Source organism: Vigna umbellata, chromosome 1 (assembly GCF_029865625.1).
Source record: "Vigna umbellata cultivar VRB3 chromosome 1, Vumbellata_1.0, whole genome shotgun sequence".
NCBI classification, from domain to species: Eukaryota; Viridiplantae; Streptophyta; class Magnoliopsida; order Fabales; family Fabaceae; genus Vigna; species Vigna umbellata.
The window spans coordinates 47,262,149-47,313,620 of NC_142165.1; the positions used below are offsets into that span (position 1 = coordinate 47,262,149).

The 51,472-nt window shown below is 37.0% G+C and overlaps 7 protein-coding genes, 1 long non-coding RNA gene and 1 other non-coding gene across 16 annotated transcripts; 5 read left to right on the top strand and 4 right to left on the bottom strand.

Moving 5' to 3' along the window:
* Positions 1-7,249: 7,249 nt before the first annotated feature.
* Positions 7,250-9,379, top strand: LOC124824663 (uncharacterized). The gene is made up of 4 exons (XM_047297122.2): positions 7,250-7,995; positions 8,537-8,629; positions 8,723-8,790; positions 8,897-9,379. The coding sequence occupies exons 1-4, from the start codon at positions 7,372-7,374 to the stop codon at positions 9,057-9,059; spliced, it is 948 nt and encodes a 315-aa protein (XP_047153078.2). The 5' UTR covers positions 7,250-7,371; the 3' UTR covers positions 9,060-9,379.
* Positions 9,380-10,271: 892 nt separating this feature from the next.
* On the bottom strand, positions 10,272-12,052 carry LOC148205533 (uncharacterized). The gene is made up of 2 exons (XM_088103435.1): positions 10,831-12,052; positions 10,272-10,616 (listed from the first exon to the last, which is right to left on the bottom strand). The coding sequence occupies exons 1-2, from the start codon at positions 11,702-11,704 to the stop codon at positions 10,564-10,566; spliced, it is 927 nt and encodes a 308-aa protein (XP_087959561.1). The 5' UTR covers positions 11,705-12,052; the 3' UTR covers positions 10,272-10,563.
* A 381-nt stretch (positions 12,053-12,433) lies between these two features.
* Positions 12,434-14,853, top strand: LOC124824658 (ACT domain-containing protein ACR6-like). Of its 5 annotated transcripts, none has more exons than XM_088103436.1 (4): positions 12,436-12,845; positions 12,978-13,590; positions 13,938-14,033; positions 14,122-14,853. In XM_088103436.1, the coding sequence occupies exons 2-4, from the start codon at positions 13,348-13,350 to the stop codon at positions 14,461-14,463; spliced, it is 681 nt and encodes a 226-aa protein (XP_087959562.1). In that variant the 5' UTR covers positions 12,436-12,845; positions 12,978-13,347; the 3' UTR covers positions 14,464-14,853. The 5 variants fall into 5 exon arrangements, with proteins under 5 accessions (XP_087959565.1, XP_087959562.1, XP_087959563.1 ...); XM_088103437.1 differs by having other exon boundaries at positions 12,436-12,777; XM_088103438.1 differs by having other exon boundaries at positions 12,436-12,745.
* An 861-nt stretch (positions 14,854-15,714) lies between these two features.
* Positions 15,715-17,782, top strand: LOC124824660 (pentatricopeptide repeat-containing protein At5g14080-like). Its single transcript, XM_088103434.1, has 2 exons — positions 15,715-17,241; positions 17,349-17,782. Exons 1-2 carry the CDS (start codon positions 16,122-16,124, stop codon positions 17,630-17,632), a joined length of 1,404 nt encoding a protein of 467 aa, XP_087959560.1. The 5' UTR covers positions 15,715-16,121; the 3' UTR covers positions 17,633-17,782.
* A 1,009-nt stretch (positions 17,783-18,791) lies between these two features.
* On the bottom strand, positions 18,792-21,343 carry LOC148205534 (uncharacterized). Its single transcript, XR_015785437.1, has 3 exons — positions 21,096-21,343; positions 20,875-20,945; positions 18,792-19,035 (listed from the first exon to the last, which is right to left on the bottom strand). It is a non-coding gene; the product is annotated as an uncharacterized LOC148205534 (long non-coding RNA).
* An 803-nt stretch (positions 21,344-22,146) lies between these two features.
* LOC124824657 (chaperone protein dnaJ A6, chloroplastic-like) lies at positions 22,147-30,394 on the top strand. Of its 4 annotated transcripts, none has more exons than XM_088103441.1 (8): positions 22,147-22,343; positions 23,189-23,336; positions 24,561-24,696; positions 24,842-24,899; positions 28,228-28,270; positions 29,072-29,120; positions 29,205-29,285; positions 29,361-30,394. In XM_088103441.1, the coding sequence occupies exons 2-8, from the start codon at positions 23,230-23,232 to the stop codon at positions 30,198-30,200; spliced, it is 1,314 nt and encodes a 437-aa protein (XP_087959567.1). In that variant the 5' UTR covers positions 22,147-22,343; positions 23,189-23,229; the 3' UTR covers positions 30,201-30,394. The 4 variants fall into 4 exon arrangements, with proteins under 4 accessions (XP_087959567.1, XP_087959566.1, XP_087959568.1 ...); XM_088103440.1 differs by having other exon boundaries at positions 23,206-23,336; XM_088103442.1 differs by having other exon boundaries at positions 23,206-23,336; positions 24,570-24,696.
* A 15,964-nt stretch (positions 30,395-46,358) lies between these two features.
* On the top strand, positions 46,359-46,443 carry TRNAM-CAU (transfer RNA methionine (anticodon CAU)). The gene is given in 2 exon segments: positions 46,359-46,396; positions 46,408-46,443. It is a non-coding gene; the product is annotated as a tRNA-Met (tRNA).
* Positions 46,444-46,525: 82 nt separating this feature from the next.
* On the bottom strand, positions 46,526-49,546 carry LOC148205536 (haloacid dehalogenase-like hydrolase domain-containing protein At4g39970). The gene is made up of 11 exons (XM_088103445.1): positions 49,083-49,546; positions 48,905-48,998; positions 48,351-48,395; positions 48,196-48,246; positions 47,931-48,005; positions 47,809-47,842; positions 47,445-47,500; positions 47,304-47,363; positions 47,044-47,103; positions 46,885-46,931; positions 46,526-46,798 (listed from the first exon to the last, which is right to left on the bottom strand). The coding sequence occupies exons 1-11, from the start codon at positions 49,469-49,471 to the stop codon at positions 46,750-46,752; spliced, it is 960 nt and encodes a 319-aa protein (XP_087959571.1). The 5' UTR covers positions 49,472-49,546; the 3' UTR covers positions 46,526-46,749.
* A 172-nt stretch (positions 49,547-49,718) lies between these two features.
* Positions 49,719-50,931, bottom strand: LOC124828163 (uncharacterized). The gene is made up of 2 exons (XM_088103444.1): positions 50,361-50,931; positions 49,719-50,285 (listed from the first exon to the last, which is right to left on the bottom strand). The coding sequence occupies exons 1-2, from the start codon at positions 50,846-50,848 to the stop codon at positions 49,874-49,876; spliced, it is 900 nt and encodes a 299-aa protein (XP_087959570.1). The 5' UTR covers positions 50,849-50,931; the 3' UTR covers positions 49,719-49,873.
* Between the last annotated feature and the right edge of the window lie 541 nt (positions 50,932-51,472).

Sequence of the window (51,472 nt, forward strand, 5' to 3'; positions counted from 1 at the left end):
TTAATAAAATTTTAAATTAATTTAAAAATACATTTTAATCATTTAAAATTTTAAAAACATGGTTCAGTGTCTAAATAAGACTATCTTTTAAAAATTCATCTTAGGTTTTTTAAATTTAATATTTAGAAACTAAAATTGTTTCTGCAGTTTTTTTTTAATTTAGTTGACCAAAACTAAATTCATCTACAATGTATAATAATATAAATATAGGTATGACATTTATATAATTTTGGTACGCGTTCATTTATTAATATATATTGTTTTATTGAAAGCTGTCCACTCATTCGAAATTTGTCTTTTTTCATTCTTTAATTTAGATCAAAGAAAAATTTGTTAACAAATCAATTCACAAAAGTTACGTCCACTGATATAGCGAAATATTAATCATTAATATGCTTTTAAAAAAGTTTAAAATAATTAATGCATATATTACAGTAAAATGGTAATGAAAATTACATTTTCTATATTTTTATTGTTCAGTAATGGACTTTAATTATTTAAAAGGAACTCAAACTCATTATTTAATGAGATTATAATTTTTTAACCTTAAAAACATGTTATATATGGTATGATACTGAGTCCCATTTACAGTTTATTCCGTTTATAACAGAAAAAAAAGGCAACTATTTAGTATTTTGAGAAGAGACGTAAGAAATCTGTATATACATATTTTTGGATAATATTGGTATGAAATATTTTAAAAAGATATGGTCCATTATCATTTTGATATTTTTTTTACCACGTTTTTTTTATCAATTTGTGTTACAAAAAATTATTTAAGGATTAGAAACATTTTTCTTTTAATATAAACCTGATAAAGAAAATCTCCAATTTATTTTTTTATTCTATATATAATTATTTTTGTGGCCTTTTATTATTAATAATATAGGAGACTCTTGTCTCTGATACATTCACTTGTGTGTGCGTGCTGTGACTGTTGTGTCTGCGTCTTCTACTCTGTAATGGGTAGCGATATTCCAACAACGCAAATTTGACAAAAATTTGACAACGCCACGTGTCAACTTTTAAGTGGACGTAATTTGAATGTTATTTGTAATTAAAAATCTGATTTGGAGGGGCAGAAGTTAGGATTCCGAAAGTGCCCTCTTCATTTTCGAACTGTAACTTCTGTCGTTATCAACCTATTCTCTCTCCATTTTAGGGATTCGAAATGGAAAACGTTTCTTCAACAACAGATTTTTGACAACAATTTGACAACAACACGTGTCTCACTGTCATTGGTTGTTTTTATTAAATTTTGTTTAAAGATTCATTTTGTTTTGGAGGGCATTTTTGGAATAATTTTCAGAAACTTTTTGGCGCTTTTCAGAAACCCTGCAAAAGTCTCTTTCCTCTTTTTCGAAACTCTCTTTCCCCCTCTGAAACTCTCTCTCCCCCTTTTCGAAACTTTCTCTCCCCCTTCACCGAAATATCCTTCAAAATTCTATCTCCGTCATTGAAGTTCCTTCCTTTGAAACTCTCTCTGTCATTGAAGTGGTGTCTCTGTCCACCGTTGTTCTTCCGTCGCTTGGGTCCACCAGTGTCTTTGGAGGAAGTCGTCTCTCTCTCTACGCCATTGAAGTGCTTTCTGTGCGCCATTTCTCCAAAGCTCTCGTTTTTCCGCTGGCACCGTTGTTCCTTCGTCGCTTAGGTGCATTGTTCCTTCCTCTTTGGTTAGCGAGTGGTTTTGTCACAAGCTCAGTACACCTATTTCCTTTAGCGATTCTGCAGTAAAACAACAGGGAATTCTCGTTCCCGAACCATAAAACCTCTCTCCCCTTATCATACCTCTCCAAACCAGATTAACCTAGGTTTCCTGTTACCAAATCTGCACTAAGTCAGCCACCGCTCACCCACTCTGACTCGGAAAGAATCAAATAACACCAAGTTACTGTAACCTCCCAATTAATCAGGGGATCCTAATATATTATGCTAGCTGCAAAGTTGCTTACCGGAGGGGTGATAAGGAACCCAAATTACGTTCAGCAAAAGTGGGCAGCAGCAGTTGGTGGTGGGTCTCTCCACCTGGAAGTGCTCCAGCCACCACCAGGAAACCTCCATCATCATCTCTTTAAGTGGGCTCGGCACTGAGAAATGGAAGGGGATGAAAATGGGGTTTCTGGTTTCTGGAAAAATCTGATGCGATTCTGTAGAATTCTGCAGAACGCGCGTACGTTCAATTTTGGTTAGTCAAAATTGGACGTTCGTCCAATTTGCTCGACCAATTAGTGGTCGGCCAAAATAGCATGAGCGTTCGGTTTTGTGTTCTAAGGTAACGAGCGTTCGCGTTCGTCCTTAGGTAAAGTTAGTAATATATTAGACATTCGTCCAAACAGTATCCAGTGAATTAGTGATTTTAGGCATTCGTCCTTAATTTAGTATTCTCATGAAGCAATCCTGAGCGTTCGGTCTTCACGTGGTATTCTTAGGTTGCAATCATGAGCGTTCGGTATTAATTTGATATTCACGTTCGGTTTTGATGTATTAGTGTGCGTTCGGTCTTAAATTGATATTCGTAAATTTAGATCTTGAACGTTCGGTTATAAATTGATATTCTTAAGGTTGGATCATGAACGTTCGGTTTTAGTGTATTAGAAATTTTAGCGCTCGGATAAAATTAGTACTCTCAGGATTTGATTTAGTACCGAACGGTCAGAATGGATTTAGTACCGTTCGGTCAGATTTTGATTACTGTTTGGTTAAGTCGAGATCATTCGGCCAAGGTTCTAGACGTTCGGTCTGTACTCTATGTGTTCGGTTAAGTGATCTAGGTATTCGACGCAGACTATAAACGTTCGTCCTAATAGTTTCCGTCATAGGCAGCGTTGGGTCTCGAGGAGGCTTTATCTTTGAGCGTTCGTCCAAACAGTTTCTAGTTAATAGTATTCGGTTTAATAATGTTTGGTGTTTTAGTGTCGAGCCTAAAGAGATTGACTGAATTTAATGGTCATGAGTTGTTTAGTGCAGCAATGTATGATGAACTGTTATGTACGTTTTCTAATACTGTTGTGTACTTTTTAATTTCAAAACTTATGGTTTGTTGAACTGTTGTTACGTTTTCCTATTAATCTATGTGGTTGTTAATATTGTTATAATTTTTCATTACTCAATACCCTTTATTTTTCCTTTTTTATTTGTTTAATATTGAAGTATTCCAACTTGAAGTATTCTAATAATGATCCATCCAAAAAACCTTCAAAACACAATCAAAAGGACTCCAAAATAACCCTGGGGAGTGCTTAAGTCAGGCCTGGGTAGTTCTTCTCAACTTTCAGCACAAAAGGGGAGTTTTTTCCTGGTAAGCGATTACACGGTCCCAATAATCGATTACAAGTGCATCTGTCCTGTGTCAATGGTGCAGGACCTCACTTGTAAACCTATAAACAACCTGTAAACTCCTCCTTCACTTCACATTCAAAGTTATTGTAAAAATCATGTTGGTTACAGTGTAACCACCTTCATCTTTATTCTTCTCTTCAAGCAGCTTAGCCTGCAATGCAGATAACTCTTCTTCAAATTCTTCAATTACAGCATCTTGTTCCTCTAAAGCATCATTAATAACTTTTATGTGTTTTCTATTGATTGTTGATTTTTCTTGTTTCTTCAAATCATCTAAATTGACAACCAACAAACAATCCATGTAACAAATTTACCTGCAACACATATACACAAACAACTGCAAAAAACAATTGTTTTTTGATACAAATAACCAACGTAAGTCACAACCCAAAAGTAAAAAACATCAAAAAAATGACGAACAGATGCAAGACCAAAAACCCAATCCCAAAATACGAATACGGAAACATGAAAAAGTTCATACCTTGTTCGAAGAACCATTGTCACCGGACGAACCCATTGCACAAAAAAGGTAACAACTTCGATAAAATCGACACCGAACGAGACAAGCGTAATCTCCAACTCAAACAAAGAAGACGAGTTCACAGAGACACCGAAGGAGACAACGGTGATCTACAACTCAAACAAACAAACCCAATGTCCACAGAGATTCAAACCAAAGAAATGGTCACAGGGAAGCGGGACAGAGAGATCTTCAAAACAAACGAAACCCTTACAATGGAGGACGAACAACAGTTATGAAGAGAGAAGTTCAAATGAATTTCAAATCCCTAAAATGGAGAGAGAATAGGTTGATAACGACAGAAGTTACAGTTCGAAAATGAAGAGGGCACTTTCGGAATCCTAACTTCTGCCCCTCCAAATCAGATTTTTAATTACAAATAACATTCAAATTACGTCCACTTAAAAGTTGACACGTGGCGTTGTCAAATTTTTGTCAAATTTGCGTTGTTGGAATATCGCTACCCATTTGAAATTCATTTGAACTTCTCTCTTCATAACTGTTGTTCGTCCTCCATTGTAAGGGTTTCGTTTGTTTTGAAGATCTCTCTGTCCCGCTTCCCTGTGACCATTTCTTTGGTTTGAATCTCTGTGGACATTGGGTTTGTTTGTTTGAGTTGTAGATCACCGTTGTCTCCTTCGGTGTCTCTGTGAACTCGTCTTCTTTGTTTGAGTTGGAGATTACGCTTGTCTCGTTCGGTGTCGATTTTATCGAAGTTGTTACCTTTTTTGTGCAATGGGTTCGTCCGGTGACAATGGTTCTTCGAACAAGGTATGAACTTTTTCATGTTTCCGTATTCGTATTTTGGGATTGGGTTTTTGGTCTTGCATCTGTTCGTCATTTTTTTGATGTTTTTTACTTTTGGGTTGTGACTTACGTTGGTTATTTGTATCAAAAAACAATTGTTTTTTGCAGTTGTTTGTGTATATGTGTTGCAGGTAAATTTGTTACATGGATTGTTTGTTGGTTGTCAATTTAGATGATTTGAAGAAACAAGAAAAATCAACAATCAATAGAAAACACATAAAAGTTATTAATGATGCTTTAGAGGAACAAGATGCTGTAATTGAAGAATTTGAAGAAGAGTTATCTGCATTGCAGGCTAAGCTGCTTGAAGAGAAGAATAAAGATGAAGGTGGTTACACTGTAACCAACATGATTTTTACAATAACTTTGAATGTGAAGTGAAGGAGGAGTTTACAGGTTGTTTATAGGTTTACAAGTGAGGTCCTGCACCATTGACACAGGACAGATGCACTTGTAATCGATTATTGGGACCGTGTAATCGCTTACCAGGAAAAAACTCCCCTTTTGTGCTGAAAGTTGAGAAGAACTACCCAGGCTTGACTTAAGCACTCCCCAGGGTTATTTTGGAGTCCTTTTGATTGTGTTTTGAAGGTTTTTTGGATGGATCATTATTAGAATACTTCAAGTTGGAATACTTCAATATTAAACAAATAAAAAAGGAAAAATAAAGGGTATTGAGTAATGAAAAATTATAACAATATTAACAACCACATAGATTAATAGGAAAACGTAACAACAGTTCAACAAACCATAAGTTTTGAAATTAAAAAGTACACAACAGTATTAGAAAACGTACATAACAGTTCATCATACATTGCTGCACTAAACAACTCATGACCATTAAATTCAGTCAATCTCTTTAGGCTCGACACTAAAACACCAAACATTATTAAACCGAATACTATTAACTAGAAACTGTTTGGACGAACGCTCAAAGATAAAGCCTCCTCGAGACCCAACGCTGCCTATGACGGAAACTATTAGGACGAACGTTTATAGTCTGCGTCGAATACCTAGATCACTTAACCGAACACATAGAGTACAGACCGAACGTCTAGAACCTTGGCCGAATGATCTCGACTTAACCAAACAGTAATCAAAATCTGACCGAACGGTACTAAATCCATTCTGACCGTTCGGTACTAAATCAAATCCTGAGAGTACTAATTTTATCCGAGCGCTAAAATTTCTAATACACTAAAACCGAACGTTCATGATCCAACCTTAAGAATATCAATTTATAACCGAACGTTCAAGATCTAAATTTACGAATATCAATTTAAGACCGAACGCACACTAATACATCAAAACCGAACGTGAATATCAAATTAATACCGAACGCTCATGATTGCAACCTAAGAATACCACGTGAAGACCGAACGCTCAGGATTGCTTCATGAGAATACTAAATTAAGGACGAATGCCTAAAATCACTAATTCACTGGATACTGTTTGGACGAATGTCTAATATATTACTAACTTTACCTAAGGACGAACGCGAACGCTCGTTACCTTAGAACACAAAACCGAACGCTCATGCTATTTTGGCCGACCACTAATTGGTCGAGCAAATTGGACGAACGTCCAATTTTGACTAACCAAAATTGAACGTACGCGCGTTCTGCAGAATTCTACAGAATCGCATCAGATTTTTCCAGAAACCAGAAACCCCATTTTCATCCCCTTCCATTTCTCAGTGCCGAGCCCACTTAAAGAGATGATGATGGAGGTTTCCTGGTGGTGGCTGGAGCACTTCCAGGTGGAGAGACCCACCACCAACTGCTGCTGCCCACTTTTGCTGAACGTAATTTGGGTTCCTTATCACCCCTCCGGTAAGCAACTTTGCAGCTAGCATAATATATTAGGATCCCCTGATTAATTGGGAGGTTACAGTAACTTGGTGTTATTTGATTCTTTCCGAGTCAGAGTGGGTGAGCGGTGGCTGACTTAGTGCAGATTTGGTAACAGGAAACCTAGGTTAATCTGGTTTGGAGAGGTATGATAAGGGGAGAGAGGTTTTATGGTTCGGGAACGAGAATTCCCTGTTGTTTTACTGCAGAATCGCTAAAGGAAATAGGTGTACTGAGCTTGTGACAAAACCACTCGCTAACCAAAGAGGAAGGAACAATGCACCTAAGCGACGAAGGAACAACGGTGCCAGCGGAAAAACGAGAGCTTTGGAGAAATGGCGCACAGAAAGCACTTCAATGGCGTAGAGAGAGAGAGACGACTTCCTCCAAAGACACTGGTGGACCCAAGCGACGGAAGAACAACGGTGGACAGAGACACCACTTCAATGACAGAGAGAGTTTCAAAGTAAGGAACTTCAATGACGGAGATAGAATTTTGAAAGATATTTCGGTGAAGGGGGAGAGAAAGTTTCGAAAAGGGGGAGAGAGAGTTTCAGAGGGGGAAAGAGAGTTTCGAAAAAGAGGAAAGAGACTTTTGCAGGGTTTCTGAAAAGCGCCAAAAAGTTTCTGAAAATTATTCCAAAAATGCCCTCCAAAACAAAATGAATCTTTAAACAAAATTTAATAAAAACAACCAATGACAGTGAGACACGTGTTGTTGTCAAATTGTTGTCAAAAATCTGTTGTTGAAGAAACGTTTTCCCTCTGTAATATAATATCTCTTACTCTGAAAGTACAGTCTCCTTTGCTTCATCTTCGTCATCATCTTCAATCAATTAGCTAATCATTAACAGCATGGCGGGGTGTATAAGCTTCACCGCCACGCGCGACCGCTGCTTCCGCTTCTCCTTCTCCAGCGCCGGCCTCAAATCCGCCACCACTGATCTGGGTCAAGGTACCATCATGCACTGCTGGGTCCCCAAGGCCCACAAAGACTCGAAGCCCAACCTCCTCCTCCTCCACGGCTTTGGCGCCAACGCAATGTGGCAGTGGAACGACTTCCTCCCCCCACTCACGCGCCGCTTCAACGTCTACGTCCCGGACCTCCTCTTCTTCGGGGACTCTCACACGACCCGCCCCGATCGCACCGAGGCCTTCCAGGCCCAGTGCGTGGCCGCCCTCCTCCAGGCCCACGGCGTCCGGACAAGCAGCGTAGTCGGGATCAGCTACGGCGGCTTTGTCGCCTACAGCCTCGCCGCGCAGTTCCCTGAGCGCGTGGAGAAGGTGGTGCTGTGCTGCGCTGGGGTGTGTTTCGAAGAGAAGGACTTGGATGAAGGACTGTTTCAGGTGAAGAGCGTCGACGAGGCTGCCGAAATCTTGCTGCCTCAGACGCCGGAAAAGTTGAGGCAGCTTTTGCGCCTCGCGTTCGTCAAGCCCTCTAAAGTCACGCCCACTTGTTTCCTCACTGATTACATCAACGTGAGTACCACGCGCCGACCTGAATTTCAATTAATTTTTATTTTGTTGGTTTACTTTAAAATTGTTTGGTCCACTTGTTCCTAATTACATCATGCTCTGTTATAATCCGATGGTGGTGGGTGACCCGTGGTAGAGACGATTTATTTAATGTTTAGGTGGAGAGAAGGAGAAAAAAAATAGAAAGATGTAAGAAATGAGCACAAGGTTTGATTTTTTTGACAATTGGATCAAAGAAAGGTTTGCCTCTTTTTCAGTTGTCGTTTTAATTGAACATAAGTTGTGCCTGCGTGTGTGTTCTCTGTTGGTCCATTTGGATGCTCTCTTCTACACAATACCATGGTCCTCTCGTATTGAGAACAACACCCAAGTATGAGCACGTAAGCCTTTATGAAAAAGTACGTGTATTTTAATCAAATTTGTCGTTTCTATTTGATTTCAACCGTTCTTGATTGCTCCACAATGAGAAATTACCCAAAGTTCTGATTGCTTGCACAAGCATGGGAGTGCCAATTGCCTATTTACTGAAGTTTGTAACTTGCAGGTGATGTGTACTGAAAATATCCAAGAGAGGAAAGAACTGATCGAAGCATTGTATAAGGATAGAAAACTGTCTGATCTTCCTAAGATAACACAGGTTTTTTCTTTTTCTTTTTAGACTTTACATTATGGGTTAGTTTCACCATGTTTGCCATCTATCACTGAATGACATAACTTTTTTATGATGCAGCCTACGCTAATAATCTGGGGAGAAAAGGACTTGGTATTCCCAATAGAACTAGCTCACAGACTCAAAGGGTCTCTCTCTAATTCACTTGTAGTTTTGTGACATTGTTAATTTTGTCTTGAAAATGTCTCTCCAATTTACACTTAACGATTGCTTTAACTTCACATCTGATTTTAGGCATCTGGGAGAGAACGCAGAACTAGTGGTTATTAAGAATGCAGGACATGCCGTGAATGTAGAGAAGGCCAATGAGATGTACAAACATTTAAGATCCTTCCTCATTGATTCCACAGCTCCAACTATGCAAAAAAACCACAGTAACGGTCGCCATGTGGATTAGCAGAAAAATAGAAAGATGTCACACTACAGACATTTAGATTTGATTTCACCATTGTAGATATGCTTGTGTATTAATTTGTTTGAACGCTATTATCAGTCATGTGGTATTGTTTTTTCTCGGGCAGGACTGAAAGGGGATGGTTGTGAAACTGGTTCCATATAGAGAGAATAAAAACAGTGCATCTGTTTCTTATTTAAAGGAGTGTCAGAAAATAGTTTTTAGAGAGCATCTTCCACTGTAAATTCATAATTAAGGAAACTCGGCTGGGATTGCATGGTAATAATATCATGACTTGTTGTGTGTGCATTTCAACACTTCAATCTCTATGTCCTTCGGGTGATTACAGTGCATCTATCTCTTGTCTATTTATGTTTCCATGCTTTAATGTACCATTTTATAAGGATATAGAAATTCATATTGCTGTTATCAACAGTGTTTGAGTTATAGTTTCAAACATCTCAAGCGAATATTTCCACTTTTTTAAGGATTATCGCGTTGTTTGGTTCCACTAGAAACCAGTGGAACAATCTTGAACGGAAAGAAGAAATGCTATATTAACAAAGGAAAGATAAAAAATGCTTCCATTAATCTCAATTTTCATTTTTTATGTGAGATGCTGTTTTTTCTTGAAATCATACTTACCATAAAGTTAAGGAATGGACAATGGCTCAGAAGGAAACTGATCTCCAAACACGCACTAATTAGTCATAGTCATATTTCACAGTTTAAAAGAGAAGACGCAAGGAATAAAGCGGATAAAGAATCATTTTGGGCCTTGGGCCTCCGTATACTTCCCCATCCTCTTTTGGGCCTGTGGCCTCCTTTATGCACATGCCCATCCTTTTTATGGATTCAATTTAGAAAGTAAAAAAAAAAAGGCTTAATACCCTATTTTGTCCCCAGTTTCGTTCGAAAATGTCAAATTAGTCCATCCTTTAAAAACTGCGTCAATTACGTCCTCACTTAATAAAATTTGCATCAATGAAATACATTCCGTTAAATCCGTACAAACGGCGTTAATTGAGGCAGTAGAAGAAAGAGAAAAATAATTAACGCTGTTTGTACGGATTTAACGGAAGGGATTTCATTGATGCAAATTTTATTAACTGAGGACGTAATTGACGCATTTTTTAAAGGATGGACTAATTTGACATTTTCAAGCGAAAATGGGAACAAAATAGGGTATTAAGCCAAAAAAAAATAGTAAATATGTAAGAATGGAATACTTACCTACACTTAAAATACATCTTAAAATATATAAATGTTACCTACACCTTACTAAAGTAGCCGAATTGTAGTTGCAAAATTACCCACAGAAACTAGGAATGAATTAGCGAGTGCTCCTTTCTTTGATCATAAACTATTTTAACAAAAACAAAAGAACCAGAAAGCCTACAGTGTAGGAGGAATGGATGCGGAATACCTTTATTCTTTTCTAAAGCAGCTTTTACTAATTAAAAAGTTTTGACGATATTCTGAAGTGAACGGCTCCCCTGAATGCTCATCACACTAAGCTCAAAATCATACCAGCCAAAATGGAACTCCAAACAAACCAAGCTGCCAAACATTCACAAAGAACACAACATTAATCATACATGTCTAATTACAACTGTAAATATATGTTTTCCATGCAAGACAATACATTTTGTTTCACCCAAATTAGAACATTGAAGTGTCAAAACGATCAATTGTTATCTATCTTAAATAATTATAAGCTTAACCAAAAACTCATTAGTTCTTATTAACAGGTACAAAAGGAAAAAGAACTTACATAAGAAGAAGAAGGGATAAGCAGAAGCAGAGTCAAAGAGGTAGTCCTGGTTCTGGTTGTAAGCGGGGGAGCAATCGAAGCTGGTGTTATAGCCTCCTTTACAGACACAGAGGAAGCCATTTCCAGGCTCCGAAAACCCGCACACTCCGCCGCTACTCTCGCAGCCACTACACTTCGTAGTCACCAAGTTATTATCCAAGGCCCCGCCATAGGAGAACTTCAACGCCACCCCATACACCCAGCGCGAGGGGTCAGTGGGGGTGTCGCCCAGCGACACTACAGAAGCGTAGGCTCCACACTGCATGGCTTTCAGGTCCAGCTTCCCGTTGCCGTCAAGGTTGGCGGGGGAATAGACGCAGCAGGAGTTGGTGGGAGGGAAGAGAGGGAGGCCGAGGGAGGCGACGGCGGGGCAAGTGTAGAGGGAGGCGCAGAGGTAGTCAAAGGATGGGTCGCAGAGGGGGGAGGAGAGGGAGAGGGAGGGGTGGCAGGAGAGGAGGAGGAAGGTGGTGGAGGTCAGCTGGAAGGGGGAGGTCCAGTCGAGGGTGAAGCTTGTGGTGGCGGGGTGCATGGCGGAGCAGCTGGACATGGAGGACGGGGCGAGAGTGAGGGTGGAGGTGTCGTAGGAGATGGAGGTGATAGGGTAGGTGGCGGCGGAGTGCGTTTTGAGAAAGAGTTGGTCGGCGGTGCCGTTGGAGGCGCAGGTTATGTAGGGGCTGAAGAGAGGGGAGCCGCAGCCTGGACCGGTGCCGAAGGGGAACTTCACCTGAGTGGAGCCGCACGTGTCGCGGCATGCTGCGGCTGGTGCAGATGGGAATATGTTGATGGAGAGAAAGGTGAGAGTAAGAAGAAGAGAAGCTGGTAGTGCTGCTGCCATGCTTTCATTAAAGAATCGATGTCACTAGCTTAGCTTAAGCTTCTTCACATCTATTTTTGTTACTTTATACCTTTTTTTCTTTTCATATAAAAATGCTCCCTTATTAATTCACTAATTATACTTTAGGCCTTAAGATTCATAGTAATTGTGATTTTGATTTTCTAAATTTCAGGAATTTTTTTTTCTTCAAAATTGAAAAAATATATTTTAATTTAATAATAAAAAATGGGTAAAATATGTTTTTAGTCCCTAAACTATTGGTCTTTCGTCTCTCTTTCAAAGTAAGGTACAATGTCCTCATTCTTTTTGAAACGTTCGTTTTAGTTCTCAGAATTTTAGTTTTAGTCCTCATTTGTTGTTAAATGAGGACCAAATTTTTAAACAGTGTTTAGTTTTATATTCTAATTCTTAAACTTTAAAAATTAAAACGTAATCTATCAATTCCAAAAATTATATTTTATTCTCTCAAAAGAAAAATGACATGTTAAAAAATAGTTATATTTTTTAAAAGAAAAATTGTTTCTATTATTTATTGTATAGAAAAAAATGTAGCACGTATTAAAATGTACAACAATAGTATAGTACATAATGAAGGATGTCACATTTACGTGAGTATTTGAGTGAGATTTGGAGGTTCTCAATATATATATATATATATATACACACGTGGGTTTGATAACGTCCATTGATATATAGTAAATAAAAATACAATAATTTTGATTCTCAAACCTAAAAAGAAACCCCACCCTTACTCATCTCTCGTTATTCTCAACCCTTTCTCTCTCGATCCCAAACCCCCCAAAATCCCTCTCTCACACCAACCACTTCACTGCCATTCATTCACTCCTCAAAGAAGCCAAAGCTCTCAACTTTTCCATGCACCCTTCTCTTTTCAGCTCCATCACAACATCCCATATTTCCCACCACCGTGTCGCGAAGCCTTTTCGCTCTTGGGTAATGTTGCTCCCCTTTGTGCCGAAATTGGAGGGCCCACTTATAACTCACTCTTGGCTGCCCTTGCCTCTAATGGGTGTTTGGAAAGTGCGTACCAGCTGTTTGAGGAAATGACTTCAGTAATAACAGATAAACTTAGTTATTACTGTCATACTGATTTAATTAATTATATAGTGATCTGTGATCTGTGAGTGTCTTCTTTCTGCAAGTGATCTGTGATTCTCTTCATGCTAATAATACATAGCCCCTTGATAATAGATGATGGTTAATAAGTCTTGTGACTTTGTGGTTTCTCAGTGATTTTTGTTCTTTTTTGTAGAGAATTGAAAACAATCCGAGCTTTGCACCCTCACTGAGAGAGTCTGTTGGAGTTGTACCTACTGAAGAGCATACTGTAATTGAACTCACCGGCACAGACAGACCTGTTACTATCTGAAATCTGTGCAGTTCTCACGGACCTTCACTGTAATGTGGCGACTGCTGAGATATGGACACACAATACTAGAGCTGCAGCTGTAGTTCATGTGACAGATGATTCCAGCGGCTGTGCCATCAAGAATCCGTCTCGCCTCTCTACAATAAGGGATTTGCTATCTAATGTTCTTAGGGGAAGCAATGATCCAAAGACAGCAAGGACAACACTTTCACCCCCTGGAGTTACAAACAGGGACAGAAGATTACATCAGATTATGTTTGCTGATAGGGACTATGAGAGGATTGAAAGAGAAGGACGAGGGGGACTCAGAGATAGAGACAAACGCCCTCTCCCTCATGTAACTGTTGTAGATTGTGTTGAGAAGGATTACACTGTGGTTACCATGAGAGCAAAAGATCGACCAAAGTTGTTGTTTGATATTGTTTGCACTTTAACTGACATGCAGTATGTAGTTTTTCATGGTGTTGTCAAGACATTACGGACAGAAGCTTTTCAGGTTAGCCAGCTTTTTTCTCTTTGTGTTTTTGCTATATGGTTCAACCTTTTTTGTTTTGTATCCTGTACTTGTTATTGTAGCTAAACTAAACTCAAATACTAAAAGTTTTGGCCAGTAAATTTCAACTGCTATGACTTAAACAGAAGATGAGAACTTAACCTAAAATATTAGTTCATTATGTGAGAAAGTTCTATGGCTCAAGTATAACATTAAATTAAGTTTCTTATTCTACTTAACGTTAGACTCATAACAATGTTTTGATCAGATGAACTACATGCATTCTATAGTTGAGTTTCATATGGTCAGCATGAATTTTTCTGACCGAGCATATTTTCTCCTTCATCTAGGAGTTTTATATTCGTGGCTTTCCCATTAGTTTAGAGGCTGAACGTGAACGACTGGTGCAGTGTCTTGAAGCAGCAATTGAAAGGCGAGCATCTGAGGTGTGATAACAATCCATAGCTTGAAGCTGCACGTCTCACAACCTTTTGTGAATGGAATGATGATGCTAAGATATGTATTTGTTTGCAGGGAATGGAGCTGGAGTTGTGCACAAAAGATCGTGTAGGACTTCTTTCAGATATCACAAGAATATTTCGAGAGAACAGTTTGTGTATCAAAAGAGCAGAAATATCAACAGAAGAAGGAATGGCAAGAGATACTTTTTACGTTACAGATGTTACTGGTAACCCAGTTGACCCCAAGATTATAGATTCAATTCGCAGACAGATTGGTGACAAAGTACTGAACGTAAAGCATAGTTCTAGTATTTCACCAAAGGCCCCTCAACCCACAACAATTGGATTTCTCTTAGGAATTTTTTTCAAAGCTCGATCTTTTCAGAATTTTAAGCTGATCAGATCTTATTCTTGAGTCCTCCTTTGTATATTCTCTGCATTTTCCTTCACTTACTCTCAAGTGAAACAGAAATTTATGTGTGCAAGTTAAAGAGATTGTATATATGTTTCTCCCCAGCAAAGGGTCTTGGAATTTACCCTGTACAGTAGAAGAAAGCTTAAACACACATCTACATAGCTTAGTTGTGCTCAGTAGCATGTTACCTAGGTTCAATATGAAGCAAGTAGTCCTTTTAGGATGCCAAATCCAAAAGAGTATATAGTGCTTTTAGGGGTGTGATTTTTAGTAGATACGATTGGGTCTGTACATGGTTTAAAGAATACATTTTGGTGGTGTAATTTGGAGTAGATGTAAACTTTGGTATGTACATAAAATTCAATGGAAAAATTGTAATTATGTGTATAATTGTATGTCTCCTTTCCTTTTTCTCTGTTCAAATATCCTGTTCTGCACTAAGTACTGCCATGTGTATGGATGTAAATTACATCTATACATAAGAATGTATACATAAGAATGTGTACATAAGAATGCTATTTGATTTATCTTAAACCTGAAAGGTCACTATGGTAGATGTAAATTACAAACCAAGAAGGGATGATAATTAAAAATCTCAAGATAATATGCTAATTAACGAGATGACTAGTGTTACCATTTACTTGCTTGTTTGAGAAAACGTTGATAAAAAAAAGAAGCTATTTATGAATTTGTATGGTAGCATTACTCCAAGTTATATATTAAAGGCTTGAATAAGTTTAATGTTTCTAAAAATATCATCAGTTTTTGCTTTGAATGTTTAATGATTATTGTTTAATTGAGTATGTAAAAAAATAATTTTTTTGTTAAGTTTATTTTATTATATATATCAATTATATTTTCTATGAATTTATTAAAAAGTAATGTCCTTTAAAATTATACATTTTCGTATCATAAATAATATATCATTATTAAAATAAAAGTAAGTTGAGAAAATAAAAATATGTAACGATGTTTTAGAAATCAATTAAAAATGTAAACATAGCTGTAAGAAAAGAATATAAATATTTTCATAAACTTTATAATTTGTAATATGTTAATGTTTTAAAACATTATTAACGACTTAAAACAAAAACGAATGCGTACATTAAAATAATAATACTTGTGACTTTGTGGTTTCAAAATTTATACAATTGTCCAATGAAAGAAATAATGATTCAATGTGCATAGGTAGTTTGGATATAGAAGGTGTTTTGGATTACATAAAGACTTAAATTGGTATTTAAATTGTATAATCAATAAGCCACTATCAATCAAAATTTGCATGGAAATCAAAAATTGAATAGCTAATGTGTTGTTCCATAAATTAGAATGAATTGAGCAATTAGTAGACATGAAATGTTAAGTTTAGAAGAGAAGTTAACTTAAGATATATAACTTTTTAAAATCTTATTCAAAAGTATAAAAATTACTAGACATGTTAACAGATTATTTTCCAATGGAACTTTTCCATCCACCCTTCTCTTTTCAGCTCCATCATAGCATCCCATATTGCCCACAACCGTGCTCGCGAAGCCTTTTCGCTCTTGGGTAATGTTGCTCCCCTTTGTGCCGAAATTGGAGGGCCCACTTATAACTCGCTCTTGGCTGCCCTTGCCTCTGATGGGTGTTTGGAAAGTGCGTACCAGCTGTTTGAGGAAATGACTCAGAGTGGTATTGGTTTCAACACACTGGGATTTGGGGTGTTTCTTTGGCGGGTTTGTGGAGAGGGTGATGTGGAAAGGGTGGTGAGGTTGTTGGATGAGGTTAAGGAATGTGGTTCTGGGATTAATGGTTCTGTTGTGGCGGTTTTGACTGTTCATGGGTTGTGTCGGGCTTCTAAGGTATCGGAGGCTTTGTGGATGTTGGGTGATCTCAGGAGTAGGGGTTGGAAACCCGATTTCATGGCTTACTGGGTTGTTGCCGCAGGGTTCCGATCAATGAGGAATGTGGCTGATGAAGTGAAAGTTTTAAAGATGAAGAGGAAGTTAGGGGTGGCTCCTAGAAGCAGTGATTACAAGGACTTGATACTTGACTTGATTACGGAGAGAAGGATGTGTGAAGCAAAAGAAGTTGGGGAGGTTATAATTGGTGGTAATTTTCCTGTTGATGACGACGTTCTCAATGCATTGATAGGATCGGTATCAAGTGTAGATCCTAGTACTGCTATAATGTTTTTCAATTTCATGGTTGAGAAAGAGAGGTTCCCAACTATTTTGACTGTCAATGATTTGTGTAGGAGTCTGTGTAGGCATGGCAAGGTTGATGAGTTATTGGAGGCGTTCCATGTTTTGAATTCTCAAAACTACTTTAAAGATGTGGAGGGTTTCAATGTAATGATTTCATTTTTGTGCAGGGCTGGGAAAGTGAGAGAAGGCTATACTGTTCTGCAGGAGATGAAGAAGAAAGGGTTTCAACCCAATGTCTCGTCTTATAATTACATAATGGAAGCGTGTTGTAAGGAGGATCTACTGCGTCCGGCGAGGAAGCTCTGGGATGAGATGTTCTCGAACGGCTGTTTGGGGAATTTGAAAACATACAACCTTCTTATACAAAAATTTTGTGAAGTGGGACAAACTGAAGAGGCTCAAATGCTCTTTTACCAGATATTAGACAAGGGAGTGGAACCTGATGTTACCACTTACACTTTTCTTCTAGAAGGAATCTGCCAAGAAGACAAACTAGAAGCAGCTTTTGAGCTCTATAACAAGTCTGTCAAACAGGACATAATCAATGCAAAAGGCATATTGAGCTCCTTTACATCATCACTGTGCAGGAAAGGTATTATCCAGTCAATCAAATCTTTGTAACATAATGCACTGCAAATGCGTGCTTGTCAGCTTGCTGCCTCATCTCAATTTAACATATGCTGTATGTTTTTCAAGCAGGTCATCATATGGCTGCATCCAAATTACTTTGTAGTCTCAATCATGATATAGGATGTGCAGAATCCCATATAATTTTGTTGAAAAGTTTGTCAGATGCACAAGAGATTCCAATTGCCATTGAGCACTTGAAGTGGGTTCAGGAAAAATCACCTTTGATACTGAGAGATATATGTACTGCACTTTTGGATTCTCTTTCTTCTGCTACGTGCCCAGAGCCCATGTTACAGTTCCTTCAAAGAATACAAAATGTGTTTGATTTCCCTTACTTCGAAGGATATGTGTGACAAATGATTACGATTTGAGAAGATTATGTTCTCAGTTTTGGGTGCCATTGGTTAAGTGTACATGCAACTTAGTAACAAAACCTTTACAGCATTGGTGTATTTAGATGAGAAATTTTGGGAGTAATTTATATTTTGATTATATTTGTTCTATATGGAAAATTGTGTTGTTTGAATTAGCTGTTTTGAGAAAAAAGGATTTTTTTAAAAATATTTTTATCATATAAACCACTTATGAATCAATACATCAAAATTACATGTATAAGATTTGTATTAAACATGCCTTAATAGATATTAGCATATGATTAAATACTTAGATTTACAAACAAATATAAAATAATAAGTTACGACAAGTTTATTACAGTCTAAATTGGACATCTATCTATGTCACAATATGCAAAAATTTCTTATTAGTTTCTCGACATCCAATATCTTAGTCTATAACTTAGATTATCAATGAAACAAAGAGATATGTTTGTTATAACAAATACAAACACTTAATACATAAAATTCCATGTATGTAATCATAATTTTTTACCATTCTTAATAATTTTTAAGATCATTTTCATACAACATGCAATTTCATAAATGTTTAATAAACATAATTATATGATATAACTCATTTAATTAAAATCACAAATTAATAAAATATTTTAGACAGAGAATATGATTGAGTTTCAATGTTGTATTTGCTTGAATGAAAAGTTTTCTAATCACATCAAATTCCTAAATTATAATAAAGAAAAATATAAAAATTTACTCTATTTATCTAATCGTATTTAAAACTTAATTCAAAAAAAATTTATACTTCACACATATAATTTAGTTACTATATCAACTTATCAAGTATCCAATTCATCAAGCAAAACTTAGTTACATTCAAATTCAACAATTCAAAAAAAATTCTTAACCAACCACAGTCTCTACATAAAATTTAAGATACTTTCACATTCATATTATTTCTATAAAAAAATATATAAATAACTTCTCTTATATACAATGTTTATCTTTAAAACAAATTCTAAAAATCCAGACAAAAAAATTACTCAAAATTTAGAAACCTAAATCAAAGTATTATGATCAAACAAGTGGAGATACATCTCAACTTATTGACGAAAAAAATATTATTAGAATTGTGACATCTCAAATATATAGCAGTATATATATAAAGGTATCATCAATCATAATAATAGAAAACAGTTAAGACAGTAGTTTAAGGTGTTTATGATTACAGTCATCCGGAATGGTCTAAGAATTTAAAACTTTAAGTGCAATAGCGTACTAAACTTGAACTTAATCATAAAGAGTATTTCAAAAGAACATAAAATGACTAAGGAACTCCTAGGAAGACTAGGTTGCATCATCAGCATCCTCAAGCTCTTGTTCCAGGGGAACCTCCTCAACATCTACTCTCATCCAAGTGGATGATCATTACAAAAGGAAACATACACAGGCAACACAAACAAGCAAGAGTGAGCTAGATATAAAAATCATGTTATACAATCACACACATCATGCAAAGACCATAACACAATACAGACTAAGACCGAACGCATTATTCTGATACCAATGATCGACCACGTGATTTGACCATCGGGACTAGCATGAAATGTCAAGTTCCAGGGGTTTGTGCACCCGGGTGGTGTAGTAACTGGAAAACCATCAGCTGCAACCCGAGGTTAGTCCGTTATAACTCACCCAAGAACCTATGGGCTAGGACCTCCTACTATTCTCACCACATGACTCATCACTCTCTACTTGAGCATGGATGATCATTAAAATGTCAGGATAAACCCCATAAGGTCACTTCGGCCATTCATACGATCAATCACAACAAACCATAGGGCATCACCATGTAACCTCCCTTGAGGATCATGGAATTACGTCCAATAATCACACCTGATGCACTTACTTGAATCACAAACTTTGTACATATACATACCTTCAAACTGTATTCCGCAACATAATATAACATACTCTTAATCATGTTACACAGATCAAGTCACCTAAATCAGTTATATAGACATACATACACCCTGACAGTCAAACAACATCAAACAGCTCAAACATATGAGGAAAAGTGTGAAACTCACTCAACCTGGTCGCACAGCGCACTAGGGTGCAAGGCAAGACAACAAAAATTCGCACAGCGCACTAAGCGAATTTTCCTGATGGGGAAGGCAAGGCTTGACAGCAAAAATTCGGACAGCGCACGACCCTTGGTGCACTGAGCGAATTTTCCTGACGGTGAGCCTTTCAGCTAAAATTCGCATAGCACATAGGGTGCACTATGTGACTCTGCATAATCTGCAGAATGAAATTCTGCATAATCTGCAGAATGAAATTCTGCAAATTTCAGGCACTCAACACCCCAGAACTCGTTCTAGACCTCTTCCTTAACTTCTAATGATCCTAGATCGTAGTATAAGCCTAATTAAACCTGTCTATTTGATTATAAACATTATTAGCATGATTTTAAAGTGATCAATACCCAACTTTTAACTTAAAACTCCGATTTCATTAACCCAAGAACCCAATTTCAATTCTACCATTTTGAACATGAATTTACTCAGTTTTATGACCCTAATCAGTTCTAATTGACTCATCCAAGCTAGCCAAACTGCCTAATTGGACTCAAGACCACCTAAGCTCAAATTTACTACCTCAGTTCCTCTCAAAAGACCTAAAACAGTAGCCCAGTAACTGTTTACTCATCTAACATAGCTAACACATGATTTCCACCCTCAAACACTCCTTATTAACCCAATTGGTCATCGGAGAAGAATCAAATGTCTGAACACATCAGACTCACCATAAGCGCCGGTACATATGACTAGTCACAACTTGTTGGGCCATGCTAGGGCTGCTCTATGATCAGGGATGTACCAACTCCGGTTTTTAAGATTCCTCTATCCTACCAACAACGTGCTCTCAACCAGTCCTAAATTACCTCTCTACACTGTCTCAGTACTTCAATCACACCCCCAATCATAGTAACTCACAATCTCAGTTTACTTAATCCCTTCCAAAATGACCATCATAACAGTATTAACACTCTCCACCATATTTAATCACAACAACATAGTTATTCCCAGATCAATCACAACATCAATTCACAGTTCAAACAGCATTCACATACAGGGCAGTTTCATATAACATAAATTTACAGCTTCAAACAGAAATCTAAGTCATACATGCCCTAGTTCACTAAATCGAAATTAAGAGAAAAACCCAGCTCCCTTTACCTGGATTCCAAAGCACAACTAATTTAAGAAGTCCTAACAGTAACTCCGCACAAAGGCAGGTTCAACAGTACCTATAAACCACCAAATTGGTGTAGAGCACAACTCTTAGAGCTTGTTTGGGCATAAAATATGAAGATGAAACCTCACTAGTAACATGAAACCAGTAACGTTGCATGCCCTAGGCTCTAGAAACAACGAAGGAAAGGGGAAAAATCACTTACCGGTCCAAACGAAAATATGATCAGATCAAAAGGAAGCCCTTGACGTTGTGGTTGCTTAAGCGGCCCCTAAACAAAAGTCTAACGGTTCAACAAAGGGATATTTTAGAGAGAAGTCAGAGAACTTTTAGGGAGAAAGAGTTTTTAGAGAGAGAAAGGAAAGCTGTAAAATGAACTTGGATTTCTGAAAAGTCTCCTCTAAGACTAAGGTATCCTTAGTTTATGGGTCTGACTGCCTTAACAGAAGATCCAATAGCCTTATACTTTTTAGACCCTTACAAGAAGAAAAGATTCACAAAATAAATAACAACTTGTATCTTTTAAAAGTATCGTTAAGTAAAAATGTTCAACATCTATTGTGTACTATAATCATATTTTGAAAAAAAAAAATAAAAAAAATTTAAAGGTAAGTGAAAAAGAGAGAACGAGAACTAGAGAAAGATAGAAAATAAAAAGTAATAAAGATTTGAAATTTTACCAAGAAAAATGTATTTTTAACAATTCTTTTAAATATATTTTAACAACATATAGTGATTGATTTATTTTAAATATTTTTAAAAACTAAATTTAAATAAACTAATAAAATAATGACATGTTACTGTTAAAAAATTGTTATAAAAAAATGTTACCCTTTTACAAAATCAAGCTTATAATTAATAATTTAATAAGAAAGAAGTGAAGTCAAAATTAAACCCGTTTATAATTAATAATCTAATACTTAAACAGACTAGGAAAAAGTCAACTAAAAAACCAAACCCAAAATCTCAACTTAGGTCTTTACTAATTAAGTTCATAAAATTAAAATAAAAAAAAACACTAAAAAAGTCGTTGAAAATTTGAAAGGAATTATTTGATGTTATCTTATTAAATTAGTTTTTGACTATTAAGAGAAAGATTTGAGAAAAAATTATTAAAAAGATTTTAGGAAAAAGTTGTTAACATAGTATCTAATATCCTGAATAATAGAGAAAAAAGATAGAGAAATATGCAAGGAAGAGAATCAATCAGGGGCGAGACTGGTACGTGTATTTTAATAACCACAATAAATCAAACAGCTAGGAAGAACCAAAAGAGAAAGCAATACTAGGGTGTGTCCACCCACCATCAATTATCAAAGAGAACTGAGCACAATAATCTAACCTTCAATTCAGCGCTCACTTTTCCCTGTTCAGAGAGAGCGCGAAGCTTAAAAAAAAGAACCGCCACTACCGCCACTACCGCCACTACCGCCACTACCGCCACTACCGCCAGGTTTTCTCTCTTTGAGATTTTACAGTTCCCACTTTAATAAACTAATCGATTTTCATGGCTAATTTTGCGCCGTTTGCTTCTTGTGATTCTTTTAAGTCAAGTTGTTATATAGACGCGATTCGAATGTTGCCGTTTCTGTCTTTTTTATATTGATACTTGTTGTTGCTTTTGGAGTTAATTTTATTTCATGGTGATAAATGAAAGTTGAATTTGCTTGTAATTCATTCGGAGCTTGTAATTTTTTATCTGGTTCTCGTCGTAGTTTTGTTATTTTGTAGGTTTAGGGTTACATTCAGGATTTAACTTTATTTGGCTATTGGTTTGCATTTGGTTGTAATTGATTCTGGATGAATTTTCATTTGGAGTGGTTAAGAAATAGGTATCATTTGATTTAGGTATTGAAATACTAGTCCAATTACTTTTCATCACACGGAAGCCTAAAACCATCTTAGTCCTTTTACTTGAGAATTAAACTCAAATAATTCTTGAAGGATTGATTGATATAAATTGATACTAAAAATGTAAGAGTTTTTTTTTTTTTTTTTTAAAGAATTGATTTGATATTGATCAATAGCAGTGAACATCTTCTGAAGACAATTAAAGAAGGAGCCAATTCAACTTCTGAGGATGTACTAGTTCTTTATTGTATAAAAAAGTAATTCTGCTTTAATTGCATAAGTTGTGTAATCTTATGGTCAAAAGGTTTATCTATCATTACTTAAGATTTTTTTTTTTCTTTATACATTATATTTGTAGTGCCATTTGGCAACTTGAACACCTGATCTAACCTTCCCCTCTAGCAACATTTAGAGGGTCTCTTACCATGCTAACATATTAAAGTTCAGTCTGCAATTTTTTTCAGCTGGCAGATCATCAATAAGGGTTGATGGCAATAACACCTTTTAGTAGTACATCTACTGCACAATGGGGAATTCATCCTCAGCTCTTTGTAAGATCCAGTATTACAGGCAAGGTTGCATCATCCAGCCACAAGTGAGTTCTATGATTGAATATTTATTTTGTAGTATGGAAAAAGTAAAGTTGTTCCTTTAATAACAATTTATGGGGCAATCATTGCGTGTAACAAATTAACTATAGGTCTGTGGTTTGCAGCCCTAAAAATAATTTTCATTATTCATATTGATGCAAGCATATATTTCTATTTAATATTGTTTTCTCTATAACATCACCAAGATCAACTGGGATATAATCATAAGTTAGATGTAATTTGTAATTTTGTTACTTTAATTGTCATTAACAACAATTTTATTGTTTGGGTGTGGCCTGAATTATCAGATACTAGGGAATCTTTCTATACTATCTGTCTGTAAGTATTGTTGGATTTAGAGGGGGACAAAGCGAGAAAGTTCTAGAAACTATGCTTTCTTGTTCTCCTTGAGTACATAGTTTATGCCAGACATCCATATATATAGACTATTAATAGACCTGGTGGCAACTTTTTACTTAGTTAATACACATCATCTTGAATAGCAGCATAGCGGCTTGCTTTATAAACTTGGGATGACTGTTATTTTAATAATGTAGTACAAAATAAATAGTTTATAGCATACATATTAACATTCAAAGACTAAAGAAAACTCTAAAGTTAAACAAATGCATAATAAAGAATAAAAGTGGCATTTGCACCTTTACTCACCATCAATCTTGTAGTAATAAGAAAATATTAATGAAGTCAAAAAGTTAAAGATTATAGTGACATTAATAGAAAAAATAACAAATACATAAAAATAGTAGACTGTGATCTGGGAAGTTTAAAGGATGTCAAAAAAAGAATGGAACACTGGGAAAAAGTAGTCCTGTTAAGTGTGACGGAACAATATTCAAGACAGTAGTTTTTGTGTTTGGGATGATCAAGGACGGGTTTAAAATCCTACTATTGAAGGAAGAAACGCATTTGAAAATTGGAGAGAAATCACAATTTACCCTGCAAAAACTAAATAGGATGCTCTTTCAGCGGGTAAATATGGGTTTCTGAAGCCTATATCATGATAACATTGCTATTTGAAACCTGTGGCATCTGAGGGTTGCTCCGTCCTGCTACTCCACAGTGCAATATTGACTAAATGACATTTTATCATGTGATACACGAATCCAATTTCCAACAAATAACATATTTAGCACCTACCCAACAGATATACTCAATTTCCAGCTTGATCATTGTGCTGGATTTTGTAATATGTTTAAGTCACCTTGCAGTGTTACCAGCAGGGTAAGCTTCATGGCTGCATCAAGTTCAAGCTTTTTTTCTCGAGATTCCACACTACTCAATGTGGCTGCACCCCAAACTTTTAATCATCGCAAGGGATCAAGGTTGATTGTTAGAGCTGATGCAGTAAGTCTGAAATGCAGCCTTGAGCAGCAATGAGTTCCTTTTGTGGATGTGCTTTAAATATATGATAGCACTTTTTGAAAGTATGTTTCTTATTTAAAGTGTATAAAGCCCTTGGGCTGAAAACCCTTTATTTGTCAACATGCAGGATTATTATTCTGTCCTTGGGGTTTCAAGGAATGCTAGCAAATCTGAAATTAAGAGCGGTAATGTCCATTTGTTGCCTTATCCTCTACATGATAATCTCTCCATTATTCAGCTCTGTAATGATCTGTTAATAACCTTTATTCTGCTAGCCATCTATTTTTAAGTAAAAATATTTATCTCTGTAATTTTACTTTTTGACTATTAATGATTACCCACTATTTTGTGATTCTTTCTGTTTTCTTTGACCTTTGAGAAATCAAAATACTTTTACTTATTTGTGTGTGTATGCAATGTATGTATATGTATACATCTGTGTGTGTATAAAGCACACAAGAAAAGTTCGTTGAAGGAAATCTAGAACATAAAATTGTCAAAGAAGTATACTAGAACCTACAATGGGGATTTGAGTAATTTCATTTAGTTGCCAGGATCGATTAGTATACTACCAAACAAGAGCCTATTACATTTTTTCATTAGATATGAGAGCTCTCTCTTTGTTTTTTTTTTCCAATGGACTTCTGTTCCTACCAATTCTAATTAAGCATAGGGTTACCTTTCCACACCAAAAATTTAAATTAGTTGGAATTATTTACTCCTTGGTTTGCACTTCCACATTTTACTGAGGCAGGAGGATTTTGTATAGAAGGGATATTGGCTATAAATGTGGTATAAAATTGTTAGGTAACCATCTATAGTGGTTTGTTATGATAGGTAGTTACCCAATAATTAGTTAAATATCTGAGTTAGTTAGGTTAGATAGTCTGAACAATAAATGATGTTGCTTATAAATAATAGAGATAGATAATCTTGCATTTGTGAGGAAAATCTATGACCCAAGAATCTAGAAAGTGAGACTTATCATCCCTTTCACGTATTTTCCTTGTAATATGGGATAGTTCTGCATTGACAATACAAAATTATTGAACAGGAAACACTAATTATTTGGACAAGCACTGTACTTGATTTAAAATGTTGGTATAAATTGGAGTAGAGATCAATAGAACATAGTAATTGTTAGGACTTAGAGAGTATAGGAAAGGAGAAAAAGAATAGAGAAAAAGAATAGAGAAATAAGGAACTGCTGAGCGGTTAAGGGGGGCGGGACAAATGTTTATATAAGAGGAGCTCTTTTATTGTTTTCGGTAGACAATTAGAAACTTGGCTTGTGCAGACCGGTCTGAGTACCTGGTGAAAGAGGTTAAGCTCCTGATATCTCATTGTATTCTTGTTTCTTGATGTGAATACCATACTATATGTTGATTCAATTGCTTGTGCTATTCTTTTGACTTGAGAGAGAGAGGAAGATAGTTAGGATTCATACCTTGTTACCTAACAAAGTGGTCTGACCTGCCGGATCCGCTTGGGAGGGGACTGCCGGATCAAGAAGTTGCCGGATCAAGAAGCTGCTGGACCAAGAAGTTGCCGGATTACTGTACGGTGAGAACAAAAACGATGGAAGGAAGAATGAACGTAGTCGAGGGACGATTGAAGCACATTGAGATGGCCGTAGACGGGTTGAAGGCAGAATCAACGACGAATCGTCAAGAGTCTATCGCGATGCGCAAAGACATCCAAGAACTGATGCGGATGATGGGTGCGCACACCAAACACGCCGATGAGAACTCCGACGGAAGCCAGGGTTCTGTCAACGACAATCAGAGGGACCGGCGCGACGACGCAAAGGGGGAGAGAGATGGGGAGCGATCAGAGAACCTACCCAATTGGAGGCAAAGGGTGGAATTACCCATCTTTGAAGGACCCGACCCTCTGAATTGGATCAACCGGGCCGAAAAATTCTCAGAAATACAGAAGGTGGCGAAGGCGGAGAAGATCGAATTGGCCCATATTATCATGGAGGGAAGCGTCGGATATTGGTTTAAGTTTTGGAAAGATAAAGCGAGCGACCGATCGTGGGAGGGGCTTAAGGAGGCTTTGTTGATCAGGTTTGAGAGTCGCCACTGTGGCGGCATTTTTGAAAGGATGGCGGCGATAAGGCAAACGACCACCGTGGAAGAGTACGTTCGGGATTTTGAAGCACTGGCCGGACAAATGAAGGAGTTTTTGGACGACCAACTGTTGGGTATTTCCTGGCGGGCCTAAGGGAGAAATTGCAGTGCCAAATACGGCCACACGACCCACGAAATTTGATGGCGGCAATGAAAATTGCATGGGAGGTCGAAGAGGCACTACGCGGGTTAGGTCTGAGTGTTTGGGCAGCACCCAAGGATTCCTAGTTGTGGGGTCGAACAACGGGAGGAGGGGCGGTGGTGGCGAGAACCGAAGCGGCGAGGAGTAACCCGGGGAGGATTGTCGCAACTGAGAGCGTCGGATCGGCAAGGAGAGACAGCACGACGGGTAGTGCGGTGAGAGAAGGAAATCTTGGGGGAAGTGATGACAGAGGAAGAAACTCGCGGAACCTTCCCTACCCAGAAGTTTTGAAGCGAAGAGAAGAAGGGAGGTGTTACAGATGTGGGGGACCTTTCAGGTCAAGGCACCAATGCCCTGAGAAGAGTTTACGAATAGTGTTATTGGCTGAGGATGAAGAGGATGTAGAAGAGGTGGTAGAAGTGGAGCTGAAACGGATGGAGCTCTCGGCCTTCTCGGCTGGCGGAATAGGATAGCGTTGCATGAGCAGTTTCAATTCAACCTTGGGGACAAGGTTGATCTTCAAGGGGGGAGTAATGTTAGGACTTAGAGAGTATACGAAAGGAGAAAAAGAATAGAGAAATAAGGAACTGCTGAGCGGTTAAGGGGGGCGGGACAAATGTCTATATAAGAGGAGCTCTTTTATTGTTTTCGGTAGACAGTTAGAAACTTGGCTTGTGCAGACCGATCTGAGTACCTGGTGAAGGAGGTTAAGCTCCTGATATCTCATTGTATTCTTGTTTCTTGATGTGAATACCATACTATACGTTGATTCAATTGCTTGTGCTATTCTTTTGACTTGAGAGAGAGGAAGATAGTTAGGATTCATACCTTGTTTCCTAACCGTAATCATATTAGTGAAACATATTTTCTCTTTTCTCTTGTTCCACCTAACTCTAATTTAAACATCCATCATCCTTTCCGTCCATATTTACTTCTGCTGTAGTGCTTACAAAGATTGGAACTCATCTGTTCTCACTCTGCTTTATTTTCTGCTGACTGTGATCGTTTCTGTCCACCAGTTATTGTTATATGTCCATTTTTATCCCTTTGTCCTTCTTGTTTCATCTTCTCTCGTTGTGGAAGCACTTTTACCCCCTCAAGATTGTTTGTCCATTTTAATCTTTCTGATTGAGAAGTTGTGATTAATGAGGAATTATTTGCTGGATTGTGCATGTTGTACTGTGATTAGTGCCTAGTTTATCATAGAAATATCAAAGTTCTTGCTTTTTCACATTTCAGCGTATCGGAAGCTTGCCCGGAATTATCATCCGGATGTCAACAAGTGAGTAGTTATTATTATTATTACTACTACTATTATTTTCTTATTTCATAGATTTGACTGTCTCTTTTTCTGATTATGCCCCTTCCTGTTTCGTTTTGACACTCCCCCACCCCTCACCTTAATGCAATTGTACCTGTCTTGTGAATTTCATTCAATCATATTTTTACTTTGGTCAATAAAGCTTTCTTGAATTACTTTAGCTGTTCTTTCTTGTTTTATGATAATTCATTGCATACTGAAAAAACAATGCTTATTCTTTTACTGTCATTTGCGTAGAGGTTTTATGTGAAGCAAAATGATGTTATTTGTTCAAATTGAAGACTTTAGTACCAAAATGAAATTAAAATTGAGCTTCACGGTGTGTTTGGTATATCTATGAAAATTGAATGAATTTTTGTTTGGGTAAGCTTACTAAAAAAAGTGATTTTAAGATAATTAAATGTGTATAGAAAAAAAAGATTTTTACATTGTTAATTACAAAAAAGGATACGAAGTTGTTTGGAAAAAGGTTGAAGGAAGAGAAACATTGGTGGAAAATTTGAGGATAATTTTTTTACTTTTAATTTCTTAGGCGTATGAAAACAACTTATTTTTCATTTTTTTAGTAACTTTCAGCTCAGGTCCAAAACACTGTTATTTTCAAACTACCTTTTTCTATATAAAAACAAGAAAAAATAAGCAGTCCCAAGTGTCAATTTTGCTAGTTGCATAGTTTTCTGGAGTAATATGCATTCTGAATCATTTTTGTAAACATTGGATTTCATATTGTTAAACAAGTATCTGTATTATCTTGTGTTGCAGAGAACCTGGAGCTGACCAAAAGTTTAAAGAAATCAGCAACGCATATGAGGTAAAACTACAGATTGTTGAACTCAGCTTGTCATTATGCATATGCCTAATAACAACTTGTTTCTCTGAATAATTTCCGTTACAGGTGTTATCAGATGATGAGAAACGATCCATATATGACAGATTTGGAGAGGCTGGACTTAAAGGTTCTGGAATGGGGATGGGGGTAAGTTACCTCTGATGATGTATGATTTAATTTTTTATTCTCGTTTCTCAACGAAGGATTTCTCTGTTATGCCAGGATTTCAGCAATCCATTTGATCTGTTCGAATCATTGTTTGAAGGCATGAATCGCGGTGGAGGTTCGAGAGGTTCTTGGAACGGTGCAATTGATGGTGAAGATGAGTATTACAGTCTTGTTTTGAACTTTAAAGAAGCAGTTTTTGGCATAGAAAAGGAAATAGAGATAAGCCGATTAGAGAGCTGCGGAACTTGCAATGGCTCAGGGGATAAACCAGGGACTACACCAACCAGATGTAGCACTTGCGGAGGTCAAGGACGGGTTGTCTCTTCAACAAGAACTCCGTTAGGTATCTTCCAGCAGTCAATGACATGCTCTTCATGCAATGGGAGGGGCGAAATTTCAACACCTTGCAATACATGTTCTGGGGATGGTCGGGTGAGGAAATCGAAGAGGATAAGTCTGAAGGTCCCAGCTGGTGTGGACTCTGGTAGTCGTCTAAGGGTCCGAAATGAGGGGAATGCTGGAAGGAGAGGTGGTTCCCCTGGCGACCTCTTCGTAGTTATTGAGGTTATCCCAGATCCTGTCCTTAAACGAGATGACACTAACATTTTGTACACCTGCAAGGTTTCGTATATTGATGCAATCCTGGGGACTACAACTAAGGTTCCTACTGTAGACGGAACGGTGGACTTAAAAATTCCTGCTGGGACACAACCCAACACAACACTTGTTATGGCTAAGAAAGGTGTTCCCTTCCTTAATAAAAACAATATGAGAGGTGATCAGTTGGTTCGTGTGCAAGTTGAAATCCCTAAAAGACTCAACAATGATGAGAGAAAGCTTATTGAGGAACTTGCTGATTTAAGCAAAGGCAAGACTACCACAGGTAGGAGATAGTATTTTCTAGGAACCTGTGTATCTATCTACATACCCTTTTTATACTTTCACGTATATTCTTCTTTCACACAGATGCATCTTTCTTGTTTACGCCTCTCTGAGAGGGATTACATTGTGTTGGTGGAGGTTTTTCATTTATTCTTAGAAACAGGCGGAGAAGAAGAGCAGAAGAAATAAGAGATCTTTTTCTTTCATTGGAATTTATTCTATTTTGGAGTAAGGTGGGGTTGATCTTGAATTATGCTTTAGGTTCAGTCCCTCGTTATTTCGAAAATTTATATGGTCTGAGAGAAAAACTAAAATAATTATATTTTCATATATTGTAAAATTGTATATTCCTTATTTACTAGGATGGGTGGCAATTGATTGTACATAGTTGGAACAAATCTGAATAATAGTTGTTCTCAGCATAAAACCATTTTTGACAGGATTGAACATTAAAAGTCAAGTGCTTTATTGTAGTTAAAATAATGTTAAACAATTAAATGAACAACTTAATGTTGAAGTGTTTCTTATTTATTACAAATAACCAACAAAATATACTCTGCAAAAAATTATTGAAGTAAAACAAAATAAAATTTAGGTTTACAACCATACAAGACTATACCAATACAAGCAGAAAGCAAAGTGGACAAAGAAGTTGTCTAGTTGAAAAGAAACTAACAAAAATATTTTCTTTTATTTATTATTAAAATTTTAGAAAACGTTTCTATGATAACCCAAAGTTGTCAACTTTTTGACTCATGATGTTTTTTATTGGTTGGTTTGTAATATTTTATTAAGAAGGTGCATTTTGTTGTGGAGGGTATTTTTGGAAAGTCATTTAAGATTCTCCTTTTCATTTCGCGGTTTCATTTGAGATTTTCTCTCTCCACCATTTTCATTTCTGTCATTTTCATTTTATGTAGAGCATTGCTTTCATTCTTGCGGGTCTTCTTGTCGATCGAAAGAAATTTTTTTTGTGGAGCATTGCTTTCATTCTTGCGGGTCTTCCTATCGATCGAAAGAAATTTTTTACTCGAGTTGGAACTTGTACACGTTTTTTGTATACAAAAGATCATAATTATAAATGTTGGATAAGATGTACTGATAATATATTATATGAATAAAATTTCAATTTTGATCTAGTACGTTATGTACTAGTGTTGTTCGACCATATATATATATATATACGTGCTCTACTCACACTTAAAAGAAGTCTCATCCATTCAAGAAATATGAAAAAATGACTGTAAAATAAATGTCGGGAATTCGCATTCCTATTATTAAAGTTTTTGTGTAATTTTAAAATAAAGGGAATTATACTTTGATTTGATTTATAAGTTCTTTCTATAGTTGGTTCATTATCGTAAAGCCATTTATTTAAAAAAAATTTTGTTGATTCAAGAAAAAGTTGTAGCTGGATTTTCAAAATACAAATATATATAGAAAGATATCTATATATATTTTTTTCATTAAAAATTGAAAAAAAGAATGTGATTTTTTATTTTTAGTTAATCTAATATTTCTTCTTTGGAATATCTGCAAATTTTTTTTTCCGAATTCTATCCTTTTACTATCATAAATTTTTTTCAATATGAAAAATGACTGTAAAATAAATGTCTTTGGCTACTTATGTGTCCACAATGACTCCTGCAATACAAGTTTTTGTATAAAACCAGATTTTTGTTCATATAATCGTTTACAGGGGTCCTTGTAATCGATTACAATGGCCAAAGAGGCCCACACTTGATTACCAAGGCATAATTTGAAAGGTTTTGAGTCTAGATTCTAACAAAATAAGAATCAACTCATTTGAAGTTTGGTAAAGAAAGTTATGAGCAAAACAATCAGCAAAGGTCAGAGGTGGCAAAAATGTATAAAACTTTAACTTTAAAGAATTAACTGCACCTACTCAGATGTCCAAAAATAAAAAATTAGTAGTCATTGGAAAGAGTTTTGAGTCTATTTCCTAATAAAAAAATAATCACATCATTTGGAGGTATGTGGAAAAATTTATAATTAAAATAGTCATCAAAGGTCAAAGTTGACAACATCTCACTCAAATTGCCTTTGGGGAGTGACGTTCTCACAACTGAGTTCAAGACTTAGTTAACATGATCATCACACCAACATTGGGTCTTTCCTCCACCATGGGTTGCCCAAACCTCAGTTTTCAGGCTTTACTCAATCTTAAACACTAAAAAGAAGTCTCATCCATCCAAGAAATATGAAAAAATTACGTAAAATGTCTTTGGCTACTTATGTGCCCACAGCTCGCTCCTGTAGCACAAGTTTTTGTACAAAATCATATTTTTGTTCGTGTAATCGTTTATAGGGTCCTTGTAATCGATTACAATGGCCAAAAAGGTCCTCACTTGATTACCAAGGCATAATTTGAAAGGTCTTTGAGTCTAGATTCCAACAAAACAAGAATAAACTCATTTGGAGTTCGGTGAAAAAAGTTGTGAGCAAAACAACCAACAAAGGTCAGAGGTGGCAGAAATGTATAAAACATTAACTTTAAAGAATTAACTGCACCTACTCAGATGTCCAAAAATAACAAATTAGTAGTCATTGGAAAGAGTTTTGAGTATATTTTCTAATAAAAAAAGAATCACATGATTTGGAGGTCTATGGAAAAGTTATGATTAAAATAGTCATCAAAGGTCAAAGTTGATAGCATGTTATCTCACTCAAATTGCCTTTGGCTACTTATGTGTCCACAACTGGCTCCTACAGCACAAGTTTTTGTACAAAACCAGATTTTTGTTCGTGTAATCGTTTACAAGACCTTTGTAATCGATTACAACGTACAACATGGCCTACACTTGTTTCAAGCCTTCACCTAACTTATTCATGACACCAACATTGGGTCTTTCCTCCACCAAGGACTGCCCACAACCCAGTTTCCAGGCTTACTCACAATTAAACATTAAAAATAACTCTTATCCATTCAATAAATATTAAAAAATTACGTAAAATGTCTTTGGCTACTTATGTGCCCACAACTGGGTCCTGCATTTCACGTACCTTGGTTCAAAAACATATATGGGATTTGACCTTTGCTGACTATTTTAATCATAACTTTTCGTACAGACCTTCAAATGATGTGATTTTATTTTATTAGAAAATAGACTCAAAAAGCTTTCCAATGACTATTAATTTGTAATTTTTGGACATGTGAGTAGGTACAATTAATTCCTTAAAGTTAACGTTTTATATATTCCTACCACCTCTGACCTTTGCTGGTTGTTTTACTTTTAACTTTCTCCACCGAACTTTAAATGAGTTTATTCTTTTTCTTTATTAGAAAATGGACTCAAAAAACTTTTCAACGACTACTAATTTGTAATTTTCCTATCTAAAATAAGAAACATGAAACAATAACTTGAAAGTAAACTCATTTAGGAAGCTTATAAAATGTTGTTTTTGGGAAATTAACTGTATCTAATACAATGGTCTAAAAACTATGGGTTGCTAGTCATTTGAAAACTATTTGAGTCTAGATTCCAAAAAAAAGAATTAACTCATTTGGAGTTCGGTGAAGAAATTTAAGAGCAAAACAACCAGCAAAGGTTAGAGTTGGCAGGAATATATAAAGCGTTAACTTTAAGGAATAAATTGTACCTACTGAGATGTTAAAAAATTACACATTAGTAGTCATTGGAAAGAGCTTTGAGTTTAGTTTTTAATAAAAAAAGAATCGCATCATTTGGAGGTCGGTGAAAAAAGTTATCGTTAAAATAACCAGGTCAAAGTTAACAACATGTTATCTCACTCAAATTGCCTTTGACTACTTATGTGCCCACAGCTGGCTCCTATAACACAAGTTTTTGTACAAAACCAAATTTTTGTTCGTGTAATCGTTTACAAGCTCATTGTAATCGATTATAAGAGACAAAATAGGCTACGCATGTCATAGATGCATTGAAAATTGGTGATATCATTATTCATGGATGATACTCAATCGCATTGGTCACTTTGTTTATTCACATTCCAAACAACAACATATTTGACAATGAGAATAACAAAGACATTAAAACTTCAATTAACTTTAACAATAACCAACTAAAGTAAAGTTTCATCTTTTATTTCATTAAAAAATTGGGTACAATAAACTTATTTGTTCATCTACGTACAATTTTGTATTCCTTTCTATAACAATTCAATACAAAAATCACTTGTGTTTCACTCTATTTCCTGTGTATAGGGTTCTAAGCACCTTGCTCTTGTAACGCTTTTGCGATCAGAACCTCACAAACCTCTGCACACTGGGTTGGTTGTTGTACATGCTTCCCAAGCTTACAAAGGCAGTGTTTATGTCAGATTCTGCACGAGACTTACTTTGTACATTTCTCCTTTTATTCTTCTCTTCAAAGCAAAACATACTTTGTTGAAAAAGAATGATGAACACACAATTGCATCAAAGAGACCAAAATAAGAAAATGCGAAATCCCAAAAACGAAAAAAAAAATTAAACACAATAGCGAAAACCCAATGCCAAACCCAAAACACAATGAAGAAAATGGATAAACCCATTTACCTTGCTCGAACCACCATGGTCACTGGAGAATGCCATTGTGCACAATGAGGAATATGAGAGCGAACGAAATGGATGACAAAATGAGGAGAGCGGACTTTGGGTTCGTCCCACGCAAATGAGGACCTTCACCAAAGGTTGAAGCTTTGGGTTTGTACCTCGCAAATCACGAGCTTCACCAAAGGTTCGAGAGATGACAAAAATGGAGGGAGAACGAAAATGAGGAGAGAGAACCAGAATGAAGAGAGAGAACATAAATTGGAGAATATGAGAGAAGGAAGAGATCAAATACGGTGAGGGATAATTTTGGAATGAACAATCTCTTAACCCTGTGACCTTTTTCACGTCACATTTTCATATTTTAATTTTATTCTAAACTGATCAATGAGACACTGACACGTGACCTTGTAAAAAAATTGTTAAAATATAGTTATCAAAATATCGGGATCCTACATTTTTTTAATTATTTATTATTATAATTATAACAAAAAAATAAAGAAAAGACAATCATTAATTATGGTGCTCTTGTAGTCGTAAAAACACTTATTTCTTTTTCACTTTAGCAACATAATTGACATGTGTGCAAATCACTATGTATTTCTACCTAGTTGTGCATTCCTTCTCTTTTTTGAGCATTTATTCTCTTTTTGGGTTGAAATTTGAAATGGGACCGACATGTTTCTTTTTTCTTTTCAGATATGGTTTTGTTTTACTATTTTTTTTGTATACATTTCCTTATTTTACAAAATTACATATACTAACTTTATCACATTATTGACAATTATTTTATAAACGGGTAATTAAATTAGGACCACCATTTTTGTTCAGTATTTTTACTTTCTTTTTTAATGTTTTGTCGTAAAACAATTAAAATTTTTCAGTATCTTTCTTTCCCTTTTTTTATCTTTCACATTTGCACCTATTCAGCTAAACAACAATGTTAATATTTTTCTAATATCCTTATTTTATTAGTTTTTTTTTCTGAAGTATTGATTTTTAAAGGAGTCTATTAACATGCATACTTGTACTTTTGTTTGATGTGCGAATTTAGCTTCGAAAATTTTAATTGCACAAATTCAGTAATCATACTTGGAAGGATTTTAAATTTGAGTTGGTCATTCCATTTTCCATCTGATAATTAACAAATACTATCAAACTTGTTTGAGATGGTAATGTATAATTGAGTTGACACCACAATAAACATAAAACTAAAAGCACAAAAGGAAAATTATATTTTTAACACTTATTATTTTCCCTTATTTTCAGTTTACAACCCTTTTGTGAGAACCTGATAATTAATACACTAATTCATTCTCTGATCAACACTATTAATGCACCTGGACACGTCAAATTCCACTCACACTCCCACTTCATGCGTTTGCCAAGTGTCACAGTGATAGCACTCTGAGGACGTTAGTGGAAGACAAGTGGTTTGTGGAGAGTGGGAGTTAGTTTCTGTGCAGGAAGGGAGTGAATTTTCAGAAAAACTCTTCCCATTCTCTGCACGCAATCACTCTCTTTCTCACGAAACTCTAGCCTTCTCCATCTCTGCATTCTCTTCGAACTCTTTCATCTCCTCTCCGAAGTAACTCACCATAATCTCTTCTAATCTCATTTCAGACCCAGTAGAAACTTTCCCTGCACCGTGAGCATCAATTTGATCCGAACAGAACTGAGAACTGAGCTGGTAAGTTCTCGTTCTGCATAATTATCCATTTAGTTCATGCGAACCAAAATTCTGGTTGCATGCATGATTAGAAATCTGATCTGTTATGATTTTGGTTTATTAGATTTAGTGGAAGTGGTTGAGTGAACTTCTGGATAGAAAGCCGTGAGTGCAAGAGTGAAATTCTAAGCAATTGGAAGTACACTGCAATAACAGGTAAGGGAAGCTTTAGTAATTTAATTTAATATATGTTTGACCTGTATGACAGTAATGAATTATGATGGATGTCTGAAATGTATGCAATATATGAATTTTGAATATGCGTGATTGAGCAGAATTGAAATGGATGTATATCAGGAATGTTGTGTGAAATTATGCAGTGAATGAGATGTATGAGTTGTAATGTGATTGATTTCTGCATAATTTTGGAATGATAATGATCTGAATTGTATGTTGATAATGATATGTTTGAAACTGGAACATGGAAGATTCTGTATTTATGGATTGATAGAATGAATTATGGAATGTATGAGATTTATGTTAAAGATAAATTCTAAGTTATGAATCGTATGTAAAACTGTGAAATTCCCGTGTTTGAAAATCTGGAAAATCTGATCTTCTCTGATTGATGGTGTACGCTCGTCATCGAACGGTCTTATACCGTTCGGTTTCACTGGAAAATAACTTAGAGTAAGAATTCTTTCATTTGGAGAGGATTCGGATCGAGAACGAGCGTTATTTGTGTGCAGAGTTAGGTTTGAGCGTTCGGCTCAGCTTAGCGTGTCCAACCATTTAAAAATAAATTGAAGAGTATTTGTACGCACGGTTTTGTTCACCAGCGTTCGTCATAAGTGGCGCTCAGTATTATACTGAGTGTTCGTCCAAAGGAACTCTCGATCTTAGATTGAGCGTTCGTTCCAGTTAGCGTTCGGTCTGATACTGAATGTTCGTTCCTATGCGCGTTCGTTCCCATGCGCGTTCGTTCTATTTGGTGCTCGGTCATTGACTGGCGTCCGTCCTAAGCAGTGTTCGGTTTTATAATTGAACGCTCGTCCTATCATTGATTCGTGAGCGAACGTATATGGTGTTCGTCCAAATTCTTATTTAACGTTCGGTTTTTCAATGACAGTGTTCGTATCTGAATCTTATCATATTCTGGTTATTTATTTAAATATATCTAAATTATAATGATCCTTTTTATTCAATCTCCAGTATTATACTTAGAATTATCCTAAGTATTATTCAGATCTTCTTGATTCAATCTCAATTAAATTCTTAAGTGTTCTTAACTTACGTGAATGGATAAAGATTCGTTTCTTTCGTTCAGAAACGAGGCTGCAGTGCACTGTAATACAGTTGTCTTGATCTATTAAAGAGTAACTTGTAGTTAAATTAAGAGAGTGGATCACAGAATGAAAATTTGATTAAGAGAAATTGTGAATGTGTACGAATGATGATTTGAATGGATTTATGAGATTTGGATTGTGAATGAGCGTTCCAAGGAGGAACGTCTCCATGATGTGAATATGAGAAGTAGTGTAGTATGACCATGGATTAAGCTACTGATGGCTGTTCATCCTGATATTCCGTGATTGCTCATCCTCAGGTAGAGGAGAGTAGTTCATGCGTGGGAATGGCAGGAGGCCCTAGTCCTTATAGTACTTGGGCTGATAAGGGTTAACCTCGGGTGGCAGCTGTTGAGGGTATCCCAGTTACTACATCACCCGGGTGCAGGAACGCCTGTAGATACATGGATCATACAGTCCGGACAGTCTTTAATTATGAGAATTTGGATGAGTTACTGTATGCGTGGATATGTGTTTAATATTGTATGAATTATATGACTGATTTTATATGTTAAATCATGTTGATTGTATTGAATTAAATTACCTAAGCTTACCCTTGCAATTTCCTTGTGTTGTCTACTGTTTCTGTATGTCCGTCTTGTCAATGCAATGATCATCCGTTGTGGATGTGAGCAGATGGTGAGACACCCCTTGAAACTATGCTGGAAGAAGAAAATTTGGAGGATGCCAATCTTGTGGAAGTTGAAGTTAAAGCTGAACAGTAGAGGCTCGTCTCCGTAGCAGCATTAGTTAGTTTTATGTGCTGTATTTTTGGTAGTCTGTATATATAGTTCTGCAGAATTGTTCATGCAGATCTGTTTTGCATTTTGCAGAAATTCTGAACATTGTAAAGTGCTGTATGTTCAGTTTTAAATTTTGAGCAGCTACTGTAAATCTTAAGACTGCACTGTAATTTCTGTAAATGTAATTTGTATTCTGATTTATGGTAATTATCATTTATTGGGATGTTACATTTCTTGGTATCAGAGCAGTTTTGTTCTTTTAAGGACATGTAGGGTATGAGTACACTATGTTTTCGTTGTGTGCTTATTGTGTGTTGATGAGTTATTATTTTTAACTCTTGAACATAACTAACGTGCGTTTTCTCTGAACCAGAAAACGAATGGCGCCTAGACTTCCTCCCCCACCTCAGCCAAACGAGGCTGACTCTTCTAGTAATACCAGGATGTTGGAGACAGTCATTGACAGGCTTCAACAACAGAACACCACTTTGATAGAACAGAACGCTGCCTTAATGAGGCAAAACCAGGAAGCACTGAATAGTTTGGAGGCCTCACGTATTAGCTCTGAAGCAACTCAGAGGCAGTTGATGGACCTGCTGACCTCTACTAGAGGCACACCAGGAGCCTCTTCTTCTAACGCTGCACCTCATGCAGAATGGAGTTTGGAAAGTTTCCTGCAACACCATCCTGCCAAATTCAATGGAAAGGGGCTTCCTGATGAAGCGGATCAGTGGCTAAGAGATATGGAAAGGATTTATGATGCCAAGAGGTGTCCAAATGAGAACCGTTTGGCATTCACAGAGTATTTGTTGACGGGTGAAGCTAGCCATTGGTGGTCCAGTGTGAAGATGCTGTTGACAGAATCCCAAAGTCCAATTTCTTGGGAAGTTTTCAGAACCAAATTCTATGAAGAGTACTTTCCTGACAGTGTACGGTTTGCTAAGGAAGTGGAGTTCCTTCAATTGGTGCAAGGCAGTATGTCTGTCTCGGAGTACACTAATAAATTCAAACATCTGGTCCGTTTTAATACCATGGCAACCAGTGAAGAATGGCAGTGCAGGAAATTTGAAAATGGGCTGAGGAGTAATTTGAAAGTGTTAATATCCTGCTTATGTATCAGATCTTTCCCTGCCATGGTTGAAAGAGCAAAGGTATTGGAGAAGAACGTTGCTGAGGCCGAGCAACAGAAGAAGCAGCAGTTGAATAGGGGGCAGGTTGTATCCAGAAACAATACGAACGTAAGAAGGTCCCCATACGTTCGTCCAACTCCTGCACCTGGCGGATCACAAGCCTTGGTCACTGTTGGCCAAACTGGACATCAAAGGAGTTTGACGTGCTATCAGTGTGGAGGACCACATTTGAGATGGGCTTGTCCTCAACTGGCTGGAGTAAAGCATTGCAACAAATGTGGGAGGAATGGACACTCGGATCAGGAGTGTAATATGGGAGGACGTGCGGTGATGAGACCGCCAAATGCTGGAAGGACTTCACAAGGGAGAGGTGGACGTGCACAAGCCACAGGAATAGTTTATGCTATTACTGGTGCTGAGGCTGCTCGTTCAGGTACACTCATCACCAGCACTTGCTTACTGTTTGGAAAACCGTGTGATGTGTTGTATGATTCGGGGGCAACTCATTCCTTCATCTCGAAGGCGTGTGTTGAGAAGTTGGGGCTAGTGGAGAGCGAGTTACAGTTCGATCTGGTGGTGTCAACCCCAGCGGCTGGTGGGATTAAGACATCTACTGTTTGTGTAAGATGTCCTATAGAAGTTGAGGGGCGTAGATATAAGGTCAATCTTATTTGTTTACCCCTGCAAGACTTAGAAGTAATTTTGGGGATGGATTGGTCGGCTACCAATCGGATCCTCATTGATTGCGGGAAGAAGGAGTTGGTTTTTCCCAATGAAGAAGAAGAAGAATTGTCTCTCACTCTCGGTCAGTTGAAGGAGGATATCATGGAGGGAGCAAGCTGTTTTCTGATAATGACGTATGAAGATAATGGGGTAGAGAGTTCGTCCAACAATGATGGCAGCAGAGGACGAACAGTAGTGGATGAGTTTCCAGATGTTTTTCCGGATGAAGTCCCTGGTCTACCTCCTATCCGTGAGGTTGAATTCACAATTGATTTGGTAACCACTGCGGCACCCATCTCGGTTCAACCTTACAGAATGGCACCAGCGGAATTATTAGAGCTCAAGAAACAGATTGAAGAATTGATGAACAAGGGGTTCATCCGTCCAAGTGCTTCACCTTGGGGAGCACCTGTATTGTTGGTCAAGAAGAAGGATGGCAGCTCACGGCTATGCATTGATTATAGACAACTTAATAAACTGACCATCAAGAACAAGTATCCTCTTCCAAGGATTGATGACCTGCTGGACCAATTGCATGGTGCGTGTGTGTTCTCTAAGATTGATTTACGTTCGGGCTATCATCAAATTAGAGTGAAAGAGGGGGATATTCAGAAGACTGCATTTCGGTCTCGTTATGGCCATTATGAGTATGTGGTGATGCCCTTTGGAGTGACTAACGCACCTGCAATCTTCATGGATTATATGAACAGAATCTTCAGACCGTACCTTGATAAGTTTGTTGTGGTGTTTATTGATGACATCCTCATATATTCCAAGAGCTTGGAAGAGCATGAAGACCACTTGAGGATTGTCTTGAGCGTGTTGAGGGAGAAGGAGCTGTATGCCAAGTGTTCAAAGTGTGAATTCTGGATGAAAGAGATCCAGTTTTTGGGGCATGTTGTTTCTGCTGGCGGCATTGCAGTGGATCCAGCCAAGGTGAAAGCAGTGCTGGATTGGGAGAGTCCACGTTCAGTCACGGAGGTTAGAAGCTTTGTGGGACTCGCGGGCTATTATAGGAGATTCATTGAGGGATTTTCTAAAATAGTAGCCCCTCTGACTTACCTCACCAGGAAGGACCAGCCATTTGCTTGGACGGATAAATGTGAGGAGAGCTTCCAGGAATTAAAGAGGAAATTAACGAGTGCTCCTGTGTTGGTCATTCCAGACACGGCCAAACCTTTTGAAGTGTATTGTGATGCATCCTATCAGGGTTTGGGCTGTGTACTGATGCAGGAACGGAGGGCAGTGGCTTATGCTTCCAGGCAGCTGAAAATTCACGAGAAGAATTACCCCACACACGACTTGGAGCTAGCAGCAGTCGTGTTTGCTTTAAAAATCTGGAGGCATTATCTGTATGGTGCAACGTTCCAAGTATTTAGTGATCACAAGAGTCTCAAGTACCTCTTTGATCAAAAGGAATTGAATATGAGACAAAGGAGGTGGCTTGAATTCTTGAAGGATTATGAATTTGAACTGTTGTATCATCCTGGGAAAGCAAATGTGGTGGCTGATGCTTTGAGTAGGAAGGCAGTAAGGGTCTCGGCATTGATGGTGAAGGAGTGGAATTTGGTGGAGAGTTTTAGAGATCTAAGATTACAGTTTGATGTAGGAACGGACGTTATCAGATGCTGTAATCTTAGAATTTCCAGTGATGTATTTGACAGAATTTGGATGAAGCAACGTGAGGATGAAGAATTGGTGAAAATCTTGAACGTGCTCGGTACAGATCAGGCTAAGGGATTCAATGCTGGAACGGATGGCATGTTACGTTACAGGGGTAGAACTTGCATTCCAAACGATGGGGAACTGAAAAGAATTATATTGGAGGAGGGACATCGCAGCCGTCTTAGCATGCATCCTGGCATGACTAAGATGTATCAAGACCTTCGTTTATCCTTCTGGTGGCCAGGAATGAAGAGTGACATTGCACGTTTTGTGTCAACTTGCTTAACCTGTCAAAGAGCCAAGGCTGAACACCAAAGACCAGGAGGATTGCTGCAGCCATTGGAAATTCCAGAATGGAAGTGGGATGGCATCTCCATGGATTTCGTGACTCATCTGCCTCGCACAGTCCGAAACCATGATTCAATTTGGGTGATTGTGGATAGATTAACTAAGAGTGCCCACTTCCTAGCCGTTAATTTGAAGATGTCCATGACAAACTTGGCCAAACTGTACGTTAGGGAAATTGTTAGATTGCATGGAGTTCCTTCCAGTATTATATCAGATCGGGACACGAGATTCACATCTCGTTTTTGGCAGTCATTGCAAGGAGAATTGGGAAGCAAACTGCAAATGAGTTCTGCATATCACCCTCAGACGGATGGCCAATCTGAACGAACCATCCAGACTCTTGAAGACTTGTTGAGAACGTGTGTGATAGATCATATGGGAGTATGGGATGAGGTTCTGCCGCTTGTTGAATTCACGTATAATAACAGTTATCAAGCAAGCATAGGAATGGCACCGTTTGAAGCTCTTTATGGAAGGAAGTGTAGAACTCCTTTGTGCTGGTTCCAAGAAGGCGAGACTGCATTAACCGGACCAGAATTAATCCAACAAACAACAGAGAAAGTGAAACTAATCCAAGAGCGTTTGAAGACTTCCCAAAGCAGGCAGAAATCGTATGCTGATAAGAGAAGAAGACCCTTAGAATTTGCTGCTGGAGATCACGTGTTTCTGAGGTTGAATCCAATCACTGGTGTGGGAAGAGTTCTTCGTCCAAAGAAGCTTTCTCCTAAGTATGTTGGACCTTATCAAATTCTGAAGAAGATTGGAGCAGTGGCGTATGAATTGGCTTTACCACCTCAACTGTCCAACCTTCATCCAGTCTTTCATGTCTCTCAACTCCGCAAATATATAGCTGATCCATCACACGTACTGGAGTTAGAAGATATCCAACTTCGGCCAGATAGAACACTGGAGATGCAACCTGTTTGTGTGGAAGACAGCCGCACCAGACTCTACAAGGGAAAGGATGTTCGTCTCGTGAAAGTGGTGTGGAATGCAAAGACTGGTGACTCAACATGGGAGGTTGAAGAGGCTGTGAGAGAATTGTATCCACATCTATTCCCTGGTAAGCTTTAGAATTTTCGAGGACGAAAATATTTGTAGTTAGGGGGAATGTGAGAACCTGATAATTAATACACTAATTCATTCTCTGATCAACACTATTAATGCACCTGGACACGTCAAATTCCACTCACACTCCCACTTCATGCGTTTGCCAAGTGTCACAGTGATAGCACTCTGAGGACGTTAGTGGAAGACAAGTGGTTTGTGGAGAGTGGGAGTTAGTTTCTGTGCAGGAAGGGAGTGAATTTTCAGAAAAACTCTTCCCATTCTCTGCACGCAATCACTCTCTTTCTCACGAAACTCTAGCCTTCTCCATCTCTGCATTCTCTTCGAACTCTTTCATCTCCTCTCCGAAGTAACTCACCATAATCTCTTCTAATCTCATTTCAGACCCAGTAGAAACTTTCCCTGCACCGTGAGCATCAATTTGATCCGAACAGAACTGAGAACTGAGCTGGTAAGTTCTCGTTCTGCATAATTATCCATTTAGTTCATGCGAACCAAAATTCTGGTTGCATGCATGATTAGAAATCTGATCTGTTATGATTTTGGTTTATTAGATTTAGTGGAAGTGGTTGAGTGAACTTCTGGATAGAAAGCCGTGAGTGCAAGAGTGAAATTCTAAGCAATTGGAAGTACACTGCAATAACAGGTAAGGGAAGCTTTAGTAATTTAATTTAATATATGTTTGACCTGTATGACAGTAATGAATTATGATGGATGTCTGAAATGTATGCAATATATGAATTTTGAATATGCGTGATTGAGCAGAATTGAAATGGATGTATATCAGGAATGTTGTGTGAAATTATGCAGTGAATGAGATGTATGAGTTGTAATGTGATTGATTTCTGCATAATTTTGGAATGATAATGATCTGAATTGTATGTTGATAATGATATGTTTGAAACTGGAACATGGAAGATTCTGTATTTATGGATTGATAGAATGAATTATGGAATGTATGAGATTTATGTTAAAGATAAATTCTAAGTTATGAATCGTATGTAAAACTGTGAAATTCCCGTGTTTGAAAATCTGGAAAATCTGATCTTCTCTGATTGATGGTGTACGCTCGTCATCGAACGGTCTTATACCGTTCGGTTTCACTGGAAAATAACTTAGAGTAAGAATTCTTTCATTTGGAGAGGATTCGGATCGAGAACGAGCGTTATTTGTGTGCAGAGTTAGGTTTGAGCGTTCGGCTCAGCTTAGCGTGTCCAACCATTTAAAAATAAATTGAAGAGTATTTGTACGCACGGTTTTGTTCACCAGCGTTCGTCATAAGTGGCGCTCAGTATTATACTGAGTGTTCGTCCAAAGGAACTCTCGATCTTAGATTGAGCGTTCGTTCCAGTTAGCGTTCGGTCTGATACTGAATGTTCGTTCCTATGCGCGTTCGTTCCCATGCGCGTTCGTTCTATTTGGTGCTCGGTCATTGACTGGCGTCCGTCCTAAGCAGTGTTCGGTTTTATAATTGAACGCTCGTCCTATCATTGATTCGTGAGCGAACGTATATGGTGTTCGTCCAAATTCTTATTTAACGTTCGGTTTTTCAATGGCAGTGTTCGTATCTGAATCTTATCATATTCTGGTTATTTATTTAAATATATCTAAATTATAATGATCCTTTTTATTCAATCTCCAGTATTATACTTAGAATTATCCTAAGTATTATTCAGATCTTCTTGATTCAATCTCAATTAAATTCTTAAGTGTTCTTAACTTACGTGAATGGATAAAGATTCGTTTCTTTCGTTCAGAAACGAGGCTGCAGTGCACTGTAATACAGTTGTCTTGATCTATTAAAGAGTAACTTGTAGTTAAATTAAGAGAGTGGATCACAGAATGAAAATTTGATTAAGAGAAATTGTGAATGTGTACGAATGATGATTTGAATGGATTTATGAGATTTGGATTGTGAATGAGCGTTCCAAGGAGGAACGTCTCCATGATGTGAATATGAGAAGTAGTGTAGTATGACCATGGATTAAGCTACTGATGGCTGTTCATCCTGATATTCCGTGATTGCTCATCCTCAGGTAGAGGAGAGTAGTTCATGCGTGGGAATGGCAGGAGGCCCTAGTCCTTATAGTACTTGGGCTGATAAGGGTTAACCTCGGGTGGCAGCTGTTGAGGGTATCCCAGTTACTACATCACCCGGGTGCAGGAACGCCTGTAGATACATGGATCATACAGTCCGGACAGTCTTTAATTATGAGAATTTGGATGAGTTACTGTATGCGTGGATATGTGTTTAATATTGTATGAATTATATGACTGATTTTATATGTTAAATCATGTTGATTGTATTGAATTAAATTACCTAAGCTTACCCTTGCAATTTCCTTGTGTTGTCTACTGTTTCTGTATGTCCGTCTTGTCAATGGAATGATCATCCGTTGTGGATGTGAGCAGATGGTGAGACACCCCTTGAAACTATGCTGGAAGAAGAAAATTTGGAGGATGCCAATCTTGTGGAAGTTGAAGTTAAAGCTGAACAGTAGAGGCTCGTCTCCGTAGCAGCATTAGTTAGTTTTATGTGCTGTATTTTTGGTAGTCTGTATATATAGTTCTGCAGAATTGTTCATGCAGATCTGTTTTGCATTTTGCAGAAATTCTGAACATTGTAAAGTGCTGTATGTTCAGTTTTAAATTTTGAGCAGCTACTGTAAATCTTAAGACTGCACTGTAATTTCTGTAAATGTAATTTGTATTCTGATTTATGGTAATTATCATTTATTGGGATGTTACACCTTTTTTCATAATAAAATATTATATTCAACTAATAAAAATAAATACAAACGAAATTATAAAATAAAATAATAAATTTTAGGATTATGAAATAGAAATATAGATAATGTTAAAATATGTAAACTTTTTAAGAAAGTCTGATGCAAAATTAATCAATATTTTACAAAATTTATAATGAAAAACAGTAGTTGTACAACATGGGGTGGTGGCGCAGTTGGCTAGCGCGTAGGTCTCATAGCTTCTGAGTGATCCTGAGGTCGAGAGTTCGAGCCTCTCTCACCCCAATTATTTTTTTTCCTTGCTTGTTTTTATGTTGAAAAAAAACTGATCCTAACCAAAATATCTCAATTTTTGTAGCACTGGACGTGATAAAAAAATATATGGCAACCATTCCAATTTAACGACAACAACACATAAACAATACATTGTGATCTTTACCACATTTTGCAAAGAATTGTTGTCATATTTTAACTTACATGTATACATCCGCTGTGAAATATATGAAAAATGTCTGTTTTTAGAGAGATACCAATTTCCTGATAGAAACCTCTACAGGTCAGCAGAAACGGTAACATTTACACGCAAATCTTTTATTTTGCAGGTACTGCATTTTGAAGCAGTAATTCCAAATCTTTCAATCTGCATGATGGTTCACACAATTTTAGTATCTGATCATAAATGAACAAAACCTAATATCTTAAGTTGTTAGCAGCAACGTATCATACCTTACGTTACTCAAGTCAGGGTAGAGTGCTATGGCCTCCTTGAAATCCTACAATACATCCAAAATAAAATCCAGGTACATCATCATGCAGCTAGTTTGAATGGATAGTTATTGGCATTTTGCTGTTAAACTTATTTCAACGTTTACTTAATTGCCTCACCTGATCAGCTGTGGAAGGTGTGTAGGTAACCACGCATGACATCCCTGCTTGTGTTGCTGCCTGCAGAGGTTAATTTAGACCAGATGATAGTTTGAGCATTTTGTCTAAATGTAATTTGGCAAATTAAGGAACAAAACGAAATTCCATATGTCTAAAAGCTCGTGTAGTGGTATTTCTGAGCTCATTCAGTTAATCTTCTTTTCTTGAGATTGGTTAAATCTCAAAGGAAGTAGAAAATTGACACTAAAAAGAAAATGTACCTGTAATCCAATAACACTATCCTCTACCACCAAGCAATCTTTGTCTGATATACCTAGCTTCTGCAATGCTCATGTAAATTATGCTCACTCTGTTAGTGTATAAAAGAAATTTTAGAGTTTCAGGTTTCAAAGATTTAAAACCTTGGAAGCTGTCAGGTATATTGATGGGTCAGGTTTCTTTTCCTTCACATCATCACCTGAAAGATCAGATAAAAGAACAGATGCATTTAAATTTGAGTAGCAAAGTATTGCCAGATAAAAAGATGATAAGCAAAGTGGATGCTGTCGACTAGGAAACCTTTTTCTGCACATACATATTAGGACTAACTTTATGAGAAAAAGGGTTATCCAATTTTCTTATAGGATGAAAAATGAATTTAGATGCAAATTAATTGAGTTTTGAAGCCTCAGCTGGCGCTGCAGCATGGTATAAGTTTTGTTTCATTATTCTTGATCAGGAAATAATAGTCAGAAATGTTTATATGATCAATCAAAGAAAGTATACCAGCAAGGAAGCAATCAAGGCCTTGAAAGCGCTCCTACAACAGAGATAATAACTTGGTTGAATGCAAATTAATAAATAAATTTTTACTACCAATAGTGAGAGTATAAAGAAAAAGGGCTTACAAGTCCTATAAGGTTTTCAAGACACAGAATAACTGAACTTTTAGTTGCTGCAGAACAAACAGCTAGCTTTTTCCCCTGCAACAGAAATTGGGCAAAACATGACAGACTTGAAAGCTAACATCTCTCTAACCAACATAACATTAGTTAGAACAACAATCAGATAGAACAAAAATCCCATCACAAGTAAATAAAGTAATACTTCAGGTAATGAAAAACAATAGATCAGTACAATGCTAGAAAACATATAGCGTTATCTTTATCTTACTGCATCTTTGGCCTCATCCATCAATCTCAGAACTCCAGGTCTGGGTTTTACCTGTGTCAAAATGTACAAGTATTTAGCAACAACAACACAAACACCAATTCCACAGTTCAGGAAAGTGGAACACAAGGACAAGAAATAAACGGAAGTCCACTCACACTTCCAGACTTGATTATTTCTTTGTATCTCTCAGTCTTCCAATCCTACATAACAGCAGTGAATGACAGTTGAAAGGGTTTGAGTCGTTACTAATGAATCTAACGTGTTAAGGGCTAATATTTGTCGATCCACAAAAAAGGAAATGACAGTTGAAAGGGTCTTGACCAGTTATTCCATGAATGCAGCACAGGCACACAAAATAAGTAGAGTTTAATGTTCCCATAAGAGTAAGGTAAAGATATTTCCACCATTAACCAATTAGAAAACATGTTCAACATGAGTTTTAAAGTAAGTATCACAAAATCTAACAATCTTACCATAACAAGTAATCTACCGTCAGATGTCAGTTTAAATTTTACACCTTAAAAGCATTCTAAGTAAATTCTAAGTATATCCATCTTGGAGGCTGCCAAGTTCAGTAGACCGAGTCTGAGCTCGCGGAGAACGAGAAACATGGCAACTCAATTCATCGGAACGATAACAACCATGTCATGAAGCAATGTGACACAAAGACAGACAAGTAATAAAAGAAAGAAAACAAACAAACAAAAACCTGAAGAGTGTCAATCAACTTGGCACGATCCTCGTCACTGGTCGGAGGCGTCTCGAACAACGTGGACGAAGGCCACCCGTGTTCCTTAAAGTACCTTAAAATCCCCGAAACGGTATAATCAGTAAAGAAGCATTGAAAAGATAAAGGAATAAGGAAGAAAAAAGAAAAGAAAAAGAACCATCGCATTTTGGGTTTGCCTCCACCAATGAGGTTCTGGAGTTCGTCGTAGAATTGGACGTCCCAGTTGAGAGGGCCCGGAGAAGAAGAAGAGGGGCACCGAACGTTGAAGTGAACAAAGGCATCGTTGTAGGCCTGGCGATGCAGGTGCTCAGACTCGAGGATGACGCCGTCGCAGTCGAAGATGAGAGCCTGAAGCGAACGTGAAGAAGAGGAAGCGGAAGCAGAGACGGATAAAGCGCGGTTCTTGGAAGAGAAAAAGTTGATTCTGGGATATGCAAAGGCGTGTTTGGTTCTGGGGAAGAAGGAGTAGGAGTTGGTGGTGGTGGTGGTGGTGGTGGTGGTGGTTGTGGTGGCAGTGAGAGTGAGTGCCAGAGTAGAAGAAGCCATGTGAAGAAGTGGTGTTCCTCATCACATCCATCATTCTAATATATTTTGTGTGGCTCTCTGTGCATTGCCATTCTCCAAACTTTCTACTCTCTTTTCTTTCTAACCATCATCTTCCAAATTTTCTTACCATTTTTACCTGTCACAAATTATGACTTTTACTATATTTTCCATCAATCATACATTTTCTTTTAAATATCAAAATTTAAATATCAAAAATATATTTAACTCTTATAAAGTAAATAGAAAGTACACCGAAGAATAAAATAGATTTATTGAGGAAAATCCTTATTCACAATTTATTTCTGATAAAAAGTTGAGATAATAATAGTGCTACATATTTCGGACCCAAAATAGAAGCAGCAACAAGTTATCTCCATTCTCCAAGTTTCACTATTTCATGAATCATTTTTCAAGATCTTTACCCGATTCCTCATCTATTTTCTTCTCCATTTTTCTCTCCTTGCAATCATGGAAGTAAATCATAAACGACACCCATTTGAGCGTATTCACCACAGTGAATAGCCCAATTTGCATAAATATCCCATACCCTCTTTTATAGCATTGAAGGGAGACACATGACAACCTTAAACAAAGCCCCAAGGCAAAGAAAACAAACATCAAAAGTAATCCTCTCTGCTGATTTCCTCTGCTGAAGAAATATGAAACTCGTATAGCCCCAATACCATATATACCCTCCACAACCGATATCACAAAACTCATATTCCAAATAGCACTCCATTCCAAATACACCATCAACAGCTTTGTAAATGCTACAAAGCAGATTACTGTAAAAAATATGTAATACCCAAAATCCCTGAAGAGCATATAACAGTTATTCAGTATCCATGGGAATGCAATCAAGAAACAGGTTGACCAAAACATTACGTACAAAGAAGTGATAAATGTGCCTTTCATTATTGACATGTCAATGGAACTTTTAAACATATCCTTCAGACTCATGTAATTCCCTTCTGACTTTAGCTTTGAAGCCGAATCCATAGTTATAACCGCAGAGCAGATATCTAGAACGTGAAGAGGCACCAAGTAAATCAATCCAAGTTGAATCAAAACAGGCAAATAATCATTACTAAAACTTTTATGAGGTGTGTCTACGCGGGCGAAGCCACCATTTTCAGATATATAGTAGACATATGCATATCTTGGTTCGAAAAAGGGTAGGAGTGATATAATTTGTGGGATCTCAACTATGATTTTCTGGAACAAGGTTTCAAAGTAAACCATAAGAAGAAAGAAAGGAAGGGAAGTTAGACAGGTGAAGATGATAAAGTTGATGTTTTTGACATAGAATGTTACAGCTTCATTGAGGATATCAAAGACTCCCAGATTCTGCTTAACTTGTTCTCTCTCACTCTCCATGTTCAACACTCACTTCAATTCTGATTGCATATTATCGTATTCTCATTATAAACAGATATTTCCTCTTCATTCTACTTTCGTGGAAATACACAGTTTGCACTTTCAGAAGACTTTGACTTTGAATAATCGTTTCCTTATTTAAATGAAATGACCAACAACACCTTTGCCACCCATTTTTTGTCGGTGCCTAACGTTTTATGACTCCAAATATTCGAGAGCAAGATGTTTATGTCAGAGGTTTTTGCAATATATTATGCTTCAAAACTTTAGTTTTTATTATCTTTTTTAATTGTAAGTTTCCATCGTCAAGACTTATATAAGAGAAGAAAAGTTTGTTAATACTAAAAGAAAAAGTTAAGTTTGTTTAAAAATCAAATTTTATATCTTAATTAAAATACATACATATTTTTTTTTCAACTTGTTCTGTTTATAGTCAACTATTTTGGGACTCAACCAACTATATGATGTCTTTTACAATTCAGAGATGTAATTTGGACCTTTTCCACATTGGATTCAGCTCGGTTTGACCTAAAATGGTTATTTTAATTAATGTATATTATGTAAAAATTACGAGGATTAATGAACGAATTAGTTGTAATTTTTTTAATATATTATCTGTTGTAT

Excerpts from the sequence above, each read along its gene's own strand:
- LOC124824663 (XM_047297122.2), top strand. The coding sequence starts at position 7,372 with ATGGCGGGGTGTATAAGCTTCACCGCCACGCGCGACCGCTGCTTCCGC. Across the intron at positions 7,996-8,536 it reads TCCTCACTGATTACATCAAC|GTGATGTGTACTGAAAATAT; the intron begins GTGAGTACCACG and ends TGTAACTTGCAG. Across the intron at positions 8,791-8,896 it reads CTAGCTCACAGACTCAAAGG|GCATCTGGGAGAGAACGCAG; the intron begins GTCTCTCTCTAA and ends ATCTGATTTTAG.
- LOC148205533 (XM_088103435.1), bottom strand. The coding sequence starts at position 11,704 with ATGGCAGCAGCACTACCAGCTTCTCTTCTTCTTACTCTCACCTTTCTC. Across the intron at positions 10,617-10,830 it reads TTATCCCTTCTTCTTCTTAT|CTTGGTTTGTTTGGAGTTCC; the intron begins GTAAGTTCTTTT and ends AATGTTTGGCAG.
- LOC124824658 (XM_047297117.2), top strand. The coding sequence starts at position 13,348 with ATGTTTGCTGATAGGGACTATGAGAGGATTGAAAGAGAAGGACGAGGG. Across the intron at positions 13,591-13,937 it reads TACGGACAGAAGCTTTTCAG|GAGTTTTATATTCGTGGCTT; the intron begins GTTAGCCAGCTT and ends TCCTTCATCTAG. Across the intron at positions 14,034-14,121 it reads TTGAAAGGCGAGCATCTGAG|GGAATGGAGCTGGAGTTGTG; the intron begins GTGTGATAACAA and ends ATTTGTTTGCAG.
- LOC124824660 (XM_088103434.1), top strand. The coding sequence starts at position 16,122 with ATGACTCAGAGTGGTATTGGTTTCAACACACTGGGATTTGGGGTGTTT. Across the intron at positions 17,242-17,348 it reads ATCATCACTGTGCAGGAAAG|GTCATCATATGGCTGCATCC; the intron begins GTATTATCCAGT and ends TTTTTCAAGCAG.
- LOC124824657 (XM_088103441.1), top strand. The coding sequence starts at position 23,230 with ATGGCAATAACACCTTTTAGTAGTACATCTACTGCACAATGGGGAATT. Across the intron at positions 23,337-24,560 it reads GTTGCATCATCCAGCCACAA|TGTTACCAGCAGGGTAAGCT; the intron begins GTGAGTTCTATG and ends GTCACCTTGCAG. Across the intron at positions 28,271-29,071 it reads TATCATCCGGATGTCAACAA|AGAACCTGGAGCTGACCAAA; the intron begins GTGAGTAGTTAT and ends CTTGTGTTGCAG.
- LOC148205536 (XM_088103445.1), bottom strand. The coding sequence starts at position 49,471 with ATGGCTTCTTCTACTCTGGCACTCACTCTCACTGCCACCACAACCACC. Across the intron at positions 47,364-47,444 it reads TATACCTGACAGCTTCCAAG|AAGCTAGGTATATCAGACAA; the intron begins GTTTTAAATCTT and ends TGAGCATTGCAG. Across the intron at positions 46,932-47,043 it reads CACCTTCCACAGCTGATCAG|GATTTCAAGGAGGCCATAGC; the intron begins GTGAGGCAATTA and ends GATGTATTGTAG.
- LOC124828163 (XM_088103444.1), bottom strand. The coding sequence starts at position 50,848 with ATGGAGAGTGAGAGAGAACAAGTTAAGCAGAATCTGGGAGTCTTTGAT. Across the intron at positions 50,286-50,360 it reads GGCACATTTATCACTTCTTT|GGATTTTGGGTATTACATAT; the intron begins GTACGTAATGTT and ends TATGCTCTTCAG.